Raw genomic sequence first — 72,089 nt, forward strand, 5'->3', positions numbered from 1 at the left:
TCACAACACAGCGCGCCACAATTCGGAATATGAAACTGTGATTTAAAAGCAAAGAGCAAGATTGTAAATGTTGTAAAGTACATTTATTTGACATCAAATGTTTAGAGAATATTCAGCAATTTGCATTTGTCTTTGTTGTCGATCCGCAAAAGTTCATGTTGAGACACGCGATGTTCCTTTGCGGTACAGAGAGTGTTAGATCAGCTTACAACTCAGTGCACCACAATTCGGAATATGAAACTGTGGTTTCAAAGTAAACAGCAGGATTGTACATTTGGGAAAGTACATTTATTTCACATGAAATGTTTAGTGAATATTCAGCGATTTGCTATTGTCTCTGCTGTAGATCAGCAAAAGTTTATTTGGAGCCACGCGTTGTTCCTTTGCGGTAGATAGGCTGTTGGTTTATGATAAAAGCAGTAAATGGTCGCTCTGATAATCGGAAGGTTGCTCCAACACGAGCCATTAGACCACCATATTGGTTGGTATGTTGTTTGTAGCCGCTAGTACTGCGTAAGGGCATATTGGTCCTTGGCGATTGTCCCATAAAATGGTGATGGTCATGAAGTTGCATATTTGGACCTGCACCTGGCAGTTGAAGACCCCATCCGCTGGAGTCTGTAAATCGTGACATAGGCAAAATGGGGCCACGTACCTGTTTTAAAAAACATAAATTAGTCTCACCAGCCGATCTTCATTAAAAATCATTTTATTTATTAGGGCGTGAAAATATTTGCTATCGAAGATAGTGCAACAGAGTATGTTAATAATAAAATAATAATATTTTCCCATTCATATAGCGCTAAGAACCGTGAGGTATGTAAGCGGTGCTTATTATTAACCACGGTGTGTGGTGCTCACTTAGCGACCACGGAAGGATGAAAGGCTGAGTTTGGCCTTGCCGGGATTCAAACTTGCGTTAGCAAGCTGTGCACGGATGTCAAAGCGAGCGCTGTACTCGCTGTGCCACTTGACAGGCTACAGTGAAGTGGCACAGCGAGTAGAGCGCTTGACCGCCTATAGACCGGTTAAATTATTTCTATTAACCCACCCTGTGTCGTCTGCTTTTTTCAGAACCCTCTAAACGCCAGGGGATCAATTCGGCGGTGATAGTGCGCAGTAGAAAACATTATGCCACTTTCAACGAAAAAGTTCAACTTGAGCGGTCTTTAATGCTACGCTATTGTAATTATATTTGGTATAAAGTAATCTAAAGGGTTACTTATAGTACAATTGCAATTTCCATTGTCTACGAGTGGTGCAGTCCCAAAATACGACTCTGCGTGTGCCAACGATCTTTCGCATAGTGATATAATATATAAAAGTGGTTTCGTTTCAGAAATGTCATCTTTATCTTCTCTTACGTTTTAGCAACACTCCTTCAAGAGAAGTCTTTCATCACAATCTCTGTCTGTCAAGGTCAAAACACAATAAAACCTTATAGTCCGCTTCGTGAGCCTCTCCGGGAAACATGAAAGCAGCTGACCTTCACTGTGAACGAGCATAAATTCTTACTTTGCAACATTCTGTGTAAAGCCATCTGTAGAAGTTGTGGAAGCAGCTGACCTTCACTGTGAACGAGCATAAATTCTTACTTTGCAATATTCTGTGTAAAGCCATCTGTAGAAGTTGGTTTTTGCACGCCATGTTTGTATATTGTTTGCGTGATATTAAAAAAAGTTTGTTTAAAGGACGTTATGGTTCTAAGTACAGCCGAAAGACCCCTGAAAATCGCAAGTTATGGTAAGCTTTGAAAAATAACTGGCGCCACCACCGTGCACTGCTAAGACTAACACCCAGGACATCAAAGATGACATCACAAATGTCATTGATGAAATCACTGATGACATCACGTGTGCATGTACTTTTCATGGAATTTGTGTACTAGGGATTTTTATTATAATGTTTCGAAAAAAGTGTCAAGGATATTGCAATAAATATCATACCGTTATTAGTGCTTTGAACGATGCATTGATATAAATAGCATTGTATTATGGGATTCTATCTAGTATACTGAGCTACTAATGGAGAAACATAGCATTGTGTGCAGAGTACAAGATGAATGTATAATATGTGTAATGTTAATATGTTGAATAATGAAATAATAATTGTCCTGAAATGTTCGAAAAATCACAAAATGGGGTTGTTCTGAGGACGTTATTCGTATTGTGTGATTGCTTAGCTGTATGCAATGAGGGAATGGCACAGAGAGTAAAGTGTACGCCGTCCGCGGACACCGCGGCTGTTCGTGGACAGGGCGTGCTACATCCGGGTTTTTCCAGGAAATCCAACATGGAAAGAAGACTGTACGGATCAGTCAATCAGATGTCGAGGTTGCGGATTTGTGTTGAAAGAGACTGTGTGTGGTGAAGATGGCAGAAGTGGAGAAAGTCAGGAGTCAGGATGTTGGTGCTCGGAGATATGTTTGTGCATGGTTTACAGCAGTACGCTGAATGCAGGCATGTTGTAAAGAACTTTGATGTGAAAGGAGTGGAGGTGGTGTGGAGCAGTGTGCCTGATTGCAATGTACAGGGAATTCTACAAGTTTGTGAGGATATGGCCACGCATGTGGTAGTTTTGTACTATGGTGATTTCCATTTGGGCAACGTCAGTGCCCCTACTTTGTTGGCTGATTTGGAACGCTTGGTTCAAGCAGTAATGAAGATCCTTCCAAATGCAAAAGTAATTTTTTCTGGATTACTACCTAGGGCAATATGGGACAATAGTTCAGTTTTTTGTCCTCAGCAAAATATTGCTAGGTGTGTCATCAACCGAGGCATGTGTGCCTTCATGCTTAGAGCTGGTATGTTCTTCTGTAACAATGAGAATATTGATGCCAGTAATGCTGTTAATTTTAAAGAAGATGGCATTTCTTTATCTTTTACGGGAAATGCCTTTCTATTTTGGAATGTAAGGGTTGCTTTGGAGAAGGTTATGTGAAGATTTTAGGAGTAAAGTAAGAAAAAAAACAAGAAAAAAAATACAAAATAACAGGTGTCTGTCAAGCATCTGTAAAAAAAAAAAAACACGGCTCTTTTCAGAGCCAACTTCAAAGGGGAAATGGGGCACACTATTTAAATTTACATTCACCACGCTCAGATTTTCGATGTGTCCGCGGACATGGAGGTAGTCCGCGGACATGAAAATCACTACGAGGGGGTTAGTATGTTCTATGTTACATGTATATGAAGTCAGGGATATTATGGTTAAGTTGTGCTACTAAAACTATGAAATTCAGTGAAAAAACTTTGTTAAAGGGACGTTATGGTTAAGTTGCGCTACTAAAATCCTATGAAATTCAGTGAAAATAACTTTGTTGAAGGGACGTTATGGTTAAGTTGCGCTACTAAAAACCTATGAAATTCAGTGAAAAAACTTTGTTAAAGGGACGTTATGGTTCCAAGTAAAACCGAAAAACCCTTGAAATTCGCCAGTTATGGTAAGCTAAGCAACCATAACTCGCGCCACCACCGTGCACTGCTAAGACTAACACCCAGGACATCAAAGATGACATCACAAATGTCATTGATGACATTGTAATATGTGCATGCTTCATCATTCATTATTAGGTTATGACAGAACTGTTTACTATGGTGGATAAGATCAGCTCATGTTTCATTCAGGCTTATCAACCCAAAAATGTCCTGTGCCAACCACAGATGTATCACAAGCCAACAAACTCAGTGCCCACCCAGTGACACTCTACTTTGCTAAACTTATGTACGCTATGTGAGCTGCTCAATACAATCCCACATTACTCAAGCACTCAGAGCGCTACATTGGGCATTGTGTTACACTGCAGCACCTACACTCTGATCTATTTGTTGCATTATGTAGCTTAGCTAAATGCAGTTTCCTCACCAAAAATATATGTGCAATTGAGTCTCGCATTTTGGTCACATATTTGAAAGTAGAATCCATCACTGTATTGTTTGTAGAGCAGTATGGGTACTATCATGTTTTGCACCAGTGGATGCACATGTGTCTAAACTGTGTGGTAGACAAAACAACATTTTGTTAGCAATATGTAAATAATGAACAGCAACCATATCTGGCAGTTTCACAATTCTCTTGGAAATGGTGTGCTTTGGAAGGGTAGGAGCCTACTTGGGTTCCATGCTATGTAATCACATATATTGTTACAAATTGGCCAGACATAGGAATATGTCAAATTAATGGGGGTGCATATTTATTTTTATCATCAAACAAGTAGCACACCTCTAGTGTTGAAAAATATTGCAGCTGTGTTTGTGCTTTGAATTGGATATCAATCTCTTCCCTATGACCCCATATTAGTTACTCCTTTCGTGTGAGATTTGTGGAAGTGTTTGAATGTGTTCGAAGAAATGGGGATGCCTGCTTCTAACAACTGGACCTTCAGGCTATAAACAGAGGGACAATATGCAATGGACCAGTGAAAGAGAGGGGTAATCTCTTGTTCTGCTGTATGGTAGTTTTATTTGTATTTGTATTTTATTTATTTCTATAGCGCACCAGGCCCAGGGGCAACCGGGCGCTTAACTTAGTTACAACAAGATGAAAGCATGACAAGGCAATGTGACAGAGTATTACAGGATTATTACAGGAAGATTTACAAAATTTACAAAATATACATTCAAACGAATATCGATAAGGCAGTGATTTACAGGATAGTTAATAAGGGATGCAGAGTAGGTCAAAGTGCAAGTAGGGCAGTAAGCTGGTGTTAGCAGTCTTGGGTGGATAGCCAAGCTTTGGTGAGGTATTTGAATTTCAGGAAGGAAGGTTCTGCTCTAAGGTCATTGGGGAGTGAGTTCCAAAGTTTGGCTGCCAGGATGGGGAAGCTGGTTCCACCAGATCTTTGGAGATTAAAACGCGGGATGTCAAGGCAGTTGGCTTGGGCCGCTCTGCGAGGTCTGGTGGAATTGTGGAAAGAGAATCTGTTTGCCAGGTAGCGAGGGGCTTGGTTGTGGAGGCATTTGTGTGTGAGAGCCAAGGACTTCAAGGAGATGCGATGTGGGATAGAGAGCCAGTGCAGGTTGCGCCTGGTGTCAGATATATGCTGGCGCCTAGGAATGTTAAGGGCCGCTCTGATCGCATTGTTTTGGACAATTTGTAGCTTGTTTAAGTTGCGGAGATTAGTACCTAGATAGAGGGCATTACAGTAGTCGACCTTGGATAGTACAAGGGTCCTGGCCAAGGTTACGCAGTTGGCAGTGGTTAGGAACGGGCGACAGGCGGTGATGAGCTTGCAAGTATGCGCTGCTGCAGATGAGACTGCGTTGGATTGTCTAGTCAAGGATAGGGTTGAGTCGATGTAAATCCCTAGGGTTTTCGTGTCCTTAGCAATCGGGATGGTGTTCCCATCAATGGTGAAAGACTTGAAGGCAGGGTCAAGTTTAGTGAGTTTTTGTGGTGAACCAAGAATGAGGAGCTCTGTCTTTTCATCATTTAGGCAGAGGCCGTGTTGGGCCATCCACGCTTGGATGACCTGGTAGATGGCGTTGATGGCAAGGGAGTCAGTTGTGTAGTCTCCTGTGATGGGGATTAGTATCTGTGTGTCGTCAGCGTAATTGGTATACGTGACGCCCAAATGGTCCAAAATATCAAAAAGGGGTTTGGTAAACACGTTATATAACGTGGGCGAGACACAGGACCCTTGAGGCACACCACAAGAGACCGGAGCGGGTGGTGCGGCCGCAAGTGGGGAGAACACGCGCATTGATCTATTATCCAGGAAGGATCTGATCCAAGTGGCGGCATTTTCTGAGAAGTGTGCGGCTGATTTGAGGTGATGGCAGAGAATTTTGTGATTGACAAGATCAAAAGCAGCAGAGAGGTCCAGGAGAAGTAATAACGCCAGTTTGCCTTTGTCTTCGATCTGCGTTTTTAAATCAATAAGGGCGGTCTCAGTGCCATGGCGAGGCCGGAAGCCTGATTGCCTGAGTCCCAGAAGTTTATTTGATTCAAGGTATTCCTGAATTTGTAGGTAGGCCGCGCGGTCAAGGATTTTTAGTAAAAAAGGTACAGTGGTAATTGGTCTGTAGTTTGTGGGTATGCTGGGATCCAGGGTAGGTTTTTTCAGAAGCGGGATGACCCATGCATCCTTAAGATTGTCCGGTACAATCCCAGAGCTAAAGGAGGAGTTGATGAGCGTAGTGATGAATGGTGCTAGGTCGTGAGCAGCTTCCTTAATAATAGGTGCAGGACAAAGGTCACCCTGACAATTGGACGGTTTAAGGCTAGTGATAATCTTTTCCACTTCGAGAATGGAGAGTGGAGAGAAGCTAAAAGGAGTAAGAGAGTCTGTGATAGAGAGGTTTATGGTAGGTATAGGGATCTGTAGAGGGTTGGATTGAAGGCTAGATTGTTTGTTGTTGATTTTAATTTGGAGAGTGGCAATCTTACCTAAGAGAGCTTCTTGGATTTTGGAGCACCAGGTGCTATCTTTGGTACATGTGTCAGGTGGAGTAACAGGAGTTTCAAGTTCTTTTAGGATTTTAAACAATTCTTTGGTGTTAGATTTGGCTTGCTCGATGCGTTTGTTATATGTGTCTTTTTTTGCCTGGAATATAGCTTCCTTGTAGTTAAGGGTGGCCAGGAGTACGCGTGATTTGTTAGCTAGAGAGTGATTGCTTCTCCAGTGGGATTCTGCGATTCGTTTTTCTTTGCGTAGTGCTCTGAGATGGGGTGTAAACCAAGAGTTTAGGTGGGCTCGAGGTTTAGATTTTCTCAGTTTCGAGGGTGCAATGGTGTCTAAGGCTGTAAGCATGGCCCGGTTGAATGTGTCGACCAGGGCCGTAGGGTCAGAGCATGAGGGATCCCGAACATTGAGAGCTGGAAGGAGGAGGGGGAGGAGTCTATCGCAGGTAATGTTGCGTTTGTTACGGGTGGCCATAGCCGGGGCAATGTTGTGAGGGAGGCTGATAGGTTTGGACTCAATATTGAATGTAATTAAGTTGTGGTCTGTCCAGGCGCACTGTTGGTTAGAGGTGATGTTGATGGGACAGTTGAGGGCGGCTAGCCAGTCAAGGGTTCTGCCCTTGTTGTGGGTAGGTTGGTTTAGGAACTGAGTGAATCCAGCATTAGTGAGGATGTTGTCAATAGACGAAGCAGCAGTGTCCTTGGGGTCGTGGAGGCCTAAGTTGAAATCCCCCAGTATCATGACCTGGGAGATAGCTTTGGTGTTGTGTGTGAAGATGTTGGAGAGGTCCTCCGCGAAGGTGGATAGTGGGCCGGGTGGCCGGTAGAGTAGATGGAAGGTGATAGAATGGTTGGGTGTGAGAGCTAGTTTAGCTGTCAGAGCTTCCAGAGTGGAGGAGTGATGTGTGGCTGAGAGGTGGAAGTTCAGAGCGTTTTTGTGGATGATGGCGATGCCACCTCCTTTAGATTGGATGGAATTACGGTCATGTCTGATAATGTTGTAGTCAGGAGGGATAGCGAGGGAGAGAAGAGGACCTGAAGCTGGGTGGAGCCAGGTTTCAGTGATTGCTATAAAGTCGAGGTCAAGGTTGAGGATCAAGTCAGCTACTTCTAGGGCGTGAGCCGGGAGTGATCTGGCGTTGATTAGCGCGCCTTTGATATTGTTTAAGTTAGGGGAATTGGAAGATGGTGGTAGATTAGGTGAAAGTGTAGGTGGTGACAAAGGGAGAGGCAGTTTGATGCGGTGAGCTAAATGATGAGAAGCGTGGGTAAGACGCGAGCCAAGTCTAGCATTTCTCAAGGAGATAGAGCAGGGTAGGTTAGGTAAAGGTCTGGTGGCGAAGTGATGGATCCAGAGGGCTGGGTTGTTAAGATAAGGGTTGGTGTGGTGAGCGTGGGATGGCATAGTTGAGGTGTGATGCAAGTAAGAGTGGTAGATAGAGGTGGTGGTATGGTATAGTGCAGTGCAGCCAGGGTGCAGTATAAGGATGAGAAGGGTAGGCAGCAGTCTGGTAAGTAGGGTACTGAAAGAGTACAGTGGTGAGTTTGCAGTAGTTAGACTGTTGGTGGGGGGCATGTTGACCTAGTAGAGTCTAAGCGCGCGTGGTCTGGTAAGGAATGCGAGGGCGACCATATGACATTTACACAATAACACTAGTCTGTTAGTGACCAGGGGCACAACACAGTTGCAGTGGTCAGTTAGCGACCATAAGGCACAACACAATTGCAGTGGTCAGTTAGTGACCAAAGGCACAACACAATTGCAGTGGTCAGTTAGCGACCATAAGGCACAACACAATTGCAGTGGTCAGTTAGCAACCATAAGGCACAACACAATTGCAGTGGTCAGTTAGCGACCATAAGGCACAACACAATTGCAGTGGTCAGTTAGCGACCATAAGGCACAACACAATTGCAGTGGTCCGTAGGCGACCAAAGGGCACAGCCAGTAGCAGTCATGAGGCATACAGCATTAGGGGCAGAAAGTGACTGTACTATTGAGAGGTGGCAGTAACGCAAAGAGGCAGCAGAGTTGGAGGCATAAGTGTATGTAGCAAACAGTTATCGAGGGTGAAGAAAAACCGAGTTTAAATGTTTGTGATTGCGGAGTAGCAGAAGACATACCAGAAAGCACAATAGTGTAGACTGAGGGTATCCCCTCTACTCACAATGGATTAAAGGGCCGAGTAGACACTGGCTCCAAGGCTCCGGAGGTGAACAGGGGGCAAACAGGGGCCTTAGTGCGGGCCTTTGTTGAGAGGCCGGCGTTCCCGCCTGCCGGCGGAAGGGGATAAATATGAAAGGGGAGGTCAACAACTGATTCGTGCGGCCAGAGCCTCGCTCTGGTGCCGCGATGCGCCCGCCATTGCTGGGCCAGGCGGAAGAGTCTGACGGAGTCAGTCGATTCTCAAGAAGCGTTGCGCTTCAGAAATCGACGAGCAGCTGGAAATCAATAAATATGCACGATGGCCATACCTGACTGAGATATGATGGCAACCCTCGCCCTTGAGGGAAATCGGTGAGGCAGGGTGATCTGACGCACGGCCCAACCGTGTGTAGCTGGAGATGCTCCTCGGCTCAGGAGGCTAGTGCTCCTGCCCCTCCTCCGTGGTGTGCTGCTGCGGCTAAATATCAACCAACAGTTTGTATTATTTGATCAATGAATTCAATTTAATTGTGTCACACACATTTATTAAAAAAATTACATAAAAAAATACAAAATACAAAATACATTATACATTTTTTGCCAAAAACCTGTATTAGTTCCAGGGTTTGTTATAAGACACCAAAGCTCACATTTCAAATATACTACCACTCATTCACTCTCATTCTCCATTCCATTCATACTCTCTATCTCATCTCTCTCTAACCCTCCTTCGTTAGACATCACTGTTTCACTGTAATGATTCCTTCCTGGGTTCAGATCTATTGCTCAATCAACCCATCTGTGTAGATTTTAATCCCACAGACTTAGAATGTCTATACGTGTTTCGGTTGTCCCTTGACCCCTCTTCAGGTCTCTTCATACAGCAACCTTCTTCAGGACGAAAAAACAAAAAAACAGTAACCCATCTAAGTGCTGTCGCTTACGGTAGGGTGAGCCATGGTTCCTTAAAAAACAATTAAAAGACAAACTCAGTGTCTATGTCACCCTCTCGTCATTTCCTACTACATTTAATGTACGTGTGCTGACTCCTAAATAGTCATGATCTGACTCACCTGCTCTTATCAATTGGCGCAGGTGGTTCAGATGTGGGAATTAATTTGTATTTCTACGTGGGAGCTTGTTTCCCAAAATGGCATGACCTATAAAGTTACGGTACCAGAAATTATACTATTCAACAAAGCATCTTGATTGAAAAAGTTTGTTACTGCAGCCAATTTCTATTTATTTACATCAATGTCTGTACTGATTCGTACTCAGTGTACAACCGCTGTTATATTGGTAGGGTGATACTCTTATAGGGAGTTTATTTATTCTTGTCTGGTATGTTACTTCTGCCACTCTCAACTGGGTCGCATCCGGAGCCCTGTGGAGAGATCCAGGAAACTCAAGTAAGTACATGCTCCTGTGTTCAGTATCCTTTTTATTCATGTTGTTTTATTTAGACTTGTTTTGTATGATATCAAGAACACTGTGTATTATCCAACATCCTCCCCCTCTCCTTTATGTTGGGCATCTATTTTATTGATTTTATTCATAAGGATATCTCGTTTCCCATTTGGGAAATGTTTCTATTAATATCCTCAGCTCAGTCTCCCCAGCCTCTTTGGTATACAATATTAGTCATGTTCTACTTTACTTGCTGCGGTCTCAGATCTGAGAAACCGGCGTGTCACATATCCTTAGCTCTACAGATACAAAGGCGTTTGCAGTTAGACATGTCCTCATCTCTGCCTCTCAGGCTTTGTATATATTCAATATAAAAGCTGTCTACTGTGCAAGCTACAATGTCATCTCTTATGTGAGAAAACCAGCGTGTCACATATCCTTAGCTCTACAGAAGCACATATGCCAAACTCACCTTTAATCGCCTCGCATCTGTCATACCCACTGGTTCCTAATCCTGTCGGAATCACTTGGTACCCGTCCTCCGCAGTTGTCATCTTCATTTGTTCCGGCTATAGACATAGAACGTGGACTGACCTGTCCTCTATTTACAAAACGTCCCATAGCCCTATGCAGCTATTATAGTCATAGAAAGAGGACTATTTATTACCTTTTTTTCTTAGTTGTTTCCATGTCGTGCATTTCAGATGCTTAAACGCAGCCTTTATCATTTATTCATCACCCCAAAATGTGGAACCTAATGTGTTCTTTCATCCTTTCATTTTAAATCAAAAAATCAAAAAAATGAAATTACAGTTTTTTGATGTGGTAAAAAACATCTTATTTATAAATCAGTGTACTCGTAAGCCATTTGTACAAAAGGTGACTCATTTATTCTTTATTTGTTATTTTTTTGTCCAGTATTTCTATGGACTACCTCGTTCTTGATATTGCTGCAGATAATGTGGCTGACACACTGTGGACGTGATTAACTCATGGCCCTCAGCTAGAGCTGGGAAAAATTGGATTGTAAATTCCTGGATAACCTATCCTGATGGTGTGACCTAATTCGTTGTAATCAACAATCCTGTCTAGGTGGAAGGCCATAAGTTAAATGACCAACTTCTTGTGATCCAAAATAGTCAATGTTGATGTCCATATACCCTCCTAGCCAGTCTGGATCATGGCTATTCACTTCTGAGTTATCAAATTGTTCCACTCTACACAAACATTGAGTCCTTGGTGAGTCGTGTTAAGGGTATACATTCATTTTTGTTCAATTCTATGGAGAATGGAAGCAATATCCCCCCCCCGTATTGGTGCTTTTACTTGCTGTAAAACAAACCACCTAAGATCTGTATCTCTGTTTCCTAATTTGATGAAATGGTCCACTAAATGTTTATCCAGGACTTTGTTTTTTGCGCAGGACTGATGCTCTCCTATGCGTTGTCACACTTCTCTCGTGGTCTTGCCTACATATAGTAGGTCACATGGGCACTTTATTATATAGACTACATTTTTCGATGTACAGTTGGTATGTGTAAGTAGTTTCCATTTGATTTGTCCATAGTTGAATTCTGTTCTTTTCTCCGTGAGTGGACAAGCCACATGCCCCCCGCATTTGTGGTGTCCCACAATTGCCAGCAAACCCCGCTAATTTAGAATGGTCTGTTCTTTATTGGTCTTTTCATAGGTGTGTACCAGTTTTTGTCATAAATTCTGTTTTTTTTTATAATGCAAAGTGTGGTTTTTGCACTAAACCTCTGGGCTGTTTGATCTCTTCCACTGGTCCATTGCATATTGTCCCAATGTTTGAATGTGGCCTTAAATATAACAAGTCTTCTGATCAATAAATGTAGGGGGAGAAGATCATATGCCCTTCATTCAAATTTCGGGTGAAAAAATGCCTTTTGCCCAATAGGCTGTCATACCTCTTGTAGATTAGCCTCATATGATTGGAGAAAGTGTGTGAAGGATTGCATATAGTGTAACTAAGATGGGCAAAGTAGAATTTCAATGGATGGTAACTGAGTTTCTCAGTTTGTGATGCATTTGTGGTTGGCATAGTACATTTTCAAGATGCTAAGCCTGAATTAAACATGAGCTACATAGTGACGATTTGTTTCACAGCCTAAGAATTCATGATAAGGAATGCACGTATGAAGTGAAAGATATGCACCAACTATGGGATTTGCCAGGTCATATCTATAGAAAAATAAGCAATGACATTTGATATGGGAAATATATTTTTCTCATACATAACCATAGCATAACATAACATAAGCATAACTGCTTGAACACTGAAATAAAATATGGAAAATCCTACTTTCCAAGTAATACCTCCACACTGTTCTAAATTAAAAACATAAATATGCTGAATTCATTTTATATAAAGAACAAGTTATATAATATATTGAAAATAAAAAAATGCAATCACTCACCTTAACCATCCCAAATTTGTTTGTTTACAGCTTTTTTTTAAGATGCCATAAAGCAAGCAACAACAACATGCCACATGGAAGAATAGTATGCAGGGAAGTAAACATTTACAATATTATATTTCTAAAAGTAGCGTTCTCAAATCTGTTCATAAAAATTCTGTAGATAATGCAATACCTATTATTGATAATACTTTTGAAAATGTAAAATTTCAAATAGGAGATGTGCAAACTGAACCAATTAATGGAATCCAGAATGTTTTAGTGAAAGTAATACAAGAAAACATGTATCAAATCCATTAGTAGTAAGTAAATAAACCAAGATTTTTAGAAGAAAAGATAGCAAATTGGCTATAATTTTAAAACAGATGAATACAGATATATATAGGAAACTGTACCACTCTTCAGTTTAAACAAATCTTTGGAGAAGCGTGAAACCAAAATCTAGATATGTTATAGTGTTTTTTGCAAAAGAAAAAGTAGAAGTAATAATTCAAAAAGTTTTTCACATGAAAAGAACATTGTTCATTTTTGTGTTGAATAAAATTAAGAAATTATTTAAGGTAACTATACTATTCCATAGAAATATAGTTCATGTGCTTTTGTGACGTGGTTGGTGGAGAGTGGAAACACACTTCTCATACAGAAATATTTAATAATGAGGAGTTACATTCAAGTAAACAATGTCCCTTGTGCTATTGGTGAGAGTGGGCATAGCTATCAAGTCCAAAACTTTGTTATTTCTAAAAAATAATTAATTTTAAGGTCTGATAATACAGAAATTGAAAATTTAGGTCAGTCTAGAATAAAACATAAAAAGCAAAGTGAGGTATGGACATGCAATTTCTTGTGCAATATTCATATGTTTTCTTGTAATGTCTTAAAGAGATTTTGCACACAAATAATAATGTTCAAAGACAGATCAGGGTGCTACAGAGGATAGATGACTGTGAAGTTCATGAAACAACAGGGTCACTCTCTAGCTTGTCTTGATAAAACTAGATGTAAGAGTCTGTTTCATCATATACAGATGCTGGCTGCACATAATACTAAAATGATATACCTTCTGGTTAAACTATATGAGTGCAAAACATCAAGTTTGTCTATTGCACATAAATGAAACACTTTTGACTGGAACTGTAGAAAGTTTTCTTTCTACACTGCAAATGATAAATATAATGCATTTAAAAGGTGATATGTACGTAGATGAAACACTTACAGGAAGTGGAAATGATGATCCTATGCTTTCCAAGGATCTGGTTTTTCATCAACATAAAACAAGTATTGCAATGTTTGAGTTGTCTTCTACTGAAACATCTGACATTGTTTGCGTATCTTTTCAACACACTTTTTATAAGTCTCAATTGCAAATAGTGTACATTGAGGAAAACATTCACAGGAGTGTAGAAGATGTTTGGAAATTACTTTATTTGTATTTGTTTGTAGAAGAATGATTTGACACAAGTGAGCCGCTTTGTGTTTGTAGACACTGTGCTGGGTTTTATAATCAAACAAGTATTCGTGAAATAAGTGTATTGAATGACGTGGTAGTGGCTGATATCCCTATTGTGCTCCAAATATTTAACATGTTAGAAGTGATTACATTGAAAACTGTTCATCCTTTTCAAGTTATCGTTAGATTGTAAACAAAGATGTCAAACCTGCCTAAAAAAACATTAGTGCAAGGTGTGAGAGGCAAAGTTGTGTATTTACCTCTCAATTTGGAAGAAAATGTCAACACTCTAGGAGTGAAGCATGACATTGCAGATTTGTTTTTTGTTATACTAAATTGCCACTAAAGATAAGAACCTTTGGCAATAGCTTATAGACATTTGAAAGGTGAAAAACGCTTTGGCATTTTTATTGGAGCACAATGATTTAGTGAAGGTCAGTTCCAACGTCTATCTTTTGCAGAAGGGAATAGTTTGTATGGACATTACACTAGTGATCCTCTACACTCACAAGAAGTTATGGGTGACAGTTTAGAATTGTATCAAATGAAAGCAACGAAACCTGCACCAATCAGTGCCTGGGAAAATATGTTTGAAGCTTGTTGTTTGCCTATTCTTTTTCCTACCTGTACAGGGGGGGATTGGATGATCTGAAGGTTCTAATTTCTTCTTCAGAATATCGTTGTACAAGAATGTATCCTGAAGATTCCCGATTCTGCACCAATATTTTTCACTTATTGTATGAAAGTGCATTTTCAACTTTATGTTATGCTGTTGCTCATACACTTCAGACAGTGACTAGATTTCAAACTCTTTTTGCATGTGAGATGCTGCAACAGGTGAAAGAACAACAATAAGTTTAAGAGGGTAAACTTACCAATAGTCTTTCTACAATGAGAGGAACTAAGTAATATTGGTATAGGAGACACTCTGAGGTTAGAGTAAAACAAGAGATGTCGGTTGCCCTGGCGGACAGGCCGCAGCTCGGGCAAATATGAAAGAACCAACAGAGAACGAGTAGCTGCTGCCAGAAGTTGATAACAGGGCGGTTAACTTGTTCAAAACTTTATTAGATCAACTTATTTTTTGAACAATGCTTCAGTCAGTCAAACAGTTATTTGGATGCCATAGGGAACACACAGACGAGTGAAAAATATACAGTGTATTGAATAGGTAGTTATTTTTACTGATCACTTACACCAAAAAATAAATGAAATAAATGATGCAATGACACTTGAAAGGGTGAAAACAGAAAAATATGTCGTACAAAAGTATACAAAATTCAATACTCAACATATCATGTCCAGTTTTTGAGAGGTGGATAGGATAGGCAACTTGTGATCACGTGTAGAAGACCCAGTGCTCAAAGTAGATGTGATGGCCAAAAGTTCAGCACGGAAAGTGTCAAGAAAAGAAAGGACATCTAAGCAAGAAGAGAGTCCAGTGAAATTATGTACATGAAAAGATGGTATACATAGGTATTTTTGCTCTTTTGTCTAAGAGTCTCAAAAGTCATTCATTAACTTATCAACAGACTGTGTCTAAAGTATATTCAGTTGAGCTATAGGCTACAATCGATGCTAGCAAACACATGTCCTAACTTGTGGCTCTAGTAGGACAAGCTGATCTTGCTGCAATTGTAATTGCAAATGATACTGGTATTTCCTAGGCTATAGTCCAACTCATTAGTGTGTTTGACATTCTGTTCATTGGAGAGAGTCAGTTTGTTAGGTTTGGATATTACACACCCCAAATGAGCTTTGTTTATAATCTTCAAATAATTGTAGGCCAAGAAGGGTCTGAGGCTAGATGCATGATCAAAAACTTCGGCTCTCCAACTTGGTTTGTGACTTTAAGTTGCACTGAAGATGGTTAGGATGATCTTGCAGAGTGGATTTGTGAAAGTAATCAACAGAAATAAGATAACAAATATATGACACTGGGAGAATTGTGTTCCATGGACCCTGTGCAATATAGATGCAAGTTCAACGCAGTATAAAGCGCAGTATAAAGGAACACAATTATCAGCTTAGAGAGTAGCACTGTAAAAGGGGAGGGGGCTCATACAGATGTTTATGAAATAAAATCCATAATAAAACAAATTCATAAATACAGGGACACAGGTAAGTATAATCAAACTTAGCAGTAGGACAAATGCTGTAAATAGGCCTTAAAAGATTGCTTTTGCAGAAAATGTGTGTTAGCCTTTTATGTGCGGAAAAAGCAGCTGTGGCTGCTGACTTAGTGCAGAGTCTGCCATCCAAGGCCATTACTGAATGAAATATCCAATGGTTGTTATTTTTCGAGGTCATAGATTAGAGCTTGCAGGTTCCGCCAACAAGTAATGAATGCATAACCATTTTCTAATTAAAACATCAGTTGTAAATACGATCTTCTAATGGAACCAAAAAGAACCACAGAGGTTTCAAATTCCCCCATAGTATATTTTCTCTGGGATAAAGTTTACAGCATCCGCGACTGATATGCAAGATTTGTATAGCAGTACGTCTGTGGTTCAAGGCTCCGATGGTGATATGGTGGTAAGCGCTTCTCATGTGAATGGAGATGAGGCAACCAGGGCAGATGATTAAAGTTCTGCTGGTCGTCTCAAAGGTTTCAATGAATTTACTTTGTGCTGTGCTAATTGCAGAATATGTTTGTTTTTCTATAAAGGTCTGATGTGCAAGCACCAATCAGCTCTTTGTGGGGAGATGTTTTCATGTTGCAAAGTTACTAATGCCAGTGTCTTTTCACGCAGTTCTGTTCCATGATGTGTGCTAGCTGTATTTGGGGTCACAAATAAAACTGCATTACTTCTTGCACAAGTGTACACTCCTTTTTGACCACTTTTGTAATTTTTTTTTGGGTTTTGGGTGATCCCTAACACACCTGTAAGTGTATTGCAGTTCTTTCATCACAGATTGTTAGCCATGTTGCACGTTATAGGTAATAAAGAAAATGATTCACTAGGCATTAGGGATGTAACGGTATAACGGTGTACCGTTAAAGATACCGTGAACCACTCAAATTAACAATAATAACCGTCACATTGTTTATACCTGTATACCGTTTATACTGTTAAGTGTGCTTTTCAATCTGATTTGGAAAGGCTGCAGTAAGCAAGTGCTGCGCAGTCTTGGTCTTGCACTGTTGGATGTGCCATCTGCCAAGTAGCTTCAGTTGGAGCAGTTTTTAATGCCATTCCATAAACCACACGTGCCTGACACAAAATCGATATGTTAGCAATAGGAAGAATAATACAGTGCCAATAAGGGAAAGGGTTTAATTTTAACGTAGAGAGAGCACATGTGTGCATGTGTGTGTATGCGCACAAGCTTATACTACCATCAGCATCCATTGATCTGTGGCATGCAGGTTATAAAGATGGCAACATGTTCATCTTCACCAGTAGCCAGTGGGGGAGCTAAAAGCCAAAATGACCACTTAAGAAAAGCTATTCAGTTTGCTTTGCCAGTTGCAGCAGGTCTCCCCCCCTCCTCCTCTCCACACGTGTGTTTGTGTTTGATGGAAGCAAAGGATGGCATTTCAGAGGAAAGTATGTTGAAAAGCCTAATTCTGGCCCTGAGTGCCTGGTTTTGTTTGTGATGATACATCTGACAATTTATGACCTTTTAGAAAATATTTGTTAAGATTGGTTAACTCCACCTGCTATACCGCGATAACCATGATACACCGTAATTTGGCAAGAAGGTTATCATACTGTCATAAAACTAATACTGTGATACCCCTACTAGGCATTGTGGAACATTTCTTTTGAAGGAAAGAGTACCAGGCACGTGGTACCCCACATAGACATATGCTGTTGTGGAGTAATGATGCTCTATGTTGGGGAATGAAAGTGCGGGCTGTTTGATGGAGTTCATAGAAAAATATGTTACTTATTCCATTTCTGCTGATTTACAGAACAAGGTGGAAAGATTTCAAAGGCACTCATGTGGAAAGTACAAAAGTAAAAACGAGTACTACACACAGTGCAGATTTCACTTTCCAAGGCCTGTGACACCAGTTGGTCGAGTGAATAGTTTGATGTTATCTGTTCAACCACATGTTACTGGTAAGTCACCAAGAAATACCTATAATTTAAAAAGAGGTAAGGAATGCCAATTCATTAATGATTACAACCCTGCCATTGCTCAGCTTTGGAATGCAAATACTGATGTACAGTATATTGCTGATGATAAAACAGATTTGCTTGTTATTTTACAGCATACAGGACAAAAGCTGAAAAAAGTAATGCAGATGAGGTGTAGGCAGATTTATCAGCAGATAAACGTCTTAGACCCTGATTCATGGAATTATTTGCTTGTGAAACGGGATTTGCGTGCCATTCTGCCCGCTAATCCTCATTTCTCAAAAAGGGATTTGTGGGCAAAATGGCATGCAAATCCACGTTTTACACGCAAATAATTCAATGAAGCAGGGCCTTAGTCAGAAACTTCTACGCTTTGGTCTGAGGAGGCTCTCACATGGAGAGGGTGTTAGCTACAAAGCTTCAGACTGGCTTGCTACTTTGCTTCTGTATGATTGTAGCATTAATGTACTTTGGTTAAGCTTTGGCCTAGCTAGTACTATAAATCGGGTACTGAAGCCTTTGAGTGAAAATCAACAGTTAGCTGAAACAGTACCTCACAGTACCGAGATTCTGAAAAACAACTTGATTGATACATATTATCCAAAGCGATCTGTAGAGTTGTAGGATCTTCGTTTATATGAAGTAGCAGAATGCTACTCGTATCAAAATATTAAAGCAAACAGTGACAGAGGACCGTTTAAAGTACATAGATGTACTGGTTGTCTGGTGAGACATGAGAAGGCACGTCTCATCAACCACATGAGACTGTCTTGCCTAACTGCACAGAAAAAATAGTTATATCATTTTTGTCTTTTGCAAATGTTTTTCCCATGAAGTGCAGAGAATGATTTGCTTGGAAGTTTTGAACATTTAGAAAAATATTTTTTTTGCTAAAAAAAGCTTTATTACATATACAAAATGTGAGCAGTATTTGAAGTTACCAGATAAAGAACTACGTCAAAACAAACTTTTGGCAGCTGAATTGACAAAAGAGACTCCGGAGGGAAGTCAAGATTCTGTAGCAGGAAGTCTAAATGGTCATGATGAGCTAATTATTCAAACTGATTTTGAGCTTGTCATCGAAGAAGTAGAAAGTGAAATGCAACAAACTAAAGTTGCAGATATAAATTATGATGAAATAGATAGTAAACTTAATATAAAGCAAAAAAAACGTTTATTATAAAATCAAAGATTGGTTCTTACATGTTTTACAGCATGACAAGCATGCATTTTCTTGTGTTCAATATAAACATGTATTGTTGTATGCTAGTGGACAAGCAGGAACAGTTAAATATTGTTTAATTCATGCAATAGGAGCTATGATCCAAAATGTAACTGATTTCTCTGTGTCATGTATTTTAACTGTCCAACAGGTTTAGCAGCATTCAATGTAGGAGATGTTACTTTACATCGACTGTTGATGCTACCAGTGGAGCATGACAACAAACTAGAGTATCAAACACTTGTATCAAGTGCAGCACAAGAAGTAGCAAAAGTTCTTTGAAAATGAAATACCTTGATTGTAGATGAAGTAAGCATGGTGTCTAATTTGATGCTAGCTTTCATTCACTTGTGCATGAAAGAGGTTTTGAAGACTGACTACAATGTTTTGTTTGAAGGTAAACATGTACTTGTTTTTGAGACTTGTTACAATGTACTCCTGTGAAAGGTCAACCAGTTTTCAAAATGCTGCAATCTAAGGATAGTCAAAACACTATAGGAAGTATTGGCAATTTTAACCATTGGAATTGTTCGGAATTCCAGGAACTTACCATTAATATATAGGCAATCTGCATACTTAGAGTATGGAGAAATGCTTGATAAGGTTTGTATAGGTGTTCTTGAGGAGAATGTGAAAGCAGTTGTTTGTGCCCTCCCTGACTTACACGTGTAAAATGAATAAAACAGACACTCCCTGGACAGGGAATAAGGCACAACAGAACAGGCTGCGAGAATTCAAGGAAAAGTTTATCTAGATCTCTGAGAGAGCTCTGCCCACATCAAGGTTACACCACATTATATAAGCACATTGGCATATCTAACATATGATGCTACGTTGGACCCGGATTGGTCCGCCAGGATGGTGTCTTAGGTGTGGGCATCATCTCTTCCTCCGGGTTGGTTGCTTGGTTGGCAGGAGGATTGATGTCAGACATCTGTGCTCCGGATGGGTGAAGGTCAGGTCTCTGTGAAACATGGTGGTCACTATTTAAGCTAAGAAAATACATTCTAAATAATGCATGCACTAAATAATGGTTGATCAAAAGACACTCAGTAGTTTATCATGTCACTATACAAATCACACAGGTATATATATCATCTGTAACGTTTGAGTTATACAGATCACAGGTTTACGGGTCTTGACCACTATAATACTGTCATTGAACTGTGGGGTTAGTCTCACGAGAATCTCAGGTATGTGGCATTTGTTAGTATTAGGCACGATATACTGCAGCAAGGGTCTAATGTTAGTTGGGGGTCTGTTTGGTAGGCTTCATAGCATGGTAAGTGGCCTGGCACATGAAAGGGATATCTTGCAGGGACACAGGGTTAGAATGGCAATAAGTTTCAACTGGCGAGGGTAAGAGGGCAAGGACACTTTTGTGGAGATGGATGAGCTATGTGCTGGGCTCATGTTGGTTCACATGCAGGACAGTGATCTCAGAGGAAAAGAGATGTGTTACATTTTTTATTTGTTGCAAGAATCTATGGCTTCAGTGTGAGAATGGAGCTGCAGAGTTTTCCAGTCAGAGTGGGAACGAGGGTGGGGGCCATGTGCTCCGAGCTGCTGCGGCGGGGAAAGGGAGAGAGGCATTTTGTACTATCGGAGTGAGGCCTGGTTACCAAGATGCAGTCGAAAGGGGGTAGAAAATAAAATGGATGTCCCGTGTCCTGCTCAGTGGTCCCATCTACGCGGATGCAACCCAAAGTTAACATCGCATAAGGGCGAGGGGCGTACCCACCACTGGAGGCACTTGGTCCGAGTTTTGTACTGAGAAGTGATGCCAGAGAGGGGCCCATTGGCCCCTCGCTCCCACACACAGTCTTAAAGTGGCAAATATGAGTATGCTTGTCCTTTTTGCATAGATTTGCATAATAGCGTGGCATTTAACGGAATAGTGATTTCTAACATGTTGCATGCAGATTGCAGTCTGTCTGATGTCATGATGACTCTTCAGGAAATTATTGTTTCTTGTGTTGCTTTGATGTGCATACTTACAGATTGTAACAAGTTTAACTCTACAATGCTACTGCCAGAGAAGCAAACTATTGTGGAGATAAAATTGTGTGATGTTTTAGATGGTCATGTTATGCCATTAGAGATGGATTAGAGAGTAAAAGCTTGATTAGTTAGTTCAACTAGAGAATTCAATTTCCAAACAAGCAGATCTACAAGCAGTTTTGAGTAATGTTAAAGAGGAACTTGAATGTAGGAATTGGTCTAGTCAATGGAGCCAGGGGAAGAGTGAGTGCATTGCACACATTTCCTCACAGTACCAATATTGATCATGTTGAATTCAAGTGTGATCGTGTAGAAGATACTCATTTGATTTCTCTGACCTCTGAACATGTCATGCTTTTTAAGGATAACTGTGTGAAGTGAGCACAATTTCCATTGTGCTCAGCACATGCAATTACTATTCATAAATCACAAGGGTTGACTTTAGAAGAAGCACTTATTAACATTGGTCATACAGTGTTTAAAGAACAATGTCATATGTAGCTCGGTCACGTGTGAGGAATATTGAAGGTTTATTTTGAGTAAACTTTGATGAAAGAAAAGTGACAGCTGGCAAATCTTGCATTGACAAATATACTTGGTTACATGTACTGTATGCTCCTCACCTGAACCTTATACCTGTACCTAATAAGCATTAAGCCGTGAAACACAAGGTGTCAGTGAAAGTACATTCAAATGAAATCATTCCTTTTAAGACTAAAAAACAACAGAATCTACCAGTATCACTACACGTTATACCACCAAACATATCGCTGTATATATGGTTGTCTGGAACGGCCATAGGCAATATTTTCTGGGGGGATACTTTTTGGGGTTTTTGGGAGCAGGGTTTGCGGGGGTGTCCCCCGCAGGTTCCATGCCTTAATATTGGCACATGGCGATATTTTTGCAGGGATATTAACACTTGGAAATAATCTACCATGGTTGGAAAATCATTCAATTATGAAATACTCTCATTGCAGATTTAGTAAAGAAACAGGAGTTGAATTTTATTATAATGCAGCTGTTTAAATGTTGGTTCAAATGACACCATTGATGCAAGAAAGAGTTCCCACAGCAGACAAGCAACTATGTGTGGAAACTGCATTTCTTAAAATATCTGTAGATGAAAAACCACACAGTACACATTCAGCAATGTCAATCTGAAATATAGTAGCTGTTGCAAGTGGATATCAACAATTTCCCCAAAGTACACAGGAAGATAGTCAAGCATTATGTCTCGGGAGGATAGCTCAGGGGCAACGTGCTAGTGTTTGAAGCAAGACGACGTGGAGCAACACAGGTTCGATCCCCAGGTCTGCACTTAGAAACCTCTAGGTAGTAAGCGCGTTATAAATCACCAATTACAATTAAAATTACAATCAAGAAATGTCTATGAGAGAAAAAAGGGTCTATTCTTGGGTGGCTTTTAATAACAAAAAAATCTAATAAGCTTGAATTGCTTTGCAATATTTTAAAACAAGGAACGATTTGTCCCTTGGGGGATTACCATGTTAAAAGGTTCATGCATGTCTGTCGGTACTTCACTAGTGCTTGCTTGTGAAGAATCTGTGGATATTTATGAATATATCACTGTGTGTGTCAATATTGACTGTATCATATCAGCAGATATTGTTTTGTTTTTAATAGCCACCCAAGTATAGAGCCCCTTTTCACTCATAGACATTTCTTCATTGTTTATACATTAACACAGGAAAACTCATTAAATGATTGTCCATCAACTTTGTCTGTCCTGATGAAGACTGTTCAGCCCACAGCACATTTCAACTGCTCTTCATGGCCGAAACACAGCTGTGTCGACAACCAAATCTTTATACAGTATTGCTTGTACACACTGCTTATGAAGCTGCTTTTTCAGCAAATATAATAATGTGTGGTCCCACAAAAAGTAAAAGGACCTTCTTGCATTTGTCTAAATCATTATGAGCAACCACTATACCATTAATGTTTCAATGTTTACACTGTATTGTTGTTTTATTTTTTGTTTCCTTTGATGAACTTTGTTTAATAACTATATGTAAATATTGTACACCAAACTGATGAATTTTATTGAGATGTTCACATTAAGTTAACTCATTGAAAATACGGTTTCTTAGGTCAAAACATACTTGGGCTCACCGTGAACACTTGTTTTTGTGCTAACAACATGGGTGGGTACAGAAGTAGATTGGCATGTTTGCATTGACTTTTTCTTTCCTGTGGCTCGACCCAGGAGAAGCTGACATTTCCCTATCCTGAAGGTTTGGACCTTTACGTTGTTTGTCTGACTGATTGGGTGTGCTATCTTAACTTTATACATATATGTCACTGGGATGGTTGTGAGGGTCTCGATTATGAAATTAGGCTCTCCCCTCCCGGACACTCGGCTGATTGGATTTATCTTATTGAAGATCCACGCTGGGTCCAGAGGGGTGGAATATATTTCTACATCCCGGACCCGCATATGGGTTCAGCAGTGTGATTCTATAAGGAGCGATTACTGCCATTAGTGGATTCCTGATGAGAACCTTAGTGTAACGTTTTATGTTGAGTTACTGTGGGGTTGCTAGGCTAGGTCAAGGACTTTTTTAACATGTGCTTTTTTAACTTTGTCATATGTCTGTTGTTTCTGTTTTTTGTCCTTTTCTCTCAACTTTTCCGATGTACCTTAGTGATGAACTGGATAAAGAAGGAACGCAAGGACTACCTACAAATACAGAAGAAGAATTAGGCCATGGAAGGACTCACAAATTAATTTCTAGTCGCCTATCCATTAACCAGTTATATCCATTGCTGTTCCTATATTGCATAACCATTTCTGTCCTGTCCTGAGGAAGACGACTGTCAAGCCATCTCTCTCTTTTCTTCAAAGGAGACAGATGCCTTAGAGACTTTTTCTGAAGTCGTCGAAACTGCCTATTCTTGGGATACAGTGTGGCACACGAGAATGGTGGAAGTTACACTAGGTACCGGTGGTTGACTGTTTTGGTCGATATGGTGACAAGCGTCGTAGGCTGCACTTCTTATCAATTTTACACTGCAAGCTTGTCCGTTAAATTGCACTAATAATTGTTACCACTCCAGAATATGAGACTGGAGAGGTGTTGTGATTTTGAAATTTTTGCATTTTCTTTTATTCCAAATATGGAATAAGTTGCAGCCAGACTGAGAATGGATTCTTGGACTGTGCATGCAGTTTGAGACTGGGGTTAGAATGGGGTTAGCATTAGGACCCTAACAAGGTATTCCTCTCTCTTTCTTTTAGTTTTTGTGCCTCCCCTTTCCTTGGCAACCCCCCTGTCCAACTTGTGACATTTCCGCAAGACTGTTTCTTTCCTTCTTTCCACGACTGCACTTTATACTCTTCCTGCTGTGCAGGGAGCTCAGTTACCTGACATGCACTTTATCTGTACATATTCCATTTATTGTCTGTTTTTATGCTGTTTTATCATGAATTCAACACAATATGTATTGTGATTGAATATGTGAATAATAAAGATTTCTTGATTTTATACTATCCTTGACCTAGCCTATCCCCTCACTGTGCTCTCATATTGATGGTTACTTATCGTGCTTGATTCTTCTAGCACCTTTGTCCCGCATTACCCCCTCTTCCTTGTTTACTTGTATTGACTCTATAGTCACACACCGAGCTAGATTGCCGAATGGTTTAAAGAATGCTTACTAATTGACCAATTCATGGAATTAATGTGTGCTGAAATTTTCGGCGCAAGCGTGCGAAAGCATGCGAATCGCAGCACAAGTGCGAAAATCACAGCGAAACCTACACACAGCGATTCATGGAAGTCCGTGCACGTGTAAATCCCTGGATGTGCACTAAAAATCTGCATGGCGCACGCTGGCGCACACATCTCCAAACAGCGTGCGCTGTGCGCACAGCGAAAGCGCACATAGCGCGGCACACACAACAAAAGTGGGCGGAACAGGGGGCGTAACACGTGGAATGGGGAACCACGTGTGAAAATGTGGGCGGCACGGGGGAAGTACAGGAGGCAAATGCGCGGAACGCCCACATGCACGTTCAAAACACGTATTCATGGAATCGAACAGGGCTAATGCGTGTGCCAAAAAAGACGCGTGAATCCAGAAACACGTACGCCAGCAGGAAGCAGGCGTACGTGGACCCGCGCAGCATAAAAGTGCGCGCAAACAACAAACAAGCTCAGACGCCAGGATGAATATACCATTCCTAGCAGCAGTGGTCATGGGATACCGCAGGAGGAGGAGGAGGATAGTCAGGCCCAGAATTTTTACACCCAAAACCAGCCTTTTTGGGATGTCTGATGACCAGGTGTATGGGAGGTACAGGTTTCCACCTCACATAATACTCGACTTGGTGAGTGAGTGGGAGGATGACCTCACATCACCCACCCTGTGCTCCCAAGCACTCAGCCCCCTGGAGAAGGTCCTCAATGCACTGCACTTCTTGGCCACTGGATCATTTCAGCGGTTAAGTGTTATAGTGGGGGTGGTGTCACCGGCCACGCAGTCACGCTGCCTACACCAGGTGTTGGCCATCATGACAGCACACCCATCAGTCCACAGGCACATATACCTACCCAGAACACCTGCAGAAAGGCAGGCTGCCCTCCAGGATTTCTACGGGGTGGCACAATTCCCCAAAGTGCAAGGTGCCATTGATTGCACCCATGTGGTTCTACGTCCCCCCAGGGCATCTGAGCACATCTATAGAAACCGCAAGCACTGGCATTCCATCAACGTGCAGGTAGTATGTAATGCCAAGGGAATCATCACCTCAGTATATGCCAATTATCCAGGGTCCACCCACGAGTGTCATTTACAGAATGTCAACCCTAAACCGGGACCTAGAAGCTGGGCGGCATGGCGATACATGGCTGCTTGGTGAGTATAAATGCCAGGGCACATGCATGCATGTCAGATACTGAGTAATGTCACAACCCCACTAATGATACCCATCACCACCTCCCCAGGGGACAGTGCCTACCCTCTGAGCACCCACATGATGACGCTAATTCGGAACCCCGCCACGCCACCCGAGCTAAGATACAACACAGCCCATATTGCAACCAGGGGCATAGTGGAGCGCACATTTGGAGTGCTGAAATCACGCTTTCGCTCCCTTGACCACTCTGGTGGGCAGCTGCTATACGCTCCCCCAGTAGTGTGCAGGACCATAGTGGCAGCATGTGTCCTGCACAACGTTGCAACACGCCGGGACCTGCCGGTGGAAAAGACGGTGCCCCCACATCCCCAACCACATGCACGCCCGCTGCACATGGGAGGGGAAAGGGCACGTGGTGAGGCAGCCCGTACGCAGCTGGTGGCTAATTACTTCACATAAAATCACACCCCTGTGGAGTGCACACATCCCTGGTACATACCAACTGACAATCAATGATGATGCCATAAGGGACAGTCAACTGACACAACCATACCAGCCTGAGATTGGTCACCTGGAAGTGTTACATTGTGTGCATCCCTACCTAAACAAACACCACCAATGCTGTGTCATCAAAAGACATACATCTATGCTGTTAAAATCATTGCCCCCTTGCAAAATACAACATGAAAACAGCGCCATGTCACCCAACCCCTCCCCAGCTCCGCCACCCAACACACCATGGCATGTCATGCAATGTGAAAGCAAACAAAGAAATGCACAAAACCTGACACAAGTGTCACAAAGTACACTGTCCCCAATGGAAAATGACCACACACAATATGCTCCCAGTAATGTATACCTAACAACACCCATGACCAAATACTTACCAACAATACAATGCAGCAACACATCAAAAATAGCAAAAACATGACAGTACTAAGTTAAAGTAGTTGTATTCTTACTACCTGAATATGCCACCACATCGACCCCTTCCAACTGTACAGTGTTGCTGCCACGCAAATGTCTCAGTGTACTGCATACAACATGAGCTGCATCTGCAAAGTAGACGGCCTTGTGAAGACATGAGGAAGGAACCTGCAGATTAGGAGGAAGTCATGGATGCACAAGCACATATCAATACACCATGCAGTGTACAATACAACACCAATATCCAGTAGGGATGTCTACACAGTATGGACTACAGACTGCCCACACAGCTCATGCAAGCCCAACGTCACTGTGTAATTCATTGTCACTTGGTCACACCCTTTTCAAGCCCATGGAAACGGGAAGCAGGAGGGGTGTGTGTCTCACGAACCCAAGCATCTAACCCAAACTCAGGACAAGCCTGCATGTGCCCAGCCGGAATACAGTGGATGCCCACGGGAGCCACACAAGGCAACCCACTGTAAAAAAAAATCTAAAATCAAAAATGGCCATGTAGGGGCCAGGGGGATCAGGGGAGGCCACCCAGGAGGTTCGAGGAAAGGGTGCAGACCAACACCCACCTGCGTGGATGTTGCAAAAAAAAAAAAAACCTCCTTGGGCTCATGGCCTGCATGGCTATGCCATTGTGGGAGAACTGCTGTCGCTCTGCTCATCCTCTGCTGCTGCATCAGGAGGCGGTGGCACTATGGGAGGCAGCCCACGCTAAGCCCTGGTATGGTCCTCCATGGCAGCAAGCATGCGGGTCTGGAAGGTCTGATTCTGGAGGATTAAAGTGCGGAGATCCCCATGCAGCACATCACGGGTTGCCTGCATTTCTGCACGCATGGCCTCACGTGATGCCGGATCTCCTCACGTGTTGCATGCATCTCAGCTGAGAGCGAACGTGTGAGCTGCTCCAGCTGCTGTTCTGCCCTTAAATTACTGGAAGCCTCAAGTGCAACCAGAGTCTGCCTGAGGTTATGTAGTTCTACCTCAGGGATTTCCTGTGGCCCTGGGATTCAATTGATATGGATTCGCGCAGAGTTTCCAGTGCCGCCCGTCTCGTCTATCCCTGTTGGACGCCAACATGTCTTTCCTGTGTGATTGGCAAATGGAGTATGTTGCAAGCTGTTGTTGATCCATCGGCCTTTCAGGGGGGATAATGGAAGTGGCCACCCTCTCCATTGCCTGAGCCATCATTTCTACTGATGCTGCCTGTTGGGTTGCCATACTGTACATGGAGTTTTCCCATACAGTATTGTCTGGTGGGGCACGGCCACCGCGTCGACGGGCACCACACCAGTTTGGGGCAAGGCGATCTGCACCTTGCTGTGCTGGCACTGCCTGAGGCTGCAAGACTGCATTCCCCCTCTGATCTGCTGGCCCAGGAACAGGATCAGATGCTGTGGAGTGTAACCCTGCATCCGTAACCGCCAAAGGCGGACCTACCAACACTGACATCCCCATAGAGGGTTCTACCCCTGGTCCAGGCGGGTTGAACAGAACAGAATCCCTGCCAGAAACACTTACCTGCGACTGCACATAAGTTTCACCATCTGACTCAGGACCTGAATAGAGGTCTGGGGAGGTGCACCCAGAGGCACCCCTGGACAGTATGGTCTGCAGTAACATTGGGTTTTCACCCACCACCACACCACGTCCCCCACTGGTGCCCTGTCGTGCCTGAGATTCCTCCTGGGTCTGCACCATCTCCTCAATCTTAACAGCACCAAGTGCGTCATCATCTGCAAAAAGATGAAAAACAACAAATGGAAGCAGGCATGAGCACCATAGCACACACATAAGCCGTGACAAGAAAGAGATCCAGTACATGAATTACACATGTCCCACATGACTATAACCCTGCCATGCATGCAATGTCAAAGAGTTGGAAGTGGAGTCAAAAAGGCAGACACTTCGGACAGCAATATGGATATGCAACACATTTGCAGCATGTTGGGTAGCACTGGTATCACACATCAGGCTGTGAGTGGCATGTCCAATACACATACATGACACATGCCACCACACAGATGTCATGTAGCATAACCACGGTAAATTACAAAACTACAGAAATATGTCAGTGAATGAGTAATGTCACATATCCATGTCACATCAACATGATGCGAAGATTGATGCTGAATAGTGTTGCAAAATATGCATGTGCCACACACTGAAACACATCCAGTGTCCAATAACACAGTCATTGTGGGCTGATCAATGGTTGGTCCCTTTGACATCACAGGAAACACCTGTCATCTTCCACATGCAAACAGGCCCTTATGAAAATGTTCTGCAGGCCAAGACTCCATCGGCCTGCATGGTCTAATCATTAACATAACCATGTGAAAATAGTGCCCCAGTGTGGGCTGTGAACAATGATGGAAACATAGCACATATGTCGCAATAGTGCACAAAAATATCTATCAAAAAGGGGATAGTGGAAACAATCAGCCTGAATGAACACTTACAAAATGTGAACTATGTAGTTGCAAGATGACAGTTCAAGGTAAAGTGCACTAATGTGTGCCTAATTGGCAATTGTGGGGAGAAGGGATACAGTCATACCCAAATCCAAGGCACGTGAATGTATGGTAGGAAGCAAATGGGTGACCCATAACACTCAGGAATACACACCCTCACCTGGCGCTGAATCAGAACCCGTCACCCAAACAACATACACATGGATTACACACACACGCATGGCCACTCACCGGACAATGCTTCGTAATCAGGTAGATCTCCCACACCTTGGATCTGTTCCTCTGTGACGAAGGTCCCAGCAACAGACTCATGTTCAGTGAGCTTGTTGTCCTCTGCGTTTCAGGTCATTCCACCGCTTGTAGCAATCATCAGCTGTGCCCCTCACAAATCCAAGGGCACTTATGCGGTCTGCGATGGTCTGCAAGTGTGCCCTACGTTGACCAGGTGTGGTCTTGCATCCTGCAGTCACCAACATTTTGCGGCTATGTGCCGACACATAGGTCACAAGTGCATCAAGTTCCGGGTCATTAAAGCTAGGCTTCCTTGACATGCCGGAGTGTGTAGCCGTGTCTGGGGTTTCAGCCTGTTGTGCCAGAGCACCCTTCTTTCTCTTCTTCAAAGGTGGAGCGGAGCCTGAGTGGCTTACGCCACTCTGGTCAGTAGGGGCAGAAGTGCAGGTGGACTGGGTACTGGGAGTGTGCGAATGCACAATGACCATAGGTCTTGGTGCAGGCATTGGTTGCAGGGTGATGTTGGCAGGGGGAACGTCAGTTTGATGGACCTGGACCGACACTGTCCTGGCTGGGAGAGTGAGTGCTGCTCACCCACCCTGCCTACTTGGGGCAGCAGATGACATAGCTGCCCCAGATCCACGTGGCTTTGTAACAACAACTTGCACCGCGTGGCCTAGACTTGCTGACCTGGAAGTCAGCCTGGGAGTCATCCTGTGCCAGGTCAGGTGCCACAATGGGCTGGTCCAACAAGGGCTGAGCTGGGATGGTGTCAGCCACGTTTCCCTCAACCATGGGGGGCATGGGTGTCCTTGATTGGTCCTCCACACATGTGGGTATAGGGGCACCCTGCAAATCCCGGCCACGTCCCCTACCGCGCCCACCATGGCCACCTTTTGAAGGTCAGCCACCTTTTCCTCCCTTACCGCTTGGTCGCCTCCCAACCATGGCACTGATGTTGTTGTGCGTATGGGAGTTGCAGTAAACAATTGTCCTGGGCTATTGGGGTTCAAAGGGGTAGGGTACTAGATGGAATTCGTACCCTAGTGCTCTAACAAGGCTGTCTGTGACCCCTGGGGAAGTTGACGGGTCACGCAATGCACAAGCAGCCCAAAATCAAAAAATAACATGCACGCAACCCTCGTAAACCATGTGCGTGAAATAATGAACCCGCACTACGCTGTGGCACCCAGAAACACAAAAATAAGCGTACGCGTAATACACGCAGCCTACAATGACCTCTAAAGGGGTACGCAACACACGGGGCAAGCACAGTTGTTAAATACGTGCGTGACTCACCATCTGCCTGGAAAAAGAACGTGAAAAATACACACGTGTGCGCGTTGGAAACACCCTACCAAAAGAAGAATTAATCGCTGTCTGAGGAGACATGACAAAAGAAGAAGGGAACGCTGTTTGAGAAAACAGGCCCAACAAAAAATCAGAAAAAAGCTGTCAGAGGTAACAGGGAGTACGAACTAGAAACGCTGTGAAGTAATCGCGTGTGAACTGACAAGAAGTACAGAATTCACCCACTCGCTCTCCACGAAAAGCACGTACAAGGAAATGGCATCCTACACGTACCTTTTAAACCGGCCCACACGTACTACGTCACTTACGCGTGTATGCGCTAAGGCCCTTTCCTCCAATTACACGAGCTGACACTCAGACATGTACGATGAACATGCACCCATGTTGAGGGAAACGCCCTTGCGCGTCATACGCGCTAAGGCCATTTCCTCCAATGGCACAGTGACGTACAGTTTTCTCACGTGCTGAATCAGTATGCACCCGTGTTGCGGGAAACTTTGGTCCAATGAAAACGCGTACGTGTGCTGACGCGCTTACGCGCTAAGGGCCTTTCCTCCAATTACACGCAGACATGGAATATTTTCATGTGCCAAATCACTCCGTATCAAGCTGGCCATGCTAAAACACACGGAAGACCACGCTCCTGCCCAGAAAGACGATTTACTGCCCCCCAGAGCCCCAAATACGTTCCCACCTGCCAAATGCTGCTGCCTGACTGCCTGCTGCCCACGTGCCCTGATATTTGCTGCCTGCACGTAAGCCAGGGGTGCAGTTGCTGTGACCACCCCTGCTGGAACCGAAGACTCCCGACTGGGATTCCATCGCTCCACAGCCCAGCCCCAGGACCCAGTTGCCCACCCACTCCTGCCTCTGGGGTTGCCATGTCGGGCACAACATCATCTGGCATCACTGGCAGCCCCCAGCCGGAGAGGCAGAGGGCCACCAGCTTCAGTGCCAGGGAAGTTGGTGTCCTGGTGGAGCAAGTCCTTGGGCAGTATGATGCCCTCTTTGGAAGTTTGCGCGCCGACTATGAAGGACAGACCAGGATCAGGATGGACATCGTGACTGCCATCCATGCAGAGGGGGTGGCAGTCCGCGACTTACATCATGTCAAGAAACGCTGGGAGGATTTCAGTTCCAGGACCCTCAACAAGGCCCAGCGCCTCTCGAAGGCAGTGGATGCCAGGGGGCGCCGGGGCCAGCTGTCGGACCACCAAATGAGGGTCCTGGAACGCATATTCCCAGCGCTCTACGTCCAGTTCCTTGAGAGGCAGACCCGTCTGAAGTCGAGCGGTAAGTGTACATGCATGGTGATTAGATTCTGTGCGTGTCGTGGTGTGCCAGTAGTGTGCAGGTTGCACATGTGTTTTTGTCGGGCCATGTAGGGATGTGTATGAACATGGGCGTGAGGCTGCCACATGTGAGTCCTCTCAGGTGTGAGACACGTTGATGGTGTATGTGTTGGTAAGCATGCTGGGCAAATGCAGGTGTGGGAGCACACATGTTTGAATTTCTGTGTACATTGGCATGGTTGTGGCATGGATGGTGGTTCATAATGCATGTATCTGCACTGTGTACATGTGCATGTGTGTGTATTTGACAAGTGTGCAATCTGTGATGCAACATGGATGCACGTGGCACTGATATGTAGAAGGCTGAATGTTAGATGTGACATGTATTGCGATCTCATCACTGCGACAGTTAGAGGAGATGTAGTCATGCATGTAAGTGTGGTGGCGTGTGTGCATGCCTGACTAGTGCACTCCCAGTGTTTCATGTGATGTCAGGCTCACCTTTGGCTGTACATGCTGTTGTATGTGTATGGGTGGTAATGCCTGGTGCAATATTGCTGTGGAAATGCTCCTGTGTGTGAGTAAAAATGACATGTGTGTCGTGGAGTGTCTGAAGTTTGACAATGCCACTCAAGTACAACTGTCATGTGTGTATCGGTCCAATGTATAGTGCCCTGATGCCTGTGTTCTATCTCTCCCTGTCTGCAGCGTCAACTGATGAAGAGGGCGGAGAGGGTGCTGTGGAGCACGGCGGCAAGGATCGCACCACCAGCCGGAGACGCAAGGCCCGGCTCCTCTCCCAGATTGTCATCTCGTCGGGGAGTGAGGAGTATGGTGCCGCGTCCCAGGCCACAGCTGCAGCAGAAGGGGCAGCTGAGACCCCACAGGGTCCGATGGAGGAAGATGGCATGGAGTCATCCCGGTTGGTGGGGGGTTTGGTGGAGGAGGAGGCCTTGGAAGGGACACACACGGGGTCTGGAGGTGGGGATTCCACTGGTGCTAGTGGTGCAGTGCAGGACCAGGGACAGAAGGCAGCACAGGCCGCCGCGGAGGTGCCTGTGTGCAATCCTGTCCCTGATCCTGTCACTGTATCATCTGGCACCAGCAGGGATACCTACGTCCAGACCTGTTTTCAGGGAGGGTATGAGCGCACAACAACTGGCCTTCCTCTCCCTGTGGACGTGGCTATCCAGGACCGTGATGAGACTGTCCTGGCCAGGATAGCGTTGTGTCAACGGGGCATGCGATTTGACGTGCAGTCTTTTCGTGAAGAGACTGCACGTCATCTCGGGTGCCTCTTTGACCGCGTTGATATGCTGGGATGGGTCACCAGTGCTGGATTCCTTCGTGTGCTGGACCTTCTTGCGACCCCCTCCTCACCTGAACCCCCTACGTGCCAGTCGTCCTCCATGCCATCTTCCCACCCATGCATCACCTGGGTACTCTGTGGAGCTGCCTCTGACCCTGCGGCCAGGCTGCTGGAGGACACATCCCTGCCACTGTCAGGAGTCGACGTCCAGCAGGGGTGGCCACCTCAACAACTGCACCCCAGCCGGAGGAGGATGTGCAGGCAGCAAGAGCCAGGGCACAGACAGAGGCAAAGCAGCAGCAACAAGGTGGGAGCCATGATGGCTCGGGGCCTTCAACATCGGCAGGGCAGGCATCAGCCAGAGGGCAGTAGGACCCAGGACTGGAAGTGTCTTCTGTGTGGCAGCGGTTAGGCCATGCTATAGATGCAGAGCACCAGCGGGCAGAAGAGGCATGGCTCACAATGGTCAGGGTGGAGAACTCCATGCGTAGGGCTCTGAGGCGGGTCGAGTGCCTCGAGGCAATTCGCAGGGACCTGGCGGTCCACATGTCATTGTCCCTGCGAACCCTCGGGGCCATGGAAGAGGACCGCCTCCAGGACATCGAGCAGAAGTTCGATGATGCCCTGGCCCGGGAAATCGGGAAGTGAGTCGTCGGACTAGCCCGCTGCCATTGTAAATAGTTTTTAGAGTTAGGTTTCCTTTTCCTTTTCCTTTTATTTGTGGTCAGTGGACAATGCCACACACATTTGTATATAGTTTTATTTTTAGGTAGTTTCTTAGGTAGGTTTCATTTGTTTGGTTGGGATCATGGACCATTTACATAGTTGGACAATGGGTTGATTTGATATGTTTTTTTGAGTTTGCACATGGATTCATGGATTTTTCTTTTGGACAATGGATTGTGAATAGTTTGATCATGGATTATTTTGATTTTTTTTTTCATTATGGACATGAAGCAATGGAATTTTTTTTTTACCTTTCCTTTGGATTTGCGTTGGTGGAGGGAGAGTTTCTTTCATTTTGTTTTGCATTGGTTATAATTTTCATTCACTCATCTTTTGCACATGCTTTTCATTTCATGTGTGCTATTTTTGTATGATTTCATTTCATTTATTTATTTTTGTATTTTAGTTCCATGTGTGGGATTCACTCATTGGGTTGATGCATGTGAAAATGTGGGTTTACACAATCAATGCCAACCAGTGTATCTGTGTGACGGACATGTGTTGATGTACATAGTTGACTTTTGGTTTGTGTCTTGAGATAGGCATGTCAGTGTGGGGTGGATTGGGAAATCATTGCGTCTCAAGAATGGGGTGGCGTGATGTGGTTTTTTGGTGTTGAACTGGGCCATGATTGTGCTTCTTTATTTTGTGTAGGGGGGGACATGAGTGGGGGCCTGCTGGCAGGTGCCCCTCACTGCTGGGGAGTGGGGGTGCAGGGGGACATGAGTGGGACATGAGTGGGGGCCTGCTGGCAGGTGCCCCTCACTGCTGGGGGGTAGGGGTGCAGGGGGACATGAGTGGGGGCCTGCTGGCAGGTGCCCCTCACTGCTGGGGGTGGGGGTGCAGGGGGACATGAGTTGGTGATCAATAGTGGAAGGTGACATGTGTGCTGGCTGGGGGTTCATGCCCAGGGGTGCAGGGTAGTCCCCTGTGTTGTGGGTTGCCTGCAGGGGCCGTGGATGGGGTGCAGGGCACACCTGGGAGGACCCACTCTGCCAATTCATGTGTGGGACCCCCCGCACACCCCACTGGTTACACGTACCCCGCTCTGACTGCAAAATCACGTGTGAAAGTTCCAGCAAACCCCCGAAATACACGTACCCTACTCGCACAGGGCCCATCACGTGTGAAACTTCCCGCGAACCCCAGTAATACACGTACCCCACTCGCACAGGGCCCTTCGCGTGTGAAACTTCCCGCGAACACCCGAAATACACATACCCCACTCGCACAGGGCCCTTCGCGTGTGAAACTTCCCGTGAACCCCAGTAATGCACGTACCCCACTCGCACAGGATCCCTTCACATGTGAAACTTCCCGCAAACCCCTGAAATACACGTACCCCGCTCCAATCGCGTGTGAAACTTCCAGCGAACCCCAGTAATACACGTACACCTCGCACAGGGCCAATCGCGTGTGATACTTCCCGGGCACCCCAGGAATACACATACCCCACTCGCACAGGGCCCTTCGCGTTTGAAACTTCCTGCGAACCCCTGAAATACATGTACCCGGATCCATTCGCGTCTGACACTTCCCGCGAATCTCAACAGTAGCATGTAGACACAAAAACAATAAACTACAATGTTTGTAAAATAAATGACATCTAACTACTAATAAGAGTTTTAGGGAAGGATTTAGATATATTGGGCCTCATTACAACCCTGGCGGTAATTAATGGACATTACCGGCATGGCGCAACTACCGTGTCCGTGCTGGCCAGAAACCCTTAAAAATGGGTACATTACGACTTCTCAGGCACGAGCATTGCGCCATGTATGTAATGTAATCAGCGCCATGCCGGTAACATCCCAAAAACGGCACCTACCGGCATCGTATGCCGTGCAAGGTGCACTATCGCCACCCCTCCCACCGATATTAGCGATCACCGCAAATAGCGGTGACTGCTATTAGCGGTGAATGTAAATAAGCGGATCCGGAAGTTGTGTCATCGCAACGGAACGGGAAAGAGCATGGCAGCCATCTTTAAAAACACAATCCATTGCCATCCTCCGGAACAAGTGGACATCTGACCCGCAGAACCGCCACAAACCTTCACCTACATCCACCCATCGTCATAATGCCGAAAGTTGTGAAAAAAAGTTGCGATCGGCTGCGGCAGGAGCGCTTCACTAGGTAGGAGCTCAACATGTTGGCCGAAACTCTACAGGAAAACGCAGATGTCATATTTTCAACAGAGATGACCAGACCGGCGATATCACGGAAGAAGGCCATATGGGCCATAGTAGCACAGCGGGTCAGTGCAGTTGCCACAACACCCCGCAACGCAAGACAGTGCCGGAAAAGGTGGGACGATCTCCGGCTCCGCGTAAGGAGTATACTGTCTGCTAACAGAAACCTGGGCATGGCAACTGGTGGAGGAGCAGAGTCACCAATAAAATTGCAGCCGTGGGAGGAGATATGTGCCACAACCATTGGCATCGAGAGCATCGAGGGGGTCGGAGAAATGGAGAGAGGAGCCCCGACATCAGGTGACGCAGGTAGGTGCCTTAAGTCAAGCCATGCGAAACTCACTGAAGTCCAGAATCATATGAAGCGCAATGTTGCCTAATAGGGTTAACGCGACACATCAGCAGAAGACTGCCTACATGCATTTTTGACCTCCACCCTGTACACATGCAGTATGCACACCCTTACTGTAGGCACCCACATTCCTCCATGCTTCTTCCACCCAAAAGGGAGACAACCTGTATGTCACTGCCTCCAATGTGCACCATCTAGTTATCAAAATGATGGCAGTCATCACAATGCCTGCTCAATGTCCGCAGACCCATCAATAACACTTTCCCTCCTTTGCTCCACCACATGCTCTTATTAGGACCTTGGCGATGAAGACACTGGCACCACACCTGCCAAGAAGGCCAGGCCCAAAGTACCACCACACCAACCCTCCACCTCTGCTGGACAAAACAAACCCCCACAGCAGCCAAAATCTACGGGCACAACACAGGCCAGGGCACTGATAATCACCAAGGCAAGCACCACGGTACCACCAGCAACAGACATCCACCAACTGAAGGGACTGTGTCTGCAGGAAGCAGCATGATTGGGGAGACTGCTGCCATTGCAGCTAGCTTGGATAGTGATGTGGAGGATGCTGATGTTGTAGTATGTCCCCCCACTGCCCACCCTCATTCCCCCTACCTGTCCCCATGCAGCAAGCATGATGATGGCACACATGGGCAATCCCCTGATGACTCTTCGCCAGCCACTCCATGCCCAGTGGAAGATGTGCAGGAGAGGAGCAGCACAATCGACATGCCACTGGCATTATCCATTGCCCAAAAAAACCAAGAGTCGCTGGACCAAATCATCACACGCCAACACCAACTGTCCTCACTCTTGACTCAGCATGTGGCCAAATGTGGAGGTGCAAGGGTGGAAATGCAACAATGTGCAGATACTGTGAAGGCAGCCATACAATCCTCCACCAAGGATATCTGTGCAGAACTCGCCGCGGTGCGGCACGTGCTCTCGGAGCTCGTTCAAACAATGAGGGACATGCGTCCTCGCGAGCAGCCAAGTACCTCCTCCGCTGCCAGTTCGACCCCAAGCAGCCCCGTCTGCAGATTGGGCAGGAACCTGCAGAGTTCAGGCAGGGGTGCCCCGGGGGCCGGGAGAGGGGGCTGCCAATAGAGGCCGCCCAGTGGAACAATCCCACATTATGCACTTCACCACAGGCATCCATGCACTTTTGCGGGGAGTTGAGAGGGTAGGGGGGAGTGGGTGTGTTGTCGAGTTGAGGGGAGAGGGGGAGGGGGTGTGTTGGGGAGTTGAAGGGGGAGGGGGGAGTGGGTGTGTTGGGGAGTTGAGGGGGGAGGGGGAGTGGGTGTGTTGGGGAGTTGAGGGGGGAGGGGGGAGTGGGTGTGTTCATTCAAATCACATTTTCAATACACTTTTTGATTGTGCACAAATCACATGTGTGGACATTGCTCATTGCGTATGTGTGCTTTATTGGTGAACAGCCCACAGTGTGCATGTCCCAGACACACACAGTGCCCCAAGTGCCATCTCCATGTGACACACACCATCCGTGTGTGCTAGAAGCATTGGTTAATGAGAGTTTGACGCATGGCACGTCCCTCCTGTGCATCGCCTCCTCCCTGAGGTGCTGCCCCATCTGCACCCTCCTCATCGTCATTGTCAGGTGGTTGCAGTTCAGCGTCAGGGGGCAGGGGCACATTTCGTCTGATGCACATATTGTGTAGCATTACACATGCCATGACGATCTTTGCCAAGGTCCAAGGTGTGGATCTGCTCAGCGGTGAGATTGAATGGACTGATGCGTGGGATTGGGGGCTGCCTGTGTGGTGGCACTGGCTGTGCTGGAGGGGCTTGCTGGCCCTGCCTTGCCCTCCTTCTCCTCCTGCGTCTCCTCTGTGCTTCCTGTTGTTGTTGTTGTTGTAGTTGTAGCACTTGCATTGCAATCAGGTCCTCCAGCCCCAACATTGCTAGTCGTATTGGAATCATTGTGGAGTGTGACTGGGTGTGGGAAGGGGTGGGGTGTGCTCTTTTTGTACTTGGTGAGTCTGTATTGGCTCCACATGTGCTGATTGTGTGCACCTGTGGCAGCTGGGAACACTGCACATGGCCATTTACGGTTGGTTTGCGATGGCGGAATTAGCACCATGGCGGTAAGGTACTTTACGGGCTTCGCAAGGGCGTTAAGAGCATATCCGCTTGATTCGTGATTTTCCCACCTTTGCGCGATGCTGGTATTTACGCCATGGGAGTTTGCGTGCGCGCAAGCTTGGTGATGTTAGCGGCACCGTTAACTACGATGCCGCTGATTGCACTTTCTCGGGTCATGATCGGACCTAGCGTTTTTCACTTACCGCCATTTACTGCATCAAATTGTTAATGCGAAATTATATATAAATAGCACTGAATTACTGATCTGCTCCACAGATATTAGATAGTGTGCAGGGGACGGGAGTTCCTACATCTCTAGGAACAACCACTGTTTGTTCAAGGACATATTTTGGACACAAAAAAAAACACTATCCGGTCTGCACGTGTACTCCTTCCCCATTTCATAGCCCACCAGCACCTCAAAATCCATGTGATCAGACACGTTACGGTAATACCTCAATCCCTTCCTCCCCTCACGACCAACTTGTACAAATCCCCAATTCACCACAATATGTATCCACTTGTGCTAACCCTTCCCTTTCCAAGTAGTATGTATGAATGTGTGGAAATAAACATTGATATTTAAATTGTTGCTGAGTGTATATGTAGCTTTTCCTTTGTTTTTAAAATGCCTTTATGAGTCAGCAGCACACATAACTGTTGGGAATGACCGCAGTTAAGCAAAAGGGAGCTGTTCTACGGACATTGCACCTGCCCGGCTTATCCACAATCACAATGTAAGCATCTGTACAACGCCAATAGGACCTACATGTCCGCATCTTGTGAACCACATATGATTAGTTGTGGGAGCGGACGTGTGTCCATTGCACAAGTACACACATGTGTATCTCTTCCTCTGTCTCCTGGTGACAACGGCACTGTCAGGAAAACTATGACAAACTTTAATTAGTTTGAGTCGCCCATGCATGTCCTACAGGTAGCTGTACACATAAACATCCCACCTGCTATACCCCACAAACACCTAGCTTGTCAGTATTAATTAGTCCAGAGATCTTAATGGTGTACATAGGACACCCATGTACATGTGCACAAACTTTTTCGCCCAAAAGACATCCTGTGGACAGCCATCCCAATCGAGAACATTTGTGACGTCACCTTGCGACTGCACCCATGCTGCGCTGCACCCACAAGATCCGGACCCTCGGACAGTAGCAAAGTAGAGTGTTTTGCAATCTACGGAGTGTACTTGGGAAAGTACACACTCACAAACACCTCAGAATGTGCCATTGCACATGTTTGTATTTGTTTGAACAATGTAGGGTTGTTTCCCGGGTACAAGGTCTCCACAGCAGCCCTACAACTGTTCACACTCCAGAGCTGCTCCACAATATGTTTGTAGCTTTTTCAGAACAGAGTATCGACCCACATAGCTTTGAGCTGTAATTGATGTTGGGCCAAATCTGCTGTGCTACATTACCTTTGGAAGTAATGGCAACCATGTCAGGCTGCATCACTACGCATAGTAATGGAGAAAATTATGAATGCCCCTTCCTGTGAACTACACCCTCAGTACCGATAATACCCACTGTCCCATTCCCATGGGCAGCATGCTGAAAATGGTAGTATGTGGCATGTGCTCTTCCCCAAGTACTGCGAGGGCCGCACCCCTCTATAGCAGAAACAGTCCTTCTTCCCTTGCCACTATTTTCTTTGCAGCACGCCCTCATTGGGTACTGTTAAATAGTCACACACACATCCACAAATCACATTGAAGAGGTCTCCATGTAACACTATCAGTTCTCTACAACAGTCCTCTGCGCACACACCACACCCACAAAAGTTACTGCGCAATCCCTTTCCCTGCATAGTCCCATTTCCATTCCCGCCATCCTCAAAAGCCCCGGATGTGGCTTTTGTGCTGTGTGCGGGCCTGGGGGAATAAATTGCAACCAGGGTAGGGAATTTCGTCTTTAGAGGAAAATCAGACATGCTTCTGTTGATGAGACACCTTCCAGCCTCTGGCTGGGAACAACATACATGAGGATTGTCCCATACTTTTCTTGGTGTTATTTGTATTTTGTATTTTGTTTATTTGTAACGCGCAAAACATCAGACCCGGGGGCATCAGGGCGCAATTTGTACAAAGTTTCAGAAAAAGAAATACAGACAATAAATTACATTACAAAATTTACAGTAACAGCATATTAACCATCTTTCTAATTACATATATTACAAAGATTACAGTGCTACTAGGAGTAACAGAGGATATACCCTAGGGTGCACAGTAACAGTACGGCGGTAGCAGGCCAGAAATAGTATCAGAGGAAGCGGACCAGAGTATGTGAGACAGACGCAGAGCACGTCTTATTGCTCATCAAAGAGCCACGATTTGGTTTTGGTCTTAAAAATGTTGAAAGAATCTTTAGCTCTGATAGTGGCAGGGAAGGTGTTCCATAGTTTAGAGGCTAGGACAGGGAAGCTGGTGCCCCCCGCTTTTTGAAGCTTAAACCTAGGGATCGATAGACAATGAGTCTGGGCAGTTCTTAGTGGTCGGGCGGTAGAGTGGCGAGATAGCCGACTACAGAGATAGATCGGGGCTTTGTTGGCCAGGCATTTGTGCGTTAGGGCAAGTGTTTTTAAGGAGATTCTCTGTTTGACGGGTAACCACTGTAAGTTGGTTCTGGCTTCTGAAATGTGGTGGTTGCGGGGGATGTTCAAGGCCGCTCAAATGGCATTATTCTGGGTAGTTTGGAGTTTGCGCAAGTTCTCTTGCCTGGTACCTAAGTAAAGAGCACTGCAATAATCAATTTTTGCCATAATGAGGGTTCTAGCTAGTGTGACACTGTTGAGGGTGGTGAGAAACGGTCTGCAGACTGCAATAAGTTTGCACGTGTAAGCAGAGGCAGACCTAACTGCATTTATTTGTCTGGATAAGGATAGGGTGGAGTCAAGGTAAAAGCCTAATGTTTTGGTGTCTTTTGAGACTGGTATGGTATTACCGTCTATGGTGAATGACTGATAGGACGGCTCCAGTTTGCTCAGGTGTTGTGCGGTACCCAGGATAAGGAACTCCGTCTTATCGTCATTCAGACATAGCTGGTGTTGGGCCATCCAGGCTTGGATGACCAGGTAGACGTCATTGATGGCCTTGGTGTCAGCTAGATAATCACCTGAGATGGGAATGAGTATCTGCGTGTCATCCGCATAGTTAGTGTAGGAGACACCCAGATAGTCAGGCACATCAAACAGTGGTTTCGTAAAGATGTTGTAAAGTGTAGGTGACACGGAAGAACCCTGAGGTATGCCGCAGTGTATAGGGGAGGGGTCTGCGGCTGCGGATGGTGCAAAGACCCTCATGGATCTGTTGCTCAGAAAGGATTTGATCCAGGTCGCAGCGGAGGAGGAGAAGTTGGCAGCAGAGTGGAGGTGCCTGCAGAGGTTCTGGTGGGTGACCAAATCAAAGGAGAGGTCAAGGAGTAATAGCATTGCTAATTTGCCCTTGTCCTTCAGTACTTCGATCTGGGTTTTTAGGTCTATTAGAGCAGTTTCAGTCCCGTGTCTGGGCCGAAATCCGGATTGTTGTAGACCTAGCAGATTGTTGGATTCCAAGTAGTTTTGGATCTGAATGTAAGCTGCGCGGTCCAGTATCTTAAGCAAAAATGGTACTGTAGTGATCGGTCGGAAGTTCGTAGGTATACTTGGGTCAAGGGAAGGTTTTTTGAGTAACGGGATCACCCACGCGTCCTTTAGGTTGTCCGGGACAATACCTGTTTTAAAGGAGGAGTTGATGAAGGCCATAATGAATGGAGCTAGATCATGGGCAGAGTCCTTAATGATGGGAGCTGGGCAAGGGTCACCTTGGCAGTTGGATGGTTTCATTCTCAGGATGATATTTTCTACCTCAGTAACAGTGAGCAGTGAGAAGGTGAAAGGGATGGTGTTAGCAGTGTCTGACGGGAGGGACCTAGCTGGGGAGAGTGTGCGGTTGTCAAGCTTCAGGCTGTCCTGCTTGTCGTTAATTTTGGATTGAAGCATGGACATTTTATTTAGTAAGGCTGCTTGAAAGTTACTATATTTCGTGCATGTGTCAGGAGGGGAGACAGGGGTTTCAAGCTCTTTTAGGATTCTAAAGAGTTCCTTGGAGTTAGAATCGGCTTGTAAAATACGATTGTTAAGCGACTCTTTTTTAGCAGTGATGATGGCATCTTTGTAGGTAAGGGAGGCAAGAAGGAAGCCATCTGTATGCTCATCAGACAGGTGGCTTTTCCAGCAATTTTCCGCACAGTGTTTAGCTTTGCGGAGGATTCTTAGCTGTGGAGTGAACCACGAGTTAAGATGTGCTCGTGGTTTGGCCTTCCTAGGTTTGATGGGTGCTATAGAGTCTATCACCGTGAGCATAGTTTGGTTATAGGTGTCTGCAAGGGAGGTGGGATCAGAACATGAGTTGGTAGCCAAGTTGAGGGAAGGAAGTAGCAGTGGGAGGAGTTGTTCCTTAGTTATGTTTTTTTTTACTACGAGTGGGGAGTGCTGGGGCTATCTGTGTCGGGGCCCGCGGGGCATCTTCAATGTTAAAAGTTATGATGTGATGGTCAGACCATAAGCAAGGGGAGTTGTTGAGGACCTGAATGTTGCTGTTGGAGCCGGCTAACCAATCAATGGTCCTGCCTTTGATATGGGTCAGTACTTGGATGTACAGGGTGAGGCCGAGATCTGTTAGAACATTCTCCAGATCAATTGCCACGGGATCTTTAGGGTCACCATGACCTAAGTTGAGGTCACCTAGGATGATTGTTTGTGAGTTGTTTTTAGTTTTGTCTCGGAGGAGAGTAGAAATTTCACTGACGAAGGTAGGTGCCGGACCTGGGGGCCTGTAGATAAGGTGAAGGGTGGCCGTTTGGTAGGGGGTTAGTGACAATTTGATTGACAGCAGTTCAGCTGATTCGAGTTTGGAGTCGGGTACCACTCTTAGGTCAAGGGAGTTTTTGTGGATGAAGGCCACGCCGCCGCCTCTGGATTGGGCAGAGGTGCGGTCACAGCGCGTGATGCCATAGTCAGGCGGTAAAGCCAGGGATAGGGAGGGGCCAGATGCGGCATGTAGCCAAGTTTCGGATATGGCGATGAAGTCAAGGTCAGCAGTGGTGATGAGGTCGGCTATGTCTAGAGCGTGTGCTGTGAGAGATCTAGCATTGATAAGTGCGCCCTTGAACACAGGCAGTTTAACCCCTGAGGTAGAGGTTTTGCATGTAGTGGTGGATGAGGGTGGGCTGGGTGGAGTTTGTGAAATTGGCTTGGTGGCATTAGTGCGGGAGTGTCGTATGCGGAATCTAGTGCCTAGTCTCTTGTTTCGGAAAATGAGAGGGCAGGGTTGGTTGGGAGTGGGTTTGGTAGCAAAGTGTTCCAGCCATAGAGCTTGGTCATTAAGGTATTGGTTAGGCTGGTTGCTAGGGTGGTGGACGCCTGCTGTGGTTGCTGCAGGGCTTATTATAGGGACTCTAGGGGTCATGGTGATAGTTGGTAGGGCTGGGTGGTGTAGGTTCGAGCAGGCCAAATTATTAGGTGGCAAATCAGGTTTAACCCCAAGGGTAAGGGTAGTTGCCGTGGGTAGTTGAGTGACTGGGGTAACGTGTGGGGCTAGAATGTAGTGTAGTAGAAGGAGCACACTGACGTGCATGATGGTAGTGCTGGCTACCTGAGTGGGATACCTATGAACTTGTTGACATGGGACAAGATTGGGTCTCCTTAGAAGAGATGGAGGTAACAATAGCCAGAGCGGCCCAGTAAGTACAAATGCTTTGATATGGCTAGATGGCCGGAAGCGGCATTGCAAAAAATACAGTGCGGCTGAGTTTGGGTGTCAAGCGCATTAAATACAATAGTATGGAGTGCACCAGGCAGAGGTGTTATAATTAGGCTGGAGTACACCTAGTGATATCTAGATGAGACAAATTACAGTAGGCTAAAATGCACAAATTACAGTAGGCTAAAATGCACAGGCAATGCAACACCTAGATTTGACATATCACAGGGCAGAGTAACACACACCTAGATTTGGGATATCGCAATGGCTAAAATGCACAAGTCAGGGCAACATCTAGATTGGACATAGCACAGTAGCTGAAATGCACAAGGCAGAGTAACACACACCTAGATTTAGGATAACACAGTGGCTAAAATGCACAAGTCAGGGCAATATCTAGATTGGACATAGCACAGTAGCTGAAATGCACAAGGAAGAGTAACACACACCTAGATTTGGGATATCGCAATGGCTAAAATGCACAAGTCAGGGCAACATCTAGATTGGACATAGCACAGTAGCTGAAATGCACAAGGCAGAGTAACACACACCTAGATTTAGGATAACACAGTGGCTAAAATGCACAAGTCAGGGCAATATCTAGATTGGACATAGCACAGTAGCTGAAATGCACAAGGCAGAGTAACACACACCTAGATTTGGGATATCGCAATGGCTAAAATGCACAAGTCAGGGCAACATCTAGATTGGACATAGCACAGTAGCTGAAATGCACAAGGCAGAGTAACACACACCTAGATTTAGGATAACACAGTGGCTAAAATGCACAAGTCAGGGCAACAACTAGATTGGACATAGCACAATAACTGAAATGTACAGGGCAGAGTAACACACACCTAGATTTGGGATAACAGTGGCTAAAATGCACAAGTCAGGGCAGCATCTAGATTTGACTAATCACCAGGGCTGATGCACAGGGCGGTAGCACACACCTAGATTTGATATGACACAGTTAGGCTAATGTGCATAGTGCAGCACCTGAAGGCAGGATAGCACATGTAGGCTAGGGTGGAATAGCCAGCACAGGGTATTGTACTGCTAGGGGGGCGGATAGCATAACAGTGCTGACAAGCAGGTGTTGAGCCTGTGTGCAGCGTGTGTGTTGGGCAAGGCGGAAAAACATAAAAGCCCAATAGGCTAAGAGTGATGGCTATCTATTAGTTTAGATGCAGGATGAAGAATCTGCACTGGTGCTAAAGTCAAATGCACAAGAGTGCAAGTTTGTTGTGTAGAGTTGTAGCTTGTGCGGGACAACGGGTGCAAAAGTTACCTTGGTTGACGTCTGTGGAGAGCAAGGGGGTTTTGCAGATGGCAGAGTGGGCAGATAACAGGCTGAGAACAGGCACCAGCCTTATTCTCGAGTGCCTTGGACAGAGAGGGCCGGCTTCGCCTGCCGGCGTCCAATGGCAGGAGATGTAGTAGTGCTGGCCAATCAGGCAAGGCCAAGAGTGCTGCTGTGTGCCTGGTAAGGCACCACTTGGAGTTAGCCTAGAATGCAGCGGCCATCTTAGAAGGGGGTACCGCGTGTACCATAAAGCTGTAATCACTTCTCAGTACAGGGCTCTTAGTGGGGCATCAAGGAGCACAAAAATAGCGCAATGTGTCCGCGCTTACCAGATTTCATCAGCTGATTCGGGATGGATTCCTGGCCAGGCCCTTTGCTCCTGCAGTGTCAGGGCCTCGTGGTATGAGCTCCAGCTCATCGGATGGATTCCTCAAATGAGGAAAGCACCTGGGCAGTGGTGGATGAGAAAAGCACCTGGGCAGTGGGAAAAAGCCTCTTCACTGCATTCAGCAACCTCTTTAGTCGATGGAACACGTAACCCAAATGCATACCGCCGCAGTGCACTACGACAACATCAACAGTAGCAAAAGTGACCAGGTCCCTGCACAGTGCATGCATATCAGCTGAACTTTTGTCATGGACAGCAAACCATTCCTTCCAAACTGAAATCGCCATCAAAGTGTCTTTCCTTGGCATACTTGTGCAGAGATCTATCACAAAGGCATCACCCAAAGTCAACACAATGCGTTTCTCCATGTCAGCGCACCTCACTACGCAGCATAATGAAAAACACTATCACTACCACTTCCTGTGAACCACACCCTCAGTACCTGATTGGATAATCACTGCAGTCCCATTTCCATTGGCCAGCATGTTGAGAAGTGCAGAATGTGGCACGTGCGCTTCCCCAAGTACCAAGAGGGCTGCGCCGTAGTAAAGCAGAAGCAGTCCTTCTTCCCTTTCCACTATGTTTTGTCCAGCACTACCTCATTGGGTACTTTTAAATAATCACACACACATCCACCAATCCCATCTAAGATGTCAGCATCTAACACTGTCAGTTCTGTACAGCATTTCATATGTACCGGTATATATTCAGACTGCAAGTGTTGTGCCATTCGAAAGCACGTCCAGCAGAAAGTTCAGTAAAATTATGCAAGATTTCTGCATCCACATGAGTACCCATCACCACAAAGTCGAGGTATGAGTACTTTCTCTGCAATATGTTTGCAACTCTGTTGTAAGTGTCTGTGAGCATGGTATTTGCCACTGAACATGCATTATGTACGTTAAAGAACATACTGTTTTTCTCCCATCAACTACCATCAAGTAGCACTTCAATAGTATATGCTTTCAACATTTTCATTTACTCATGTCACCCATTGTAATAACCAAACAGGAAGTCTGTTCTTTCCTTCCGACTATGCTACGAATTTTTGGGCACTCTAACCCATCGGCTACATAAATCGTAAAAATATTGCACCAAAACCAGCACTGCATGTCTCTTACCAACCTAAACCAAGTTCCCAGAAGATCACTGTATCCACAGCTGTGCTTTTCTATAGGCTGGACTATTGTTGCAGCCTCTTTGTAAATCTGCCTGCTTGTACTCTCTGCCCTCTGCAACCCACGTAGTACAGGACTGCGCAACTTGTCCTTGGCCTCAAGGCCAGGGATCATATCTCTCTGGGACTGAAATGTCTGCACTGGCTCCCAGTGCCTGTGAGGATTAAGGTCAAAAGCCCCTGCATTATCCACAAGGCCTTCTGGGCCTTCGGCCTTTGACCATGCACCCAATAGTCTAGGCCTTACCTGCACCCACCGCAATGTAATGCAACCATGCATGGCAACATGTGACCAAGTACCACACTTCATACACATACCACAGCCACCGGCATTGCTATCCAACCTCTGCACCGTAATACAGCTATGCATGGAAACATGCAACAGTTAGCAGAAACTACAAACATAACACAGCCTCCAGCATTTTTTGCAACAGTGGCCTTCTCCCAGCACTCTATTCACTGCACAAACCAATACTTCATATAGCAATACAGTAGTCACCACTGCACGCAATGGACACTACCCAATCCTATGAAATATGCAGTTCGCCCCTATCCACTTCAATGCACACACTATTTCAATTTTGCACCCAGTGCACACACTGCAGTATCCAAGCACACAGAAGATGAACTTCAACCCTACTCTCTTCTATACTGACAGTATTCCAACACTGCACCCAGTGCACACACTGCAGAACTGTTCACTCCATTAGCTACAGCCATGGAGTTAACAATGTATGCAATGCTGACGAACCACACACAGAAGGCAACAATGTGAAACCTAATTGCAACCATGGCACATACGTATCGCTGCAAGGCATCCATCTGTGCATGGAATGGGCTATGGGTTTACTACATGCAACAAACCGTACTACAGGTTATCTTACAATGTTCATGTCATGTGCAATGCACTACCCATCTGCAATTCAGCTCCCTCCAGTCACCACGGTATGAGGTTGCCGCACCACCTATCTTGCTGTAACGAAGGATGCCTGCCTTCAACATACATGGCAGTCGGCTGTGCAGGGACCCACCAATTGGCGCTCTATGCATGGATACTGTAGGCACACCAATGTCTTTGTCCACCTATTGACATATCTCAGATGATGCACTTCTCACTCCCCTACCCTTTCCATCCCTTCTTCCCACCACCAAATGGCGTAATGTATGTTTTGCAATGCACTCCCCTTCTGCAATTGAGCTGCCACCAGTCACCACATTAAGAGGTCACAGCACAAGCTATCGTGCCGTAATGAAAGCTGCCTGCATTCACCACACATGGTAGTCGCCTGTGCAGGGACCGGCAAATTGCCGCAGTGCGAATGGATACTGCAGACACACCACTGTCTTTGTCCACCTAATAATCATATAAGAACCACTTCTCACTCACCCAACCTTTCCATCTCTTTTTCTCACCACCACATGGCATAAAAGTATGTTTGTCATTCCCTTTCAGCGCTGTACTGTCCGCACTATCCTCCGATACACCATGGCATTGTTTCCCAAAAACTTTGAGGCACAGCACGCTTCCCTCCACCCAACCACTGGCCGCGTCCAATGTTTGCCGACATCACAGCGTACTGCAAGCCAATGAACAGGGAAATGGGTCTGCCGAGCGGAGCCAGATATCACACATTTTTTGAGACATACATTTCAGTTCTTTACAACAAAAGTACTGGTTGGATTTCCACAACACACAAAAGCCGCAAATTTCGTGAAAATCCGTCCAGCCATTTGGCCTGCAGCCGTGCGCAAAGTTTTTAACCATTCAGTCTGTGGAAGAACATACATTTTTTGGGTTATTTTCTTTAGTTTTTTGTGTTTTGTAATTGCCATTTAAAAACATAGATAAGGATAACAGTTAATCTGTTGTTCTTATATTAACTTCTCACAAGACTTAGTTGTGGCACCTCCCATGGCTACCCTTTGGTGCCATAGTTCACACATGACTCTAATAACTGTGACATTGAGAGCTGGTTAAATTGGAACAGGTGCAGTTGACACTGTTGCAGAAGTTGAGGCTTCATTTTGTGTCAGTGATTTCTCACTTGTGGGTGCATGTGCTGGGGAAGGTGCTGATTTGCATGCACACAATGAGCCCCATGCATTTTAATTTTGTGCTGTTTGTGCGATTTCCAATATGTGTCGTCCACATAACCCAATCAACTCTCACCAGATGATTGATCATCACCGATGTTCAAAGGCTTTGCAATAGCACATTTAATGGTCCACGTCTTAGAGTTTTCATGCACAATGTGCACTGTACATCCTCCACCTCCTTTTAAGAGCAGTGTTTTGAAATATCGCCAGCTATCTGCTGGGGTTTTTCTTCCTGTGGCTTTCTTCCTGGGTGGGCATGGATTGGGGACCAAGATGACATTGTCATTGCTGCTGCTGTTGTTCTCATGGTCAGACACTGGAGAGGAAAATGTAAAATCAGAAAAATGACAACACTAAAGAGACAATGCTAAAAAAAGAAAAAAGAAAAAGTAAAAAAAAATAGACAAACTGAACAAATGACAAGATGAGGGAACAGATGATTACGGTAAAAAGGAGGAAGAATTAAAGGGTTAAGGCATCAAATGTTCTTGTAGTTACTTGGTAAAGCTTTCACAAACAAGCAATAGTAGAAATGATCAATGCAAACTATTTATTTGTGGGTTGGGTGATTATTCACGGCTACGCACTACCGCGCACTATGATTTGTCACTTGTACACATGTGGATTTCTTCATACAGCGTAGATGTAGCTGCATCAATACACCTCAAGGTATGATTGGACCGTTCATTGACGTGAATAGGAATCATGTGTAGACACGCATCCGCGGTGCGTGAAATGATTGGCTGGTGCAACAGGTGCAAAGATGTGTAGCCGCGTTGAAGAAGCTTGACATCCCATTGGGTGATTTCACACAAGCAGATTTTGTCGCACGCCATGGGCATAGCCGCATCAATATATTTCAATATGTGATTGATACATTTGTTGACGCATCCATGAGTCATGTGTAGAGGAGCAGCGGCAGCACGTGATATGATTGGCTGGCGCTACAGGTGCGAAGAAAGCTAGCCACGTCGATGAAGCTAGATGACCCATTGAGTGATTTTGCATGCATGGATTTCGTCCAACAGCATTAGCGAGGCCACGTCAATATACCGCAGTGTGTGATTTTGACGTTTGTTTATGCAGCTAAATGGGGGCGCACACTGTGATACGATTGACTGAGGAAAAGAGGCGTGATGCTGCGTAGCCACGTGAATACAGCTCTCAAATTTTTGCGCCTTTCCTCAACACGGCTACGGCCAAGTGGAGGTGTGTCTTCTGCTTGATTTGGGAGATTGGTCAATAATTTAGGCATGAACACTTCATTGCCCTTGGGCATATCTACACATAAAGAAAACAAATTCTGGTATCGCGTAACCACGGTTATACCCATCTCCCAAGCACCTCTTTCTTAAAATATTTGTCATTGTTTTTTGTCTCTTGGTTTGAGAACTTCTTTGTATGACTTCAGGAACTTTTAAAGGTAGTACCTTGATTTATCCTTTTTTACCTTTCTTCTTTCTATAACTTTGTCTTTTGTCTTGTGCTTTGCAGTTTCTAATTTTTTGTTATTTTAACTTGTTATTTTTTAAAAAGTTGTTTGATATTAAGTGGTCCTGCATTTTGAAATGACTACGATCAGCAGTGATGATGAGGTGGTGTGGGTGGCTTCAGCTTTACTGCCACAGAAGAAGCAATTTGCACATATTTCCGCATAAAGGACCAACACAGCAAAAAGGCGATCGAGGCGGTCATGTGAAATATCTGTGGTAAGGTTTATGGAGAGCACCTTCACACAAGCCGTCACAAAGCTTGGCAAAATCCACGTTAATTCAACATCTTGTCTGTGTTTATTGGGATGAAGTGGATGAATCATATAGGAAGGCTCATGTGAAACATAAGGTCAAAGCACAAGAAGCAAGGTCAGCACAACAGTATTTATCATCTGCAACACAGACCTCCAAAACAATGACCAGCTATTTATTATTATATGAACACCCAACCTCAGTCCATCCTGTCTGCACCCGATCTTTCTAATTTTATCGTGACGTGCAAAAATTGTTGCAGCTTGATCGAGGGTGGAGGTGGCACCCTAGGCATTTGTGGCAATGCTATTTCCTCTCCTCTATCTCTATATCTACCTGTGGTATCTCTACTGCCTTTCACATGTCAACCATACCATCCTGCTCAACCATCTCCGTGACAACCTGGGTATTTTATTTTATTTTTATTTATGTTATTGTTATAGTTGTGTATAGCTCAAAGAGCTTTTACAACTGATACAATTACAAAATGTTAATACATAGAACATTAATACATTAACACATTAAAACAGACCAATAACAAAAAAACAGTCTCATCAGCAAACAAGTCAACATAAATTTTAATAAGTCAACACTTTAGTTTACATTTCATTATCGCAATTTCAGAACTACATAATACCACATAGCAATACATTTTTAGTGTGCAGAGGGATAATTAAGTATTATGGCACTGTAAATCCAACTGCTGTGCCATTTCTAGCGTTTGGTTATAATTATTACAAAATGTATATGTCTGAATAATAGAGAAAACGCTACTATACTGCATATAATTGAAACTGTGCAAACAACCATGTATATTGCAGGTATTAAGTACACCATACAAAAAGTCGTTTTTACATTTAGACACTGCTAACATTGGAAATCAAATTCTGAGCAGCATTCCAAACCCTATACAGGGCTATATGAATCGCTTCAGTCGGAGTATTGAGACAGTAGTGCCAGAAATGTATAGAGGATTCATATTCAATACGATGAACAAATCGGTCGAATTCACAATTATATATAGATACTAGTACTGGACATTCTGTTAGAATGTGCCTTACTGTCTCTAAGTTATCTTCAACTTTACAAATCCTACATGAGCTTTGGCCTTTCTCAAGCCTCCGTTGAGTGCCATGGGTGGCTCTTACAGGAAATTGGATAGATCTCATTTGAAGTCGGAATTTCCGAAGCTCAGGATTCGGACAGTGGAGTAAATACCTCTGCAGACGACAGAACATATCAGTAATCCCATCTAAATAATGATAATTATGAAGAGAGCTCATATGTTCAAAGTCACTTTCCCAATCTTTCATGGGAACTCGTTTTTTGAATGCAAACTTGATTGCACAGTAACGGCCACAATGTGAGCGATCCCATTACCATCCTAAATCAGTGTATAGTTCCCTACACATTTGACTTTATCCATTGGAGGGGTCGATCGTATTCAGTTGAATTATATTTCCCCCCATAATGGATAACATATGACTTAACGGGTGACAGCAGGCTTTCAGAGGTAAAATACCATTTGGTTGTAATATATGAGCTTTTAGCTCTTATGTACTGTATAGGACATGAAGGTGGAAGGTTGAGAATGTAACGCCAGAAGTAACCCTCAATTTTATCAAGCCAGTTTAGGTTCTTCATCGTGAGGGCTTCCAACCCATATCCTATTACAGGTCCTATTACAGGTACAAGCCACTGTTGGTACAATGTTAAGATCCCCTTCAAAGAATAACCGACATCATTTAGAATGCCTCTATGAACTAAAATTGTTATTAGTGTAGCTCAGAGTGTTTTCCACTCAATTAGTGAGTGATAGCCAGTCCTATTATCCAAAAGAACACCTAGATATTTATAGGTCTCAGTGTATTCAATCACACCCCAGCTGGCTTCCATTTTAGGTCTATATACTTTCTTAGAGGCAAACAGCATCACTAAGGCCAAGCTCCTCCAACATCTGCTTCATCTGTTTTACAGTGTTATCAACAATTATCAGGTCATCTGCGTATAATAACTTGGAGACCTTGATTTTGACAAATTTGACTGCACAATGTGCACACTTTTCCAACCTACTATTTAACTGTGCCAAATATAGATTAAATAAGAGGGCAGCAAGCAGACAACACTGTTTAACGCCCGTAAATATCTCAATAGGTCAAGACAAACGGCCGTCGTTATCAAGGCGGACTCACGCTGTAGTCGTGGATTGCAGACAAATAAATAATGGGGGCATTTCATTTCAGAAAGTAGCGCCCAAAGTTTGTTACGATCAACACTGTCAAAAGCACAGCTGAAATCGATAAATGAAACATACATAGAAGGTTTTGATTTTTGTTTTGATTGGAAGATGATTGCATCTAGCAGCTGCATGTTATGAGTAGAGCTAGTGCCTTCACAGAAGCCTGACTGGAATGGATGCAATATTTGCTTGGTTTTAACCCATCATTGTAGATGATCCAATACAATGGCACTAAAGATGTTACTCGCTGTATTGGGTATCGATAGTAAGTGCTAATTTTCTGGGGCGTTTCTAGCGCCTGCCTTATATACAGATATCAGAATGGTGTTAGTCCACGATGCAGGAATTTTCTTGTTTTTACATACCTGTTAAATCGAACACCACATTATGGGATCATTTTTGATGACTATCGGGCCCATTAGGGCCAAGAGCTCTAAAGTTTTTCATTTTATTTATGATTTCAGAGGGAGCATGCTTAGTAAATTGCAAAGACCATTCAACAAAGGTATCATTCACAACTTTGGGTGATCCCTAGAACCAGTGAGGTGATTGGCAATTGTGTTTAATGATTCCAGAGTACAATCACCTATAACTTTATTCCGTAACTTCCAAATGGAACAAGAGTCACCCTTTAATAAAGTATTCATCATTTTTTGCCACTTTGTGTTTATTGACTTTAGTCGCTTTTATATATTTTACGACAACACCGATATTTATTATTTAATTGTTTCTTTTTCCCCAAAAACGCATGCAAGGGAATTCCTAGTTTTTTCAAATGCTAAATTTCTTTGCGATGATTACGCTTCGCAATTAGCAATTCAGCATCATAGGATATATTCATAGTCTTCCCAGGGGCAGCGGTCACAATCCCTCCGGTTTGGGCAATTTTAGTTGTGATGTTCTTGATTAAATCTTCAAGTTCATCGCCATTCATATCTACTATAGCAGTATCAAGAGAGTGTATTATTTTACAAATGTTTCTATTCATACAATTAACATTGGAGGCATTCCATTTACATTCCATTTACCTGGGTATCACCGATAAGGCCATGGCTTGGCTGACCTCCTTTCTCTCCGATCGACCCACTCAGGTCAAACTTGGGTCCTTCCTCTCCTCTATCTCTATCTCTACCTGTGGTGTTCCCGAGGGGTCTAACCTCTCTATCTGGCTGTTCATCCTATACCTAGCACTTCTGGCCCACTGCATTGCCGCTCTTTGCCCCAACTTTCAGTACTATGCGGATGACACTCAACTCATTTTCAGGCTCCCTTCTGCCACCTCTTCTCCTTCTCTCATCTCTGTCTGTCCGCCATCCAGGAGTGGTGTGCCGCCAGTGATCTCTGCCTTAATGCCAGTAAGACCGATATTCTTCTCATCGGCATAACTGTTCCCTCTTTTCCTCTCACTCTCTGGCCGGCCTCTCTTGGCCCTCTTCCTGCTCCCACCTGTGAGGATAAAACCTTGGGGTCATCTTCTACTCCACACTTTCCTTCTCTCCTCATATCTCTGACGTCTCTAAGAAGTCACACTACCAGCTGCACCTCCTCAGAGGTATTCTTCCTTTCCTCTCCTTCCCCAGAAGTTCACTGTCTCCAGAGCTCTTGATCTCTCTAGGCTGGACTTCTGAAACAGCCTCTTCCTAAATGTGCCTGCCTCTACTCTCAGCCCTCTGCAACTCATCCAAAACAGGACTGCAAGACTTGTCCTTGGCCTCAAGCCCAGGGATTGTATCTCTCCAGGACTGGAATCTCTGCACTGTCTCCCAGTGGCAGCAAGGATTAAGTTCAAAACCCTCTGCATTATCCACAATGCCTTCTGGGGCCTGGGGCCTCAATACCTTCAACTCTCTGTTCCTAAATATCTTCCTTCTTGAGCTCTTCGCTCATCCGCCTCCAACTCCCACAGGGTTAGTCGCTTCTCCAAGCAGCAAGTTGGTGGTAGATCTCTTTCCTCTGCTGGGGCCTCCCTCTTGAGCAGCCTCCCTGCCTCTCTGAAACTTGAGGAGAACCATCTCCGGTTCCAGAAGCACCTCAAGACCTTCCCTTTTTGCTTCTGCTTTCTCTCCTCCTCTCTGTTGCTGATCTCCTGGCTGATTCTGAAACTGTACTGGTTACCTGGCTACCCCCTGATCTCTGGCCAAGTTCCCCTTCCTGCCAGTTGCACACCTGCACCGTGCCCCTGGCAACCCATGCACTTAAGGACTGTTTATGTATCCCTACAGCTCCTACTAGCACTTGACACCTGATGTCGGCACTTACCCTTGCACTTGCCACCAGCTGGCCACACTTGTATTAATTATTTATTTATTGTCTTTATTTATTTTACTGTTATCCCATGTACTGCAGTGCCCACTCCCCTTTCCCCCTTCCCCTCACAAGTGCGATCTGAATATCACCTGGCCTAGTAGAACTGTCTTCCCTCTCTTTCCCCTCCCTTGCCTCGTCGAGACTTGAAACACTTGTGTATAGGTGCGTTATAAATGCCATATCATATCATAACATATCATATCATAGCATACACCCAATTGCCAAAGCAAGGTACATTTTTAACTGTCTATTTTTTTCACCACATTCTTTAGAAAAAGACCAGAAACAATATATAAAATGCAAAGAAAATGAATGTTCTCTTTTTAACCTTTTGTTACATGTAAGAATCCTTGTGTTTGTCCCTTCCCAGTTCATACCTCCATTTTTCTTACCCCCAAAACAGTGCTTTTCCGTACCAACTTTTCAATTATAAAAATAGACAATAAAACACATACTTTATGTATGGATCGAAGATCAGTAATTGATCCTTTCAATACAGTGTTTGTTTTAAAAAAAAATGAAATATTCTTATATATTTCATTATAGCCATGGTTATCCCCTGTGGAAATCGTGGGTAAAAGTCCCCAGTTATTGCTGCATTTAGCTGTGCATGTATCTTTCGTAGCCGTGGCTATAGAACAGTTTAAAAACAAACATATCTACATAAACATGTGGGCAGTAGTCTTGTAAGATTTATTTTCGGATACATTGGGCCTCATTAGGACCCTGGCAGAATGTTTTTTTTGGGGTGCCGGTAAAGGTGCTGAGCCGTTAAACCCATTCTGCCCTATTACGAGGTCCCCTTGCGGGACCCGCTCTGGACGTCTGGTCAGACCAGATGTCCTTTGCGGGTCCCGCAAGGGACCAGGGAGCTAACAACGGGCCTGTTATTAACGGGCCTGTTGTTAGCTCCCTCCCCATTCCCATTGAGCCCTATGGGGGCTCAAATGGGAATGGGGATGGGTAAATTGAATGAGGAATTACCGGGTCCTCCAAGGTTGGAATGGCCTGGCAATTCCTCATTCAAGGAACCCGGACCTGGACCCGAGTTTGGAGGTGGGCATGGCCACCTCCAAACTCGTAATGAGGCCAATCGAGTGTAGTCTGTGTACACCGTTACTGTAATACTTTAATAACTTTCTATTCATCAACAGTAAATATAAATGTAAACACTTTTAAAAGTTAATTGAATATGCAAATAAAGTTTTCTAAGAACAGGTTTATTTTGGAGGCAATGCGGATGCACAATTTTTTTTAATTTTACTTTCTACACATTATTAAGCAATGTCATTAGTCCAATTGTCTGTGTTGTTAATATCAATTATGTATGTAATAACAAAACCCTTGAAATTCAAGGAAAAAACTTTAGTTGCAGGGATGTTAAAGTGAGCAATACATTGTAAAAAAAACTTAAAATTCAAGGAAAAAACTTTCGTTTCGGGGACGTTGTGGTGAAAATGTAATGCATCAAAAGCCCTGAAATTCAGCTGCAGCCATCTTAACTTTGCGCCCTCTGCTGCGCAGCCTATGACCACAATGATGGCATCACAGATCACATCCCCAATGTGCTCTGGGGATGGTTAGGGGAAACAGCTTGCCTCTGCTTTGGACTACCTGTATTCACCTCACAAATGAAGGACTTGGGAAAAGACAGCTCTCTCAGCAGGGTCCAACAAAATATTATTGATAGTTTGAAGTCCAGCTATGAGTTAAAGAAAGATTGGGGGGCCCATTCTTTAAACGGAAAAAGTATTCAGGTGATTGGACAGAAGCAATCTTCATTCTTGAAACAAGTGACATGACATGACCAACGTGGTTTGCATTAATGGAAGTGATGGGGAAAGTAAGAAAGAGAGAGAAGGATAAACAGCAAGATGATAGAACATTCCAAAGCTGGTTTGAGTTCCCTCTGCACTATCCCCACCGTTTCATTGACAATCCATCAAATGCCTTTTTGTTATGCAACACCCCGATGTAAGATTAGTCCTTTTGTGAAGGGTGTTGTTCTGTTTGGAGTAGGAGATCTTCCTCTATGTCGTACCTGGTCAACCACACAGCACTTTGATAAATAAAGACGTGGGCCTCATTCCGACCCAGGCGGTAAGGGGTTTACGGCAGCGTAAACAGCGCCGACCCTTACCGCCTGATTCCGAGGTCCCTTAGCGCCATGGAGGATTTAACACCTAAAATCCATGGCGCTAAGGGACCTTGTTGTTAATTACGCCACCGTAATTTACGGTGTCGTAATTAACGCCTTCCCCACTCCCATTATGCCCTATGGGGCAAAAATGGGAATGGGGAAGGGTAAATGGGGATTGGGGACTTACCGCCCCGCCAACCTCGGAATGGGGCGGTAAGTCCGCCAACCACCATGGCGTAAACATAGTTTACGCCATGGTGGTAAAGGTACGACCCAGGCGGTAACTTACCGCCTGGGTCGGAATGAGGCCCATGGACACTGGAGCAAAAGGAAACATGTCTTTATTCTTTGCTGTCCCGGATTCAACTCCCCTCCTGTCACGTCACTTCCTTTCCTGCCCCATTCCCCGGTCCCACCTTCACCTAACACTGGACTGTGTTTCCTGATGCCACAACCATGTCCTTTGATTCCTGTTCCCAGGACCGCTGGCTGTGGAGTGGCTCTCTGGGGATGGTGAAACCAACTTTCACAAAGGAACCAAGAAAGGCAACCAGCGGGGCTACAGATTTTCTGTCAGCAGCATAGTCAGCCTGGCTGGGGTGAACACATAGACACCTCCCACAGCTGAGCTGGGGTCACAGAGCTGACACGTGTATGATATCAAATTAATGCAGCATGAATAACTTTGACAGATGTCACTCACCATAACTCAAACCCAGGTATGGAGTATATTAAAAGTTGAATGTGCAAACAGGACACCATCCTCATAGTTATGTATCATTGGAACATGGGTTCCATATCTTAAATGCAGCCCATGCGCTGCAGAGACTTGGCTGTCTATGCAGCTGTCAAGAATGAACCTGCACCTGTGATCCCCTGTACTTGCGCAACTGAAGAGCAGGCATTGCAGATCAGGATACTGATTCAGCAGGGCACAGGTGTACACTCTGCTTTTGTCATGGAGCTTTATGAGATATGTTCAACAGGTTTCCCTTCCTGTGATGGAATTATCCCAATCAGTGTATTGATTAATACAACATTTTTAAAAAAGCCATTGATTCTACACGCTTCCCAAATGGCAATTCCTCACATATAGAATTCCGCTTAATGTAGCAGAATAAGAGCAACTCTGAACAACATGAATCGATCGTACTTCCGATGATTCAACTGAGTGCAAATCAATGTGCAATTATGTTTTTAGGTCAGTGTTACTCTCTAGCGTTATTGTGTCTAGCCTAAGAAATATGTTACCATTTACGTGTGAACACAGTCTTTGTTGTTAAAGATATTTCTAAGAGACATCACAATTAAAGAAAAAAGCATTTTTTAAATAAACACTACACAGAACATCTGTTGCTAGAATTGTCGATTGCTTGGTTACGTGTTTTTGACATTTATTTGTATTCGTTCCATGCTATGGGCGCTTTGACGATACTATATTTGCTGACCTTGCGTTTGTCTGAGATAAGAAGGCAGCTGGTGTCTTCAGCAGATTAATACCAGTTCTGATCATGTTGTTTTTGATTAAGGTCTTGAGGTTAGAAAAATGTAATTTGTACCCCACAAGGTGCCATGGTCTGAACAGTGACAGCAATTAATCCGTTCCCTGCTTATGACTATGACAGAGTACTTTCTGCTAGCTCTAATAACTTCCCACCAGTTGCTAAAGGAAATTCTACCTGCTCCATGAATGCGAAATAAGTCCAAATTACTTTACTTATCAAGCAGAAACTTATTAATATTCCAATCTAATGATTGAAAGGAAAAAAAGGTTATTTTCTACCGGAAATTACATTAGCCCATTGATGTTAATCATTTTCAGTGTCCAAGGAAAAGAACTTTAAAAAGTTGCTTGAAATGCAATCCCCGCACGATCTTGACTTCGTTTCTGATAGAAAAAGCCAGTACTGTTGTGTAAAAGAGACACTTTCTAGCTACATGTTTTGCAAATGGTGCATTGAAAATCAAGATAAAATTAAATGAACATTTGAAATTAAAGATGCATGCACAGGTCCTTAATAAATATAACCAATTGTTCTTCTTATCCAATTAGGCAGTTTCATTTTTTAAATAAACATTAGAAACATCTGACTCTATATGATGTGCTTCTTCTTTACACAATGTGTGTGTCTATCTTTCGAGAGTTGTGTCTGTTTCGTTCGGTCGTTTTGCTAATTTCAAACTCTCACTTCATCCTTTACGGATAGTTTGAGATTCTGATAACCGCTAAATTGAGTTTTAATTTCTTCCCACTATTTCCATCACTAGTTCTTATGATGTATCTGAATCCTGGCAGTAAATGAATGTATCAAACTTTCACTTTCAACTTTAAAAATGTTAAGCCACTTGCTGTTCTACTGAAATGTTTGCTTTGCCTTCTGAGACTGATAAGGACTGAAACGCAATATTCTTAACATATGTTCACAATAGTGATGTGAAGAACAGTCTAAGTGTATCTGCTTCAAGTTCTGTTAATAGGTCTGAAAACAGCAAGATTTAGCTCTCTGTGAGAAATGTAATAGCAGTATTTAGATGAGACGATGCTCAGTGATGCAATAACAGTGCACCATGTTGAAATCTCTGTCAGTGTGTCAGCCATTTTGTTTAATCAAGTGAAACTGTATGAGTTGGTAAGGCGGTTGTAAAATGTAATTTTTAAGGGCTTATTTGTTTCCCAGCAATACTTGGGCACCATTGCAGTGTTTTTGGAGTATATAACATTGAGGTCCCATGTCTATTACATAATGAAGTGTGCATTCTTATGTGGCCTTCACTAAACCAATACTATTACATATGTCATCTTGGAATGGTAGAGCATGCCAGACAATAATAATATTGTTGTTCGTGTTTCTCAGCTCTGTGATGATGTGTATTCAGAGTGTGTTTTCCTTGTGTTTGACAATTTTCAAACACTATGGGCCTCATTACGACCCTGGCGCTAAGCGTAAAACGATGGCGGTAAACGATTACCGCCATCGTTTTCCGCTAGGGCCGATTACGACCCCTGACCGTTAACTACGATGCCATTAGCGGCATCGTAGACAACGCTGCCGCTAACTGCGCCAAGGGCGCGTGCACGCGACCTCCCACACCGTAACTAGCGCCATGGCGGTAAGGTACGCGAATGCCGACCCAAGCGGACATGCACCTTACGCCATCACCCAGCCCGTAAAGTACCTTACCGCCATGGCGCTAACAACGCCATCGCGAATCAACCGCAAAGGGACATGTTAAGTGAATGCAGCTGCCACAGGTGCACAGGTGAAGGCAATACAGACACAGGAAGCACAAAAAGAGCACACCCCACCCCTGCCCACACCCAGTCACACACCACAATGCTACCGATAGGACTAGCAATGTTGGGGCTGGAGGACCTGATAGCAATGCGAGTGCTACAACAGCAACTACAACAACAACAACAACTACAACAACAACAACAACAACTACAACAACAACAACAGGCTGCACAGAGGAGACGCAGGAGGAGAAGGAGGGCAAGGCAGGCCCAGCATGCCCCACCAGCACAGCCAGTGCTACCACGCAGGCAGCCCCCAATCCCACGCGTCAGACCCAACCCATTCAACCTCACCGCTGAGCAGATCCACACCCTGTATCGACTGGACCGGGACACCATCACCACCATCGTGGACATGATACACAACGACATCGCCAGCATGATTGAAACACCCACCGCCACCCCCCCCCTACTGAAGGTAGTGTCCGTGCTCCACTTCCTGGCCACAGGCACCTACCAGCACACAGTAGGGCACTTGCATGGCATATCACAACCATCGTTTTCGCGTACACTGACGCAAGTGCTGGATGCACTCCTCAAGCACACAGATGACCACATCTCACTACCACGGACTGCCCAGGAGATTGCCAACACCAAAGTGGGTTTCCATGCACTAGCTGGCATACCTGGTTGCATCGGTGCCATCGACTGCACCCATGTGGAATTGACGGTCCCACGTGGCCAGGAGGTACCGTACCGGAACCGCAAACAATTTCACTCAATCAACGTGCAAATGGTCTGAGACTCCAACAGTATCTTCACACATTGTTGTGCCCGATTCCCCGGATCAACCCATGATTCAATGGTCCTGAGGAACTCAACATTACCACGCTACATGGAGCAACAGGCAGGGCCCAGAACCTGGCTACTCGGTGAGTCCAATGTCATGGGCATTGAAATGTGAAGTGGGTGGGTAATTGACATACCAATGCAGGGGGGGGAATGATGCATACTCCAACTGGCGGGAAGGGGGGGGGAATGATGCATGCTCCATCTGGCTGCGACTAGCATTAGCCACAACACACCCTGAGGCAGCACTCACGTCACCTGACACCTGCATACATGAGGCCTGACCTAAGAAGACCTGACATGTCAATGAAGGTGTCACCCAACCCTGACACAACCACCTACAAGTGCATTGACCATACCGTGACCACATACACTCCAAAGAAATGTACGTCCATGCACGTCACCAACAGCTCCTACTGAAAGGCCTGTTCCCCATGACTGTGCCCAAAGGAGGCACATGATGGACTGGAAGAACAATGCACCAAAACACAGACAGCAAGGCCCACAGACTGTCCCCATGGGCAACAGTCTTGTTCACTGGGGTAATGATGAGCCAGACTGCATTCCCGCTATCATGTGAATGCAACCCTCACGGGACACGTGCCAGGTCACCTACAGAAACAGCCTGAACGGACACAGTGGATCGGCACTCACAAGGCACATGTCACCCCTGCATACCTCGTGCCTTGGAATTCAAAAGCGGCACATGTGAGACATATGGCACACTCTGTGAAAGTCGATTATAGAGGTATATCCAATAGACGCTCCATAAAGTTGCACCTAGAAATGTACCCAATAGCCTCTAGATAACTGAATTTAGAAATGCTCCCAATAGCCTTTCTGGAATATTGATATTACAAGTGCGACCAGTTGCCTCTCTGTGGAAAACTCAATTTAGAAGTGTGCCCAATAGCCTCTCTATGGAAAATAGTATTTAGAAAACCGCCCATTAGCCTCTCGTGGGAAAATGAATTTTGTAGTTTGCCCGGTACCCTCTCTGGGAAAAGTTGCATTAATAAATGTGCACATTGAAAGAGCATATAACCCATCAAATCACACCACCACGCTTACTCTCTCCTTTACATCACCACTCAACTAGAACACAGAGATACTATTACACCATTCGGTATAACTGTTCCCATACTAACACCGCTTACTCCACATCAATCTATGTAAACACTGCTGGTTTCACACCCCCAGCCAGGCGTTTTCCTCAGGCCTAACGCAGCCACATCCGTCCTGGATAAATCCTGCCAGAACGAACACATTATCCTGATCTCTCAACCACCACATCTGCCGCTAAGAAGCAGCTATTACACAAGTACCGCACGAGCTGCACACATACCCGGTGCTCACACGCACCTTTTGACTCTCCCTACTCTCTCTACTGATCTGAACTTCGGTTCCCAAGGACGTTCAACCTACCAGCGCCTTCAGACCATACCAATGGTATATAATACGCTATATAAGTGCAAAATAACAATAACAATAACAATATAGCGGTTGCACGGTGTGAAACCAGTAGCACAGAAGAAACTGGTGCAAAATCAATGTTCAATGCAATTCATGGTGGCATTTCATGTACATCACTCAAGCTCATCCCTGACGCATACATTCTTGCCCACATACAGGTGATGCAGGCTATCCCCTGAAGAGGTGGCTCCTTACACCAGTCCGAAACCCACAGAACCAGCATGAGGAGGACTTCAACCGTGCCCATTCCCGTACGCGTGTAGTGATCGAGCAAGCTTTTGGCCTACTGAAGGCACGTTTCCGCTGCATCAGCAGGTCTGGCGGGGCACTCCTGTACCGGCATGAGAAGGTTGCAAAGGTCGTCATGGCATGTGTCATGCTACACAATATGTGCGTCAGAAGAAATGTGCCCCTGCCCCCTGACGTAGAATTGCTACCACCTGACGATGAGGATGATGAGGGTGGGGATGGGGCACCACCTCAAGGAGGCAGCGATGCACAGGAGGGGCGTGTCATGCGTCAGACTCTCATTGACCAATGCTTCTAGCACACACAGCGTATGCGTGTCACATGGAGACGGCACTCGGCGCACTGTGTGTGTGTGGGACATGCACACTGTGGACTCTACAACAATGTAGCACATGGACGCAATAAAGATGTCAACACATTTGGTTTGTGGTAATGATAAATGTGTATTGCAACAGTGAAATCTTGTGACACACTCCCTCCCCCCTCCCACCTCCCCCCTGAACACCCCAACAATGGTGCAGTAGTGTCCGTGCTACAAAGTGCGGAGTAGTCCTGATGAACAGGCAAGTCAAGGATGTGTATCCCCTCCCATGGCCCCTGGGGCACCCCTGGCCGTGCTGCGGAGAGTGCGCCCAGATCTACGGACGGGGCTGCTCTGTGCTGAGCTGGTGGTTGATGAGGCTCCACGCCCCACATCCGGTCGCATGTCCCTGATGGTGTGCACAAGTTCACTGAGTTCATTGCGCACAGCCGCTAGCTCAGTGCATATACTCCTTGTGGAGTTCTCTATGGCAGCTGTGACACGGTCAGCTGACCGCTCCATGGCATCCCTTGCCCCACCACACTGTGCCACATGTGCATTGAGGAGGTCAGTTAGTTGTTGCTGCCGTGTTGCAATGTCCTGTAGTGCCTGCTGGTTCTGCTGGCCTATGGCCAGTGCCATTTGCATCTCCGGTGCGATGCCCACCTCAGGCTGGGGGGATGGGGTGGCTGGCCATTCGTCGGAGTCGGACTGCCCCTGTGTGGCATCCGCCTGCAGGGGGCTTAGGGAAATTGCGGGGGAATGTGGATGGGCAGTGGGCCCTTCAACATCAATGTCCTCAATGCTGCCTGGCCCGCTGTCAGAGTCTGCCGCTATGGCTGCACTCTCCCCAAGGGTGCTGCTTGCGGCAGAGGCTGTCCCCTCAGTGGCCACAACTAGTGGCATGTCTGCTGCTGCTGCTGTGTCTGTGTCAGCAGTAGTGGGGGCTGGCACTTGCCTGTCCTCTACCCCAGGCAGGGTTGGTGGCTGCCGGTGGGTTCCCTTCCAGACGGCTGGGGTGGATGCCTGCGGCCTGGCCATTCTGGAGGAACAGGATGCGGTGTTGCCCTCTTCCTGGGGCTCTGTGTCGGAATCTGTGGTGGAGCAAAGGAGGGATGTGTTATTGATGGGTCCGCGGACATTGGACGTGCATTAGGGGATGACATCTATACAGTCGGTGCATGCAGCGCATTTCATACAGGTTTGGTGGCTTTTGTGTGGAGGTAGCATGGTGCTATGTGTGTTCCAGCAGTTAGGGTGTGCATGCTGCTTGTTTGCAGGGTGGTGTTGGGATGTGTCTGTGCACGTTCACCTGTCGATGTGTTGCATGTGCACTATGGGGCGACTGGGTACTTCGCACAGTGGGGCTTTGTTGAGTGTGGCATGCATAGCTCTGGCCACCTACCTGCGTCTCCTGGGGTCGGCACTCCTCTCTCCATGGCTCCGACACCTTCAATGCTCTCCATCCCTATGGTGGATGTGCATATTTCCTCCCACGCCTGGAGCTTGATAGGTGATTCTGAGCCTCCGCCAGTTGACATGGCTAGGTTGCGGTTAGCCGAAATGATGCTACGGACACGGAGCCTCAGATCGTCCCAGCGCTTCCGGCACGCTGGGCTGTGCGGGGTGCGGCCCCCACTGCACTCACTCGCTGTGCCACTAGGGCCCATATCGCCTTCTTCTTCATGATAGCCGCCCTTGTCATCTGTGTCGAGAATACGACTTCCGCATTCTCTTGCAGGGTCTCTGCCAGCATGTTAATTTCCTCCTTGGTGAAGCGGTCTTGGCGCTGCCTGTCACATGCCTTTTTTACAACTTTGGGCATGTTGGATGTGGTTTTGGGGTGGGTGATGGGTGTGGATGGTTATGGGGGCCGGATGAGGTATGGTAGTGGAGGATGGCGATGGATTGTGTTTTTAAAGATGGCCGCCATGCCATTTCCCGTTCCTGCGCGATGGCGCTATTTCCGCTTCCGCCTATTTACGGTGACCGCTAACTGCGGTGACCGCTAAGTACGGTGACCGCTATGGTGTGCGTGGCGGTAGTGCTCCATGGACGGTGTGCGATGGCGGTAAGGGCCGTTTTTGGCCCATTAGCGCCATGGCGTACTTTACATTACCGCCATGGCGTAAAGCACGTGCCCGATGGGTCGGAATTAGGTGCTATTTACGTCTTCGCTACTCGGCGTTAACGTAATTTACGCCATGGCGGTAATTTACGGAACTTACCGCCAGGGTCGTAATGAGGCCCATGTATGGATGCAATATAATGAATGAATTAGCCGTTTATTCAGTGGTATCAAAACATTGTTCTGTGTGTATGTGTGTGTGTCAAATTTACTTCAGCCCTGCAGGAGTACAATGGTGCGTAGAGGCTAAAACACCTAATTGAACCTCAAATGACTGCCAAGCAAGAGCCAACACAATCATAAAGGTAAACAGGCACAGTTAAGAGATTAACCTCCTATGCGGTAACATAGGCAAAAGGAAGGCTATACTTTCAAGAGCGGTGTGGATGTGATTCTGTAGCAATCTAAAAAGAAGAGTAGTACCATTCATAATAAAGGAAAGGGCAATCAAGTTTCTATACAAATACGTACTTCAATTAAATACACCATGCATAATAAGAACTAACTAGAAAACACTGTAAACTCCCACCCCTGTTGAAAGAGGACAGAATATGCAATATAGCAAGATGCAGCACTCTGGGTAATGAGAAAGGGTGGACAAAGGGAAATAAAAAAACACAATGTTCAAAGGATATGTTTTGGCCTGAAAAAAGGGAATAAGGTGACCTAGCCAATCTCTACCACCCAATATGAACCAGGTGGAGCAGATAGCAGTCAACAATACCTTTGCAGTGTCGACGCATTTCGACAATGGGGAACTCAGCTCTTGGTTGCAGTTTAGAAAATCGATCCAATTTATTTAAATGCACCAGTAGCCGAGGTCTTACCACAAGCAGATTTAGAAGCTCTTTGGAGCTGAAGAAGGATGCGGTTTGTCCATTGCTGCAGATCGTGGTGGTCAAAAGGTGGTATCACTACATATTATCCTCACCAAAAATATCGCCGGATATATGGTCGTCTGGAACGACCATGGGCAATATTTTTGGGAGGGAAAATTTTGGGGGTGGGTGTTGTGGGGATGTCCACCGTTCCTTTAAAAATAATACAGGGTTGCAGTTGTGTCCCCCGCAGGTTCCATGCCTTAATATCACTGCAAAAATATGGCGATATTTTTGTATGGCGATATGTTTGTGGGGATATTAACCCATGGAACCCAAAAGGTTCTGTTCATAGGTCGAAGTTCAACCACATACTAGCTAATGACTCATGCAGACGAGTTGGTTTGATGCAGAAGCTCAAAGGGCGCAGTTCAGTAAGCACAGAATAGCTCATTATTTGGTGACACTTTCAGAGATGAAGAGCTGGAGGTTTGAACTGTGGTTCAAGCAGTGCTGATGCAGCAGTACTTCTTGTTTGATCCGAGGCAACAACGTGCTTGCAGATGGCAGGATGTGATGCCATATATGTTTGAACATGCAGGACAGCAGTTCCAAGTTCAGCGAGTAACAAAGGCAGCTTTGGAAAGTCCTGGGGGTTCGATCTATGTCAAGCATGTTCGACACACAGCTCGCAGCAGTTTCAAAGAGAAATGGCAGGAATCCTTGCAGTCTTGTCTTAGGAGCTGTGAATTCAACTGCACAGTATCAGTGAAAATGTCATTTTCTTTGGCTCCCAATACAGGGGTCCTGGGCAGAAGTGTGACTGGCAGAGTTGTGAAGAGGGAAAATCGAGATCAAACCCATGCCCCCTCACCCCAGGCGCATATACTGAAGAACAGCAGGAAGAACAAGGAGCGCACTTATCATTTGAACCAGGCCCCAGCGCACCCATGGGTCACAAATATGCTGAAAGACACCCACTTCACCAACAGTGCAACTTCCATGCTGCATTAGAATCAATGCAGCAATATCAGAATCTACAAACATAAGAATCCCTGTTTAAAGGCTTGCAAATGCCTATATGAATTAACATGGTTTAATTGCACAGTGTAAAGCCATGTTTCAGGAAAATTACAGTCAAGTTAATGATATGATATGATGTGATATGGTATGATAGGATGTGATATGATATGGCATTTGTAAGGCGCCTATACACAAGTGTTTCAAGGCGCGACGAGGCAGGGAGGGGGGACAAGGGGAGAACAGACAATGATCCTACTAGGCCAGGTGTCATTAAGATCGCGCACGTGCAAGGGTGCGGGGACAGGGAAAAGTGCAAGGGGAAGGAGGAGAGGGGAAGTGCAGTACATGGTTAGTAGAATACAAGATAAGTAAGTAATAGGGCCAGCTGGTGGCAAGTGCAAGGAGAGTGCAGTAAGTGGTTAGTAGAAAACAAGCTAAATAATAGGGCCAGCTGGTGGCAAGTGCAAGGTAAGTGCCGGGAGAAGGGGCTGTAGGATACAGAGACAGTCCCATAGTGCAGGTAGTCAGTGCAGGGAAGAGTGGCTGGGCCAAGGACCGAAGTTGGTGAGTGGCCAGTTGCAGATTCAGTGCAGGTTCAGTGATTTTAGCAGGGGAGAGAGGGAGAGAAAGCAGAGGCAAAGAGGAAGGTTTTGAGGTGACTCCGGAACCGGAGATGGTTCTCCTCAAGTTTCAGGGAGGCAGGAAGGCTGTTCCAGAGGGAGGCCCCTTCTGCGGAGAGAGATCTACCCCCAGCTCGTTGCCTGGAGAAGCGGCTGACCCTGTAGTAGTTGGAGGTGGAAGAGCGAAGAGCTCGAGAAGGAAGATATTTAGGAAGAGAGAGTTGAAGGTATTTTGGCCCAAGGCCCCAGAAGGCCTTGTGGACAATGCAGAGGGTTTTGAACTTAATCCTCGCAGCCACTGGGAGCCAGTGTAGAGATTTCAGTCCTGGAGAGATACGGTCCCTGGGTTTGAGGCCAAGGACAAGTCTCGCAGTCCTGTTCTGGATGCGTTGCAAAGGCCAGAGAGTAGAGGCAGGAAGATTTAGATAGAGGCTGTTACAGTAGTCCAGCTTCGAGAGAGCCAGGGCTCTGGAGACAGTGAGCTTCTGGGGGATGGAGAGGAAAGGAAGGATACCTCTGAGGAGGTGTAGCTGGTAGTGTGACTTCTTAGAGACGTCAGATATGTGAAGAGAGAAGGAGAGTGTGGAGTCAAAGATGACCCTGAGGTTTTTTGCTTTGCAGGTAGGAGCAGGAAGAGGGCCAAGGGAGGCCGGCCAGAGAGCAGCAGGGAAGGAGGGAGTGGGTGTGCCGATAAGTAGAATCTCAGTCTTACTGGCATTATGGCAGAGGTCGTTGGTGGCACACCATTCCTGGATAGAAGAAAGACAGTTGGAGATGAGGGAAGGGGAGGAGGAGGCCGAGGGTAGCCTGAAAATGAGCTGGGTATCATCCGCATAGCACTGAAAGTTGGGACAGAGAGCGGGATGTGGAGAGCAAGAAGTGCCAGGTACTGGTTGAACAGCCAGGGGGAGAGGTTAGATCCCTGGGGGACACCACAGGTAGAGAAAAAGATGTCAGAGAGGAAGGAACCGAGTTGGACCTGGGAGGGTCGATTGGAGAGGAAGGAGGTCAGCCACACCAGATCCTGACCAGTGATACCCAGGTTATCACGGAGACGGTTGAGCAGAATGGTGTGGTTGACAGTGTCAAAGGCAGAAGAGAGGTCGAGCAGAATGAGAACACAAGGGGTGTTAGTGTCAAGGTTTGAGAGCAGGTCCTCACGGATGTTCAGAAGAGCAGTTTCCGTGCTTCTGGCAGCTCTGAAGCCAGACTGATGGTCATGAAGACTACCAACAGATTCAGCATGGAGATTAAGCTGGGAGATGGCCAGTTTCTCCAGGAGCTTGCCCAGGAAGGGAGTGATAGAGATTGGGCGATAGTTAGCTGGGCAGGAGGGGTCGGAAGAGGGTTCCTTAAGAAGTGGGTGCACAAGCGAGTGCTTGAGGGGGATGGGAAGACTCCAGAGATGAAGGAGTGATTGCAGACGTCAGCCAGGGCAGGCGCCAGGGAGTCAATGTGGTCCTTGATAGTTTTGGAGGAACAGGGGTGGACCTGTTTTGACAAGACTTTCATAGATCGGACTTGTCTTGAAACCTCGTCAGCAGAAAAAAGGGGAAAGGCAGAGAAGGAGGGAGGAGGGGTGGCTGCAGAAGGGCCAGAGGGAGAGCAGGGAATAAAGGAGGGGAGGTGATAGGAGGAGAGTGAGGACAGGATGTCTTGAGTTTTTGAAATGAAGTGAGAGGCCAGTGCCGTGCAGCGGGCCTGGGAGGGGACAGGAGAGGTGGAGACTGCAGCAGGGTTGGCCAGCTCCTTGCAGATTTTAAATAGTTCAGCCGAATTGTTAGATGCTGCAGAGATGCGGGCTTGGATAAGGGCTCTCTTCTTAGTGAGAACGGAGAGCCGGTATTGCCTTTGGAGCAGGCAGCAGGCCAGTTTGTCAGAGGATGAACATGAAGCACGCCATTTCCTCTCTGCCACCCTGCACTTGCGTTTAAGGGTGACGAGATCCGAGTCGTACCAGGAGTAACATTTGGCTTTGGGCTTCAAGCGGATTCTCATGACAGGGGCAAGGATATCAAGGGTATCGGATATAGCAGAGTGGAGAGTGGAGAGGGCTGTGTCAGGGTTGGAGTCAGCCGAAGTGGGAGGTGGGGGCCAGAAGGTGGAGGCAAAAGCCTCAACTGACACGCGCTTCATGGGTCAGATGACCGCGAAGGTGTGTGGCAGTGATGAGGGTGGCTTTGCCTGTGGGGTAGGGAAGGTGAGGTGGGAGGATAGGAGAAAGTGATCACTCCAGGAGAGAGGAGTGGAGAGAGGGACAGAGAGGGGAAGGTCAGAAGAGATCAGAGCATCAAGAGTGTGCCCTGCAGAATGGGTCGGCCCAGACAGGAGAATAGAGAGTGAGAGAGAGTCGCAGAGGTCGCGAAAGAGTCCAGAGGGAGGACAGGAGGCATCAAGGTGGATATTGAAGTCTCCAAGAAAGAGGAGTTGAGTGGTTGAGGATAGGAGTGAGGAGGAGAGGTCAGCCCACTCAGAGAGGAAGGAGGAAATTTGACCAGGTGGCCGATAGATAGTAGCTACGGTAAGGGAATGGCTAGGAGAGAGAGAGAGTCGGCAGACAAGGCCTTCAAAGGAGGAGTGGGTCGGCGTAGGGGTGACAGTGGCAGGAATCCACTCAGGGAAGATAAGGGCCACACCCCCCCAGCACGGTTGGGTGCTCTCACTGAACACTAGCTGCAGATGCCTTCACCAATGCTCCTCGCAAACCCACGAGCAGCCAAGGTCGCGCAGTCAGATAAGATTGCTTTCTGCAGACAAACATTTTTTAATTCTCCACGAATGTGACTAAGCTAAGCCACGGCCAGCACCAAAGGCCAGTGTGTTTTTTCCTTTTCTTTCTGGAAACAAAAGACATTTTCGCAAAGACTCGCACACAATTTGAAACGTAATTGTAACAAGAATGGCTCAGCCCTGGCCAATGAACACTGGGAGCCCAGGGGCGAAAAAACCTGTTTCAGCTCAAAACTGATGGGAACAGATTCATACTGCAACAATTTCAGAGTTAGGTAATGGTGGGTGGCACAGCTAAACCAACCCACTGACGCAAAACTCTAATGTCCAATTATCAGGCTCTCTATAAGGGCTATATAGGTAACCTATTACTTAGCAGCCAATAACAGGAGGAGATAGGTTTCTGGGAGCTGATCCAATTCTGTGAGGTCAGCCTGCAGTGTGATTACCAAGCTGGCTTGCAAGCCAGCCCCGGGGAGATGGGGCCTGAACTCTCGATGTGCACGACGCTCTGCGTGTTTTTTTTCTTTTTTGC

This window comes from Ambystoma mexicanum, chromosome 6p, assembly GCF_040938575.1.
Source record: "Ambystoma mexicanum isolate Mex_15411 chromosome 6p, UKY_AmexF1_1, whole genome shotgun sequence".
Taxonomy (NCBI): domain Eukaryota; kingdom Metazoa; phylum Chordata; class Amphibia; order Caudata; family Ambystomatidae; genus Ambystoma; species Ambystoma mexicanum.